Genomic DNA, 71,292 nt, shown 5'->3' with positions numbered 1-71,292 from the left:
TTATACAGATCAGTGGGATTAGAGCTCACTGGGGTCTCCCAGCCAGAGCTCCTGCCACAGGGGCCCAAGTCACCTTCACCTGTAACTAGGGGAGAGCTGGTAACACTGTAATTGTCACACACATGGGGGATGGGCAGGGAGAGTTCAAAAATCAGAAGATAAAGCAGGATGCGTTATATATTATTTTGAGCCCTCATGTTTTGGGGGGTCAAGTTCATGATTTTTGGTTCTGACTCATAATTTTTAAGTTCTGGGATTGGCAACACTGTTGAGAGTCACAGGTTGGGGGAGGGCAGGCTGGGCTGAACCAGAGGGAACAGAGAAAACACAAGGAAAAGATAAAGTAAAACAAAATAAACAGAGTCCTGGAGAAAGGGTGAAAATTAAATATACAAGGAAAACACTCTGAAGAGGAGAACAGCCAGAGGCAACGAGAGGGGAAGGGATAAACTCCGGGGAAAGAATGAAGAACATGAGGGGGAATGATCTGTGACAGGGATCAGAGGAGAGTGGAAGACACAGAGAAATAAACAGGGATGGAAATGAGTGCTAGAAAAATGGTGAGTAAAAATGAACAGTATGACAGAGAAGGGAGAAGAAAAGGGACAGAGATTTATAAAACGTCACTGAAGGTGCGACTGTCACTCATTTATTTCATTTGTTACTTCCTTGACTTTGTTGCCATTTTAGTTTCATTACAAATAACTGTTCCCAAAACCTGTGGGTCTGTTTTCCATTGTTGGGGTATTAAAGCTGCTTCTCAACTCCTTTGCACTCTGATGGTATTTACAGTAAATAAAGCATGAAAGACAATTCTGATTTGTTCCTTTTGAATTTTCCAGCTGCAGTTGTTAAGGGCGGAGTTGTGGGATTTGCTTCCCTAGTTGGTTGTGTCCCCCCAGCACCAACAGGGGCTACACCAGCATGTCCCTCTGATGAGAGCTGGGGTTTTACTGTGACATGTTGCTATCCAACGTGCGCTCTGTCCCTTGTGCTGTCTATAGCCATGTAAATCAGGAATTCCTCAGCTGGGCTCTGTGGAGAGGGGGCTGAACACATGGTGCTGAGTCTCTTCTTTGTTTCCAGAGGTGCTGAATTTGTTCAGAGGTGGCTAAAGAGATATGATCTATGCAGTTCATATTTTTTCTGCCCATCAGCAATTGCTGTGGTGTCCATGGGGGGGGGGGGGGTTCATGGGATGGGACCTGCTCCTAGATACAGTCTCTGGGGGTTTGTCTACACTAGGGTGTAGGTTTCTCTCTCTCATTGTACAATCTGGGTGTAGACAAGGCAAGTGGTGGTTTCACCTCAGTGAATTCTGTGGGGCTGGGGGCTGTTTGGGAGGGTTAATGATCACCTTGAGTAGCTACACGGAGGTGAAAGTATCACTTGCCTCATCTCCACTGGGACTGTATAATGAGATCATTGCCTTGTGTTTGCTACTGCATTGAAAAACCCCACCCCTTCTCTTAGGGCGGCCATGAGCTAAAAAATGGGATCAAAGGAAGAAAAAGGAAACACCCCACCTTCGACCAGGTCTGTATTTTTGCTTTCTGTGAGCTTCTAATGCAGAGGTAGGCAACCTATGGCACGCGTGCCAAAGGCGACATGCGAGCTGATTTTCAGTGGTACTCACAGTGCCTGGGTCCTGGCTACTGGTCTGGGGGGCTTTGCATTTTAATTTAATTTTAAATGAAGCTTCTTAAACATTTTAAAAAACGTATTTACTTTACATACAACAATAGTTTAGTTATATATTATAGACTTATAGAAAGAGACCTTCTAAAAACATTGAAATGTATTACTGGCACGTGAAACCTTACATTAAAGTGAATAAATGAAGACTCGTCACACCATTTCTGAAAGGTTGCCGACTCCTGTTCTAATGTAAATGACTGGGGGTGGGATCCATGAAAGGACTTAGGTGTTACAATGCTGAGCATCAACCGCACCTCATTTTTAGGTGCTTAGAACATCACAAGAAGAACACTGCAACCCACACAGCCTGACTTAGGAGCCTAGTCTCCCGGCACGATGAATGGAGACAGGCAGGTGCCTTACAATGCCATCAACAAGAGCCAGCATGCTAGGTGGGGAGCCACCTAAACAGGCAGATGGGAGATGCTAACAATAGGGGTGTATCCTGAACCATGCTCCTCTCCCAAAGATAAGCGCCTGAGGCTGTGTCCACCCTACAGCTGAAGTCGGCAGAATTTATGTTGCTCAGGGGTGTGAATAGACCAACTGATATAAGTTACACGGACATAAGCGCCATTGTGCACAGCACTATGTCAGCGGGAGAGCTTCTCCCATTAACAGAGCTTCTGCTGCTCACAGAGGTGGTTTTATGATGAAAGAGTTCACTGAACAATGTAATTATTCCTTTTTTATTTAATGTGTCCTCTTTAATGGCTGACTTTAATGATTTAATGTTAGTCAGTGTTATGCTCACTATGAGGAGGTTTTTCCCCCCTCCTCCTTCCTGTTGCTTAGTTCAAGTTACAGTGAAGATGAAGATTCTCTCATTCTGCCACAGCTCCAGAGCCAGCTCCCCTCTCCCTGGTTTTATTGTTTTCTTCCTTACTTTTTATGTTCACAAGATGGAATCAGGTAGGAATCCGCCCTGTGTCTGCTGTTTCTTAGACGATTTATTTAGGTCTCTGAAGCGTCTTAAAAACATGCTTGACATAAAGTCAGTGGAACTACTCCCATTGTGTAAACTTAACCACACAGCAAGATCAGCACCTTCATTATTCAATGTTTTCTCTGAGGGCTGGTCTACACTAACCCCCCCACTTCGGACTAAGGTACGCAAATTCAGCTACGTTAATAACGTAGCTGAATTCGAAGTACCTTAGTCCGATGTTACCGCGGTCCAGACGCGGCAGGAAGGCTCCCCCGTCGATGCTGCGTACTCCGCTCGCCGAGCTGGAGTACCAGCGTCGAAGGCGAGCACTTCCGGGATCGATCCGGGGCACTTCCGGGATCGATTTATCGCGTCTTAACCAGACGCGATAAATCGAACTCAGAAAATCGATTGCTTACATCCGGACCCGGATGTAAGTGAAGACGTACCCTGAGTGTGTTGCTGCTGAGTTATTTTATTTGCTCCTGGGATAGTGCTCAGGTCTGTTTCTTCACACAAGTATTTTTAAAACATTGTCACAGATGCCCAAAGCATTTACTGGACACTTATTGAGGAGTTTACTATATAAAAATAATAATTAATTAATTAATATGTAAATACATTAACTTAGTGGGTTTCAGATGTAAAAAAGATATCAGAGCCCACATGTGCACAAAAATGTAATAAGAACCAGAATATTTTGATGTCATGTGACTTTTTTATTGGACCTGTTAGCTAATACAGTAACTCCTCACTTAACATTGTAGTTATGTTCCTGAAAAATGTGACTTTAAGTGAAACGATGTTAAGCGAATCCAATTTCCCCATAAGAATTAATGTAAATAGGGGGGTTAGGTTCCAGGGAAATTTTTTTCACTGGACAAAAAACTATATATTATATAGATATACACACAGTATATGTTTTGGGAACTTAACTGAACGTATTATGCTTCTCACACAGTTCTGTTCACCAATATCAAATATCCCACCAAAGTTTGCAAAACTGAAGTTAGCGTTCACAATAGGAAATAAGAAGCTCATCAAAGCCAGGATACATGAATGGTGTGTCCTAGCACTGGTTAGGATGTGCCTCTTCACCCACATGGTTTGGAATGTGGTCTCCAAAACAGGGATAAAAAAGATACAGAACAAGAAGTCAAGGAACTGGTGGGTTGGATCTTAGGTGATGTATCAAGAGCTTTTCCACTTGTAAAGAGTCACAGTATAAATATAAGTGGGTTTGGGGTGTATTTTTGAAGCACACCTTCTGTTTAAGGTGAGCAAGCTGCAAGATAAGAATTGCATCCCGGAAGTAGGGTATGGGTGTCTCTTTTCTGTAGTGCACTGTTTTGTCTTTAGGCAATACATTTGGTTAAGTTTGGTTATTTGGTCTCTTGATCATATGAAGTATTGAACCATAATAGTCAAACAATTGGCTCTAGCAGTAGGGCTATGTCTCAGGAGCACCTTGGTGAAAGAACACCAAAAAGGCCCACCAACCCTGCCCTTATTACTGGTGAGGCCCAGCAAATTTCAGGACAATGTCAGTAAGCGTGTCAATTTCAGATCACTTAGGCCTGGTCTAAACTAGTGGGTTATTTCGGAATTAGCCGAGTTAATTCGGAAAAAAAAAAGATTCCGTCCACACGACCAAACCGTTTTTTTTTTATTTAAAGGGCTCTTTACTCCAATTTCTGTACTCCACCTTGGCAAGTGAAGTAGCACTTAAATCGAGATCGCAATCCTGGGTTAAAGGTATTGTGGATGCAATTCGAAGTTATTGGCCTTTGGGAGCTATCCCAGAATGCTCCCTTGTGGCCGCTCTGGACAACACTCTCAACTCCGATGCACTAGCCAGGTGGGCAGGAAAAGCCCCGGGAACTTTTGAATTTCATTTCCTGTTTGATCACCATCAGCACAGATGACCATCTGCACAGTCTACCATCACAGGCGACCATGCAGAGTCCACCATCACAAGAGATCACGCAGTCCCGGATTTGCAGACGAGCTCCACCATGGTCCAAAGGGGAGGTACTGGATCTCATTGCATGTTAGGGAGACAAATCTGTTATGGCAGAACTAAGTTCCAAAAAACAGGAAGGCAAATACATACGCTAAAGTCTCCAGGGCCATGACGGAAAGAGTCTACTCCAGGGACACAGAGCAGTGTCATACAAAAATCAAGGAGCTCAGGCAAGCGTACCAAAAAGCCAGGGAGGCAAACGGGTGCTCTGGGTCACAGCCCCATGCATGCCGCTTCTACTGTGAGCTGCATGCAATTATGGGGGGTGATGCCACCACTACTCCACCACTGTCTGTGGACATCTGCAACGGGGGAGTTCCACGGAGCAAGGAGGATGAGTTATTGGAGGACAAAGAGGAGGAGGAGGAGGAGGAGGAGGACAGTGCACAGGCGGCAAGTGGGGAATCCGTTTCCCCCCCTAGCCAGGAACTATTCTTAATGCTGGAGCCAATAGCCTTCCCCCACTCCCAAGGCGGGCTCCTGGACCATGACCCTGGAGAAGGTACTTCTGGTGAGTGAGAACCTGATCAGAGCCACATGATGGGGGGCAGGGGGGAATCGCAGACACGCTGGGCTGTTCGCGTTTAGTTTAAAGGGCTCATCCCTGCTCAGAGCCTCATCGGAGCCATGCTGTGGGTTCGGGGTGTGTTGTGTGAAGCGATCATCCCAGAGAGCCCGCAGGCCTGCCTTTTATATGGCAAACCTACCAGGCATTGCTTACTATGGGAAAGGGGATCAGGCAGTTTGAAAGCATTGAAATGAAAGCGGAAGAAGCAGAACCCCGTGTGCCCCTAGGGCTTACCATGGCTGCCTGCAAGCTAAATTCTGTTGCCCGGCTGTGTGTGGCAGGCACTTCAGTATAAGAGGCAAAATGCTAACTTCTACAGAAAGAACATGTGCTGTGTCCTGCTTCACTGAGAAAGAGTGTCCCCTTTGTTCTCCAAAATGTATCTTTTAAAATACTACCCTCCCTTTTTCTCCTCCCACAGGTGCAAATGTTTCAACGTGGTCCCTATCTACTCTGTCCCAGAGGCTGGTCCAGATTAGAAGGCAGAAAAAATGAACTTGGGACAACATGTTCGCCGAGCTCATGCAGTCCTCCCGCACTGATAGGGCCCAGCTGAATGCGTGGAGGCAACCAATTGTGGAGTCCCGTAAAGCATTACAGGAACACAAAGAGAGGAGGGACGCGTGCGATGAGAGCAGGCAGGACGCTATGGTCAAGCTCATGGGGGAGCAAACTGACATGCTGCGCTATATGGTGGATCTAATGCGGGAACATAGGCATGCACACACAGGGTTTGCCAGATGTGCCCAGGCACACCCTAATGCAGGGGTGTGGATAAGGGTCAGGGCAGTCAGGGGACAGTTAGGGGGTAGGGTCCTAGGGGGGCAGTCAGGGGACAAGGAGCAGGGAGGTTTAGATAGGGGGCAGGGTCTTGGGGGGCAGTTAGGGGCAGGGGTCCCAGGAGCAGGTAGTCAGGGGACAAGGAGCAGGGGGGGTTGGGCGTTCTGAGGGGGGCAGTCAGGGGGTGGGAAGTAGGAGGGAGTGGATGGGGGCAGGGTGGGGGCAGGGCTCCCTGGGTGCACACCCTAATGAAATGTGCTGCACACGCCTATGTGCGGGAAAGGCAGCAAGACCACAGACTGCTGCTGCAGCCCCTGTACAACTGCCCTCCCTCCTTCCCAAGTTCCATAGCCTCCTCACCCAGATGCCCAAGAACATGAGGGGGGAGGCTATGGGGACCCACACAATCAACCCCAGAGGATCGCCCAAGCAGCAGAAAGCTGGCATATCCGAAATTTTGATTTGGTTTCTGGACTTGTCCTTCCCTCCTCCTCCACCCCCCCTAACACAATACCCCCCCCCCTTCCCCGGTCTACCTTCTGATTTCTCTCAATGTGTTGTGCAACAAATAATAAAGAATGTTTTTTAAACAATTGTGACTTTATTTCCTTTCATATATATGGGGGTGGGTAACTTCAAGAGAAACAAACACAACTGTCACACCGTACCCTGGCCAATCATGAAACTGACTTTCAAAGCTTCTCTGATGCGCAGTACGCCTTGCTGTGCTCTTCTAATCGTCCTGTTGTCTGGCTGTGTGAAATTGGCCACCAGGCGAGTTGCCTCAACCTCCCACCCTGCAATAAACATCTCCCCCTTACTCTCACAGACACAACAAGCAGCAATTACAATTGGAATATAGGTTGTGCTGAGATCTAACCGAGTCAGTAAACTGCACCAGCGCTTTTAAAAGTCCAAATGCACATTCCACCACCATTCGGCACTTGCTCAGCCTGTAGTTGAACAGGTCCTGACTACTGTCCAGGCTGCCTGTGTACGGCTTCATGAGCCATGGCATTAAGGGGTAGGCTGGGTCCCCAGGGATCACGATAGGCATTTCAACATCCCCAATGGTTATTTTCTGGTCTCGGAAGAAAGTCCCTTCCTCCAGCTTTCGAAACAGACCAGAGTGCCTGAAGACGCGAGCGTCATACACCTTTCCCAGCCATCCCACGCTGATGTCGGTGAAATGTCCCTTGTGATCCACCAGTGCTTGCAGCACCATTGAAAAGTACCCCTTGCGGTTTATGTACTCGGTGGCTTGGTGCTCCGGTGCCAAGATAGGGATATGGGTTCCGTCTATCGCCCCACCACAGTTTGGGAATCCCAGCGCATTAAAGCCATCCACAATGGCCTGCACGTTTCCCAGAGTCACTACCCTTGATAGCAGCTGGTCTTTGATTGCCCTGGCAACTTGGATCACTGCAGCCCCCACAATAGATTTGCCCACACCAAATTGATTCCCGACTGACCGGTAGCTGTCTGGCGTTGCAAGCTTCCACAGTACTATAGCCACTCACTTCTCAACTGTGAGGGCTGCTCTCATTTTGGTGTCTTTGCACTTCAGGGCAGGGGAAAGCAAGTCACAAAGTTCCATGAAAGTGCCCTTACGCATGCGAAAGTTTCGCAGCCACTGGGAATCGTCCCAGACCTGCAACACGATGCGGTCCCACCAGTCTGTGCTTGTTTCCCGGGCCCAGAATCGGCATTCCACGGCATGAACCTGCCTCAGTAACACCATGATTTGCACATTGCTGGGGCCCATACCTTGTGTGAGGGCTGTGTCCATGTCAATTTCCTCATCACTCTCGTCGCCACGCTGTAATCGCCTCATCGGCTGGTCCTGGTTTTGCTTTGGCATGTCCTGGCTCTGCATATACTCCAGGACGATGCGCGTGGTGTTCATAGTGCTCATAATTGCCGCGGTGATCTGAGCGGGCTCCATGATCCCAGTGCTATGGCGTCTGGTCTGAAAAAAGGCGCGAAACTAGTATCTGACGGACGGAGGGAGGGATGGGGGGGGTGAGTGACGACATGGCGTACAGGTACAGGGAATTAAAATCAACAAAGGTGGCTGTGCATCAGGGAGAAACACAAACAACTGTCACACAGAATGGCCCCCCCAAAGATTGAACTCAAAACCCTGGGTTTAGCAGGCTGTTGATTTCACAGAGGGAGGGGGAAGCAAATGAATACAGAACAAATCTATTTTTTACATCTTAAGCTGGCAGACGACAGTGCAGCATGACTGATAGCCCTCGGCATCTTCTGGGTGCTTGGCAGAAAATACTGGGCGCTTGGCAGAAAATAGCATACTACAACTGATAGCCATCATCGTCATTGGGAAGGCAGCGACTGGGGGACATACGGAGTTTCAGCCACTGCAGTACAACGACGACGGATACCAGTCGTAATACACCATCTTCTACCAAAAGGCAAGGGGCTGCTGCTGTGTAGCAATGCAGCCCCACGTCTGCCAGCACCCAGATCACCGATGAAGGCTACCAGTCATACTGCACTGTCTACTGCCAAAAGGCAATTAGCTGCTGCTGTGTAGCAATGCAGTACCATGTCTGCCGGCACCCAGATGACATATGGTGACGGTGAGCTGAGCTGAGCTGAGAGGGCTCCATGCTTGCCGTGGTATGTTGTCTGCACAGGTAACCCAGGTAAAAAGGCGCGAATCGATTGTCTGCCATTGCTCTGACGGAGGGGGAGGTGCCTGACGACATGTAGCCAGAACCTCCCGCGACACTGTTTTGCATCATTCAGGCATTGGGATCTCAACCCAGCATTCCAATGGGCGGCGGAGACTGCGGGAACTGTGGGATAGCTACCCATAGTGCAACGCTCTGGAAGTCGACGCTAGCTTCGGTACTGTGGATGCGGTCCGCCGACTTAATGCACTTAGAGCATTTTATGTGGGGACACACACAATTGGCTGTATACAACCGATTTCTATAAAACCGGCTCCTATAAATTCGACCTAATTTCGTAGTGTAGACATACCCTTAGAAAGTTTTTCCTAAGATCTACTCCTGACTGCATACTCACCACTCCATTATCCAAGTTGTTAATATAAATACTGAATAGTACCAGACTGAGGACAGACCCCTACAGGACCCCACTAGCTGTACAAACTTAAGCACGTTAATCTGTCTTTGTAAGATCAGGACCTACGCATTTAGTTTTGCTCCCCCTGAACTAAGTGGGAGATTTGCTATTGACCTCAATGGTTGAATGATCAGGCCTTTTTTACCAGGTATTTCGCAACATAACTGTAGAGTGTCAGTGGTGAAACTGCGATTGTAATGTGTTAATAGTTACATAGGTAATGGGACTTCTTATAATAGAAAAGTATTTTAAACCTGTAGTCACTAGAGGCCCCTCTTCACTGCAGAGTTAGTCCTGATGATCTACACCTTTGTCTGAGCAACTGGGTTAGTGTCACCCAGGTGTGAGTGTCCCCGTGCAAAGCCCCACCCAAGTCATACCCAGATTGCTGTGTCCACAATGGTGCTGTACTCAACCAGGGCTTCGCATGTACTTGCTATCTAAGCTGCCTCCAGAAATCTTTTAACGCTCGTGTCAGTGTGAGGTCATAGAAATGTAGAGCTGGAAGGGATCTGAAGAGGTCATCTAGACCACCCTTCCTCCCCCCCCCCCCGCACTGAGTCAGAATTAAATATACCTAGGTAAAGTCTCCTACTATATCTATAACTATCTATGCTTCTGCTGCCCATTTCCCTATGTTTGCAAGCATTGCTGGTTGTATTGCTTGGATGCATGCAGCAGAGGGTGCCACAATACATCACTGGTTTTGTGCATATTCTCCCTTCTCCTGCCCCCACCCTTGGAATTCTTGTGGTCAGGGAGGAGTGGGCAAGAAAGCCTGCTGCAAACCCAGACCCAGGTCTGAACCACGTCCCCTAACAGCTGTAGGCTTAATTGAAAGCAGCTTAAGAAGTGTTCCTGTCTTCAACACTCAGGTGGCTTAGGTGCCTATGGTTTTTCCCCTCTTGCTGCCCCCGGGCTGGTTCCCCTGTCAGGGATTGTGACAGTGCACCCCACAAGGCACCTTACAATGCGATTCCCAAAAGCCAGCTCAGTAGGCGGGGAGCAGCTAAGCTAGCCAATGAGAGAGGCCATCAAGGGGGGAGGGGTGTCCTAAGCCCTGCCCCTCCCTCACAGACAGGTACCTAAATCTGGGCTGCAGAGGGGCGCCTATCTCTGCTTAGCCACCCAAAAACGGGAACCCACCACCTGACATCAGGTGGCTCAGGCGCCTAAGGGTTTTCTTGCTGGAATGAGGTAGGCACCTGCCTCGCTCCACACAGAATGTGACTATGGGTCGAGGGGAGGGAGAAGGAGGTGGTTTTGATGATGTCACCCAGCTTGTAACTTTTACCCCGTGGTTGGAGCACTCAGCTGGCATGTGGGAGACCCCGGTTCAGTTCTCCCGTCACGCTGTCTAAAGTAGCTCAGGAACGTGAGTACCAACCTCAGGGCAAACAGTTACAAAGCAGGGCACAATCCCTACACTGGTTGCATATTCTATATTTAGATTTCACCTACCAGGTATCAAATGTGAACCCCTCAAACACTATAACAGCCTGAACATGGAGTCACAGACAGTCCCCTTGGGTACTCCCGTCTATCTTGCTGCTTTTCTACCTCTTCCCCTGCTACATCTCCCTGCTACTCCTGCTGGGGCTGCCGCATTCCCAGCAGCAGAGTCGGGGCAGCCATTGGCCACAGGTATCTACGGTTAAAGCCACCAGCTGCTGTATCCTGGCCAAAGAGAACGGTGGAAGACATGGAACAGCAGACAGCCTCTCCCCAGCCCAGGAAGAACCATTAATAGAAACCTTCCCACCCCAAGGCAAAGGGAGCAGGAGGTGGCGGCACTGGAGGGAGAGCCTCTGCCTAATCCAGAAACAGGGAGCAGCATCCAGGAAAGAGCCCCCCTCAGTCCAAGGCAAAGGGATGTGACAGCCCTGAGGGGGAGACCTCTCCATTCATGTCTCTGAATTTAATATTTCAGACATGTAGAAATATTCACCAGAACCCATGTGGTCAGAGTTAAGGGTGTTTGGATGCTGGGCAGTGAGAAGGTTTCTGTTTACTGGTGTGTGTGTGTGTGTATCCCAGAGCTGGTTAGGTTCCACCAGACTGCTGTAAGGGGAATCCAAGCATCTGAGCCCCAGGATCCCCACATAAGTCAAGCCTCTGGGACTGGAACAGAGCCCATCCATTGGTCCAGTCTTGGGGTCCCTGGGCACATTCTTGGAGTGCTCTCTAGCCCCCTATCCTGAAGCCTGGATCCCACTGCCTAACCCCCTGGTGCAGAGCTGACCCTTCAGACTCCCACATGTTTAAACACACCATCTCCCAGAACTCCATGCCAAGGTGAGAGCCTTCTGGTTTTCAGCTGAACTCTCTCCAGAGGCAAGCAGTAGTTGTGAAGCATTTAACACACACACACACACACACACACACACACACACAGAGTCTTTGCACAAGTCCAACACATTATTGCTCTTTCACTTAACCAGAAAAAGCACAAGAGAATTTAGATCACGTAGCACAAAACGACCAACCTAACTGCAGTGCCCCTGACTAGCTGACCCTTCCCTTGGGAGTCCTTGGGGCCATCTGGGCTCAGGAAAAGCAGACAGGGCCACCTCACCTCATGAAGCTGCTGCATGCTGGGAAACTTTCCTCTCTCCTTTTGATTTGGAGACAAAGAGCGCGATCCATGAAGGGACCCAGTACTCCTGGGGGAATTCTACACCAAAAAGCTAAAAATTCTGTGCACAATATTTTAAAATTCTGCATATTTTATTTGTCAAAATAACATGATATAATCATGCCAATTTCAATTATTTTGGTAATTTATTTCAAAATACCTGTAGGCAACTATGTCCATAACAAGACAGACCAAAAAAAAGATTCTTTATTTTCTTTTTTGACAAATAGATTCCTTACTGGGCATATTAATTCAGAACTCTGAGGAATTCATTTAAACTACAATACAGAAACGTATTTCCCACACCCATCATAAGCAGTGCAAAGGCTTGGGGGAGTCAGGGGTAACAGAGGAGCTGAGGGAAAGGGAAAGAGCCTGGAGTGACCCTGGAGAGTTGTTGGTGTGGGTGGGAGAAGTATGGAATAGGGTTTTTTGCGGGGGGGGGAAGGGATGGATTGTTAGGGATTTGGGGAGCCTCCCCCATGAAGACCCTGGCTGACCCCAAGCCTCTCCCATTCAGTCAGGCACATCTGCCCCTGTCCCCACACCCCCCATCCCCAATGTCTCTGCAGCCGCCTCCTCCATCCCCATGTGGCCTTGCACCCCCACTCCCATTCAGCCCCTGCTTCAGTGCTGTCACTCCACTAGTTCCTGAGCCCAGGCCCCAGTCTGTCCCGCTTACTAGCCATTCTGAACCCCAGTCTGTGACCCCCTCAGCAGCCCCGTGTGCCCAACGCTGTCTATCCTAACCTGGCTCCGCGGGCAGGGTGCTGTGATGAACTTCTGCTCTTGGGGGAAATCTGTGCCACTCAGGCAGAATATATTTTTTGGGGGGGGGATTCTGTGACTAGACATGAATTCTGCGTGTGCGCAGTAGTGCCGAATTCCCCCAGGAGTAATATTGCAATGCTGAATATCACTGCATCTAAATTTTAGCTGCCTAGAAAGTCACTGGAACGACTCTGTGACCCACAAAGCCTGAGTTATGGGGAGATGTAAGGGTCTTAGAATGGGTTCCACAAAAGCCAGCATACTAGACCCGAAGCTGCCTAACCTAACCAACAGGAGATGCTGACCAGAGGGGTGTTGTATAAGGAGTCTAGGGCCCTAACTCAGCTTTGTGGATTGCAGGGCTGTTCCTGTGACTGTCTAGTGCCCACTGTCTCTTGATAACTTTTGTTCCTCATGTAAAATCCCCAAAATACAGAAAAAACAAAAGCAACTTTTCTCTTCTCAGGATCAAATTTGGAGCTATTGGAGAGTTGGAAGAAAGAGGGAGATGAGAATCTGGTGTTTAACTAGAGTGGGGAGAAGGAAAATCCAGGAACTGCTGGTAGGTGCCATTGTTACTCACCAATAAATATGCACAGGGATGTTATCAATGCTCGGATCTCTGTGAGTAACAGGAGAGTAACAGTGAGTAACATGCTGCCCACTGTGAGAGACTATTTATTATTTCCTCTGTGCAAAGCAATTTCTGTTCTGGCTTAATGGAAACTAAACAGGAGAAAGGAGAATGGAGGAAATTATATTTACTTACTGAATAATCCATATTGTTTTCTTAAAAACATGAACAATTTGAACAATCTCTATTAAAAATATCTATTCCTCTGTAGCTAAAACTCTCCGTAATTACAGCTACTTGACATTTTTCACACAAAAATGTCTCTCACCTGAATGTGTGGCATCAGCAAAATCAGGGTTTCTTTGGAAATGTTGATTTTTTCGACATTACTCTAGATTCTGATCAGGAGAATCAAAGTGTAATTTCAAACAATTGAATCATTTCAGTTTCAGTCTAAAATATCCACATTTTCTGTTTCCACATTGCTGCAGGAAAACATTTCAGAATATTTAGTTCAGGGGTAGGCAACCTATGGCACGCGTGCCGAAGGCGGCACGCGAGCTGATTTTCAATGACACTCACACTGCCCAAGTCCTGGCCACCAGTCCGGGGGGCTCTGCATTTTAATTTAATTTTAAATGAAGCTTCTTAAACATTTTAAAAACCTTATTTACTTTACATGCAACAATAGTTTAGTTATATATTATACACTTATAGAAAGAGACCTTCTAAAAACATTAAAATGTATTACTGGCACGCAAAATCTTAAATTAGAGTGACTAAATGAAGACTCGGCACATCACTTCTGAAAGGTTGCCGACCCCTGATTTAGTTCCAGGAACATTTTCAGTATCTTGACATTTCAGTCTGATTCAGAAAGGGGAGTAATTTTGAAGGTTCCAAATTTCACACCCTGGGAAAATTCTGTTTTCTGACAAGCTCTGCCATCACGGTGCAGTTATCAATCATGGTGACAACTTCCCCTTGAGTCTCTCCGAGATTGCCCAGCAGGAGAACGTGTGCTGCTCCCTGCCCTCCCACAAGTGACCTACCCCAGTGATAGTTCTAGGCACTGATGGGCTGGTGACCCTGCGCATGGTCTAACTCTGCTGCTTTCACTGGTGTTGGGGGCTGGGAGTGCTCCAGTGCATCTGTAGGGGACTCTCTCTATGGAGCTGTCATAACTATAAAGGGAAGGGTTACAGCTCTCCTGTGTACCGTACTAAAATCCCTCCTGGTCAGAGACTCCAAAATCCTTTTACCTGTAAAGGGTTAAGAAGCTCGGGTAACCTGGCTGACACCTGACCCAAAGGACCAATAAGGGGACAAGATACTTTCAAATCTTGGGGGGGGAAAGGCTTTGGTGTGTGCTCTTTGTTTGAAGGGGTTGTTCGCTCTTGGGACTGAGAGGGACCAGACATCAATCCAGGTTCTCCCCATCTTTCTAAACAAGTCTCTCTTATTTCAAAATTGTAAGTAAAAGCCAGGCAAGGCGTCCTAGATTTACTTTGTTTTCTCAACTTGTAAATGTACCTTTTACTAGAGTGTTTATCTTTGTTTGCTATACTTTGAACCTAAGACAGAGGGGGGTCCTTTGAGCTCTTTAAGTTTGATTACCCTGTAAAGTTATTTTCCATACTGATTTTACAGAGATGATTTTTACCTTTTTCTTTAATTAAAAGCCTTCTTTTTAAGAACCTGATTGATTTCTCCTTGTCTTAAGATCCAAGGGGGTTTGGATCTGTATTCACCAGGGAATTGGTGAGAGGAGTTTCTAAAAGCTTCCCAGGGTAGGGAATGGTGGCAGCGAACCAGAACTAAGCTGGTAGTTAAGCTTAGAAGTCCTCATGCAGGCCCCTACATTTGTACCCTAAAGTTCAAAGTGGGGATACAGCCTTGACAGGAGCCTACATCACATCCCCAGGAAAGGTCCAGTGTTAAGTCACAGGGTTGCAATGAAATGCTCCCTCCTGCAGAAAAGGGATTGTAATTAAATAGCTATTGGAGCAGGGTCCTGCACCTGCATCTTCTACCTCCCAGTGCCCTGATCCCCTGCCAATAGAGTCATTGTCACTTTCTCCCTCTGACCCAGGGGCTATTTAATTATTTAGTCAACATGGAGCAGCTTGATCAGAAGAGATTGCGGGAGCCCCACATCAGACTATCCCAGACCCCCGTGGTTAGGGCAGTCACCTGAGCGGGGGGAGACGTCTGTTCAAACCCTTCCTCCCCATCAGGCACAGCTGGGAGTGGAACCTAAGGCTTTGTCTACACTGGTAATTGAAAGACAAAACGTTTGTCTTTCAGAGACATGGCGACACAGCCATGTCACTAAACGCTGTGTAGTGTAGCCATAGCCTTAGTCTCCCATATGCCAGGCGAGTGACCCAACCACTGGGTTCAAAGTTATAAAGGAGCCTCTGCCGGCACCTCCTCTGGATTTTGTCTGAGCCCTGATCCAAAGGGGTGCTCAGAGCACTCCTACAGGATTGGGCCCCACAGGCAAGACAGGCTTTCCACTGCTGGCCTTCTGGTTTGAGGATCCCTCTGGGGTTTAGGTGTGAGGCAGGTGTCTGGGCACCTACAGTGAGGCAGCAGTGCCCAGGCTCAGAAGTGGAAATTTAAGAAGTTGGGAAATTTTGCCATAGAAATGTTGGCGGTGAGTGAGTTTAGCTGCCTGCACAGTTAGGGGCAGCCAGGCAGAGGTTTTCTGGATTTCAGTGGCACCTAATTCTGGGAGTTCGGTATCTAAACCTGGGCTTTAGTCACCTAAGTCTCGCTGTGGAACTGGGGCATCCTGGCTGCGTGCCTCAGTTTCCCATCTGTAAAATGGGGATAATGTCACTTACCTTCACTGTAAAATGCTTGAGATCTACTGATGAAAAGTGCTATGTAAGCACTAGGGGAGGAGGAGGAGGATGAAATGGCCCATGACTCTCCACATGTTCGTGACCTGCCATTACAGGGAAAGACAGAAGCTTAGAGGCAGGACATTTTTTCTCATTTTGACTCTCTGGGCTGGTGTATCCAGGACCAAGAGTAATTCCTGCTGGCTCAGCTGGGGGAACTGGACAGGGAGATTGTGAAGAAACGGGGTGAAAATGCCACCAACTTTTCCAAGCCAATATCTCATCACAACAAGTTTATCAGAGCGCTGGAGGGGCAGGGCCAGCAGCCAGCGAGTGAATTCCTGCAGGTGAGACTGTTCCAGACACCCAGATCCCTGCACAGAGACAGGACAGCTCCTGAATTATGAGCACTGGAGTCCAGCACTCAGAGATACAGCGTAACTCAGTGTGTGCATGGGAGAGACGGGAATTATTATGGTTCTTTGCAGTTACAGATGTGCAGATGTTAGAGATGAAAAGCCCCATTCGCTCAGAGAACTCATGGCTTTTAGGCCAGACCAGGGCCTCTATTTCCTGTATTTGTAAAATCCCTTCTGATCCCTGTTGAAGCCTGGCGGTTACCGTTTCAGTGGTTTGCTTGTTTTGCCCTAATTTTTTCCCCTGCAGCCTTTACTGTCCCTGAATAGCCTTGTTTCTTTGGCTGCCTCCCCCTTTCCATTCCCAGGACAGGTTGGTTTATCCTCAGACCTCAGGGCAACCCTTAGGGAGCCACTGCCTGATTCTCATTCCTGCACTCAGTGTTGTCAGGGCAGTTACAGGCTGGTGGTGGCCTTGAGCTCGGTGGGCCAGATCCAACCATCCATTTTTATGCAGAACTCCCCAGTGTGGTGAGAGCTGCATGATAGCACATGTATCCATGTGGTCTTCTCTGCTGGGGCCTTTCACTTATTGGATTCTGCAACTGCCAGTGTGTGGTTTGCTGAAATCTCATCCCCTGGTGCTGCTTCAAACTCTGATCTCATCTCTCAGTTCTGAAAAGAGGGTCTAAACGTACCATGCACAGGGCAATCACCCTGGATCCCAGAGTGTGACAGCCCCACCCCCTGCATGGAGGACAGATCCCCCTGTGTGACATATTAGACCGAGCACTCTTTTCTCTCTTTCCCCCCTCTAGGACGTCAGAGGCACTTTGAGCAGACACGCGGCTCCTTCTCACTCCCCCTCATAGTTCTTGAGACTGGGCAGGGGGTTGGACACCAGGTTAAAGCCACGTCTCCCCAGGGCACCAGAGCACAGTGTGCAGGGCAGGGGTCACATTGCAGCTACTTGCACTTTGTTCAAATTCACCTTGAGGTTCTCGCCCCATGAACAAAATGGTGGAATTACCCATCCTGTGGGAAAGGTTATGAACTTGTTGTTACATCTCTGGGGGACTGGCTGGCTCTGGACACTGGGAATATACTTCTAGGTCTCTGCTTACCATAGGTGCTGACTTTTATTTTTCCTGGGGGTGCTCCACCCCAGCTCTGACCCGAGGCCCCGCCCCCCGCTACACCACTACCCTGGGGCCCCGCCCTCACTCAACCTCTTCTCACTGCAGCTCCAACTTCTCCCCCAAAGCCCCCATCCACCTGCAGTTAGCTGCTCTCCACCCTCCCCCAAGTGCCTCTCCCAGCCTCCAAACAGCTGATCGGCAGCCCCATTGAACAGCTGCGGCTGGTGGGTGCTGAGCACCCACTATATTGTTTTTGTGGGTGTTTGAGCTCCGGAGCACCCAAGTCATGGGACTGAGCTGTGACCAAGTACAAACAGCAACTTACAATGAGACTTAGCCCATGTTCTGTTGTTAATGGCCAATCTCTAAGGCCTAAATTCACAACAATGGCCTAATTTTGGCTGTCTCAGTTTATCTCCTGGAAATACAGGACTTCAGGGCACGTGTTCCACCTGCATCCACAGCTGCAGCCGGAGTCAGTGGGCGCTGCAGGTGCCCAGCCCCTTGGAGAACCAGCCCCTAAGTACTCAGGTCAGGACCCAAATTTGGACCCTAAATCAATAGACATTCTTGACATTTGGACCCAGCCCATCATTGTGCTCTGGCTCCCGAGCAGGCTAGTGTGGGCCAAGTGGGTGTAGAAAAGGGGTAAAGCCCTCCCCCACCCTGGGAAATCCCTCCAACAAAGGAGTCGCTTGTGCCTCCTCCCCTACAGCGGCAGGCACAAGGCGTGCTCCTGGGAGGGCCGGGAGGGAGTGGGGTTGGGGCATGGACAGGCTGGAGGAGAAGGGGGTGGAGCAGGGATAGAGGGGTGTGGCCAGGGTGAAGTTGCACCTCACCTCTTATACTCTGCACCCTGGCAAAGCCCCTTAGGACCATTAAACCAGGGATGCAGCTCTGGCTGGAGCTCAGGACTTACTTAGTTGTTGCCAAGGTCTGCAATGTCCTTGCAGCCACTGAATGGGGGCCTATTGAACCAGCCCTCTCCCAGACTCAGTTTCCCCATTGATATAAAATTATTCTTCTTAACTGCCAGTGGGCAAATTTGTCACGTACACATGGAAGATATACAGCACAGCTATGTCTTAACTCAGGAAGTTCCTTCAAGAGGAAATGTAGCCAAACTCCAAACCTGGAGACAATGGACCTTTCTGTGCCTGTGTCCTGCAGATAGCTAACTGCTTAGTTTGCAAAATAAGCAAGGAGGAGGGAGCAAGTAGATGGACAATAAGGGGTCATAAGAGGGGCAGATACATGTAACTTGCTAATTACATATGGTAATGATGGCAAATTTTGGCCAATCATAAAGCAATAGATTATCATAGTCAACTGCATATAATGCTTTGGTGTAACTGTTTTCTTTGTTCTTGCTGACTTATGAGCTCGAACCCAATTGCAATTGAAATAAACAGATCGCCCCTCCCGGGGCTCCTTGCTTGGCTAGCTGTGTCCGTCTCTCCTTATTCCTCAGCTGGAACGGACAGGAATTTCTATGACACCATCTACACAAGGATTGTGTGGCTATTTGCATTACAGTCTATGGAGGATGAGGGCCCCATGGTGCTAAGCTCAGAGTAGACGCTGAGAAAATAGACCCAGAAAGGTTATGATTCAGAGTCTGGATCCTGAAAAGTCTCAGCGTCCCAGTGATGCCAAAGGGACCAGAGTGGGTAAAGTTACAGCCACCATTTACTGAGAAAGGGGCAGAGCACAAACATGCTACCCCAGCTGTCTGAGTGTCCCTAAGTAAACAGCTGGGGAGGAGTTCGGTCTCCGTACACCACAGAGTCCCTGGTCTCTCTCCTGGGAATGACAAAAAGGGAGCAAATGGGTGCAGGCCTTGCTGGGTGTGGTTCTGAGAGATGGGGTCACCTGCCCCACTAGGGCCCAGGCTGAGATCCCAGCACATTCCACGCTGGCCCCTGAGCTGCCATCAGATGGACTTTCAGCTTCTGTCCATGTGGTGGTGGGGGAGGAATTGGGTTATTGCCCTGGGGGAGCTGCTGGGGGGAGATTTAGCTGCTCACAGACAATTTTAACAGCTATAAAGCGTTAACTTTTTGAATCTCAGTGTCCAGTGTCATTAAATAGTTATTGTCTGACCAAAATATTGTCTGATCCCCCCATAATTCCCCACAGCTGTGAAAATTTAAATTGGTAACAATTGGAATGAAAAGCTGAAACCCAGATTTTTGTGCAACTGTGAAAGTTTAAATCAATAAATATAAAAATTGTTTAAAATAAACATCAGTCAAAATTATGTATTATAAAAAAAAAAAAAAGAATTCTGCGAAGTCTGACTATCGCTCCTTAGACACACAGACCCTGCTCCTGCAGGCTCATCCTGACAGGTGGATGCTGATGTCCATGTGAAGCCCCAGTGACCCTCCCCACCAGCACAGGGGCTGATTGCAGGACCAGAGCCCTAGGGGTACATTTTTCACCAAAGCCTCCAGGGCTGTAATGTTACTGGTGGGCTCCTTCCAATTCAACAAACAGCCTGCGTCAGATCCAGGAAGGGAAACACCCCCTTGTTGCTGCAGGCAGGGCATAGTGTGAATTCAGGAAATTGAAATATCTTGTTCCACTGCCCAGAGGGAGCCATGGCTGCAGAGAACCGCGTGGAAAGTCTCCAGGAGGAAGTTACATGTCCCGTCTGTCTGGAGTATTTCACAGAACCTGTCACTCTGAAGTGTGGGCACAATTTCTGCCGAGCCTGCATCGGCCAGTGCTGGGAGGGATCCGACACAGCTGCCTCCTGCCCTCAGTGCAGAGAAACTGTGCAACAGAGAAACCTCAGGCCAAACAGGCAGCTGGCAAATGTCCTAGAAATAGCCAAACGGCTGAGTTTACAGGCAGCAAAAGGAGCAGGAGGGGACTGGGTGTGTGGGGAACACCAGGAGGCTTTGAAACTGTTCTGTGAAGAGGATGAAACCCCCATCTGTGTGATCTGCAGAGAGTCCCGGGTTCATTGCGCTCACACAGTGGTTCCCATACAGGAAGCTGCCCAGGAGTACAAGGTACCGAGGTGCTGTCCAGTCTAATGGGTAATAACTTTGGATTTTAATGACAGGTTAGTGGCATCACAAGTTGCCCGAGACAGGTGTAACTGTGTCATTCACTTATGTGTAGCCTTCATTGCTTGAAAGATGCTCTACAAATTAATGATACTCCAGCCTGGCAAGAATGACAAGAGATGAAGATTTTAAAATTGTCTGATGTGGGAAAGTTTTCTCTGAGCAACTGAATCCTTTTCAAACTCAGCTCCCACCAGTGAAATAAGGGAACTCTCTGCAGACCGGAAGTTATTAAATGACCAGTGAGATTTGATTCACAAGAGCTGCAGGCCAGTCTATGGGAGTGTTGCCTTCAGACCGGAGAAGGGGGAGTTACAAGCTGTGGCTGTTAATACTGATTGGATCATAGTGTTTATTATTGTTATTTGCGTCCCAGCAGCCCCTACAGACCCCAGATGAGATCTGACCTCGATTGTAGGGGGCCCTGCACAAACCCCAGTGAGGGACAATCCCTACCCTGAGCCATTCACAGTCTAACTGGACAAGAGAGTCAAAAGGTGGGAGGGGAAACTGAAGCACAGAGAGGGGAAGTGACTTGTCCAAGGTCACTCAGTAGGTCAGTGGCAGAGGTGGGTATAAACCCCCACTTTTCAAAGGCCAATCCCAGTGCCCTAACCACTAGGCTACGCTGCCCCCCTCAGCAGCATTGAGCAGTGATGAAGTGCGGACAGTAGGAGGAAAAGACTCCTTGATTAAAGCCGCAGTGTCAGCAGGGAGATGAGGTTTCCCACTGGGATTCTGAACTCCTGTGTTGCTCCATGAAGGGTTAAACTCAGATGCTGCCGGCCTGCACTGGAGAAGACCACTGAGCTAAACGCTGTGTGAACCCCAAGCACCTTGAGTCCGCACACAAAAGGGCTTCAGACAGCGCAGGTCCATGCCAAGTACCACTGGGATTACACTGGATTGTAGCAAAACTAACCACAGGCTGGAGCTGACAGGTGCCAGTCTGAACTGTTCTAGTGTGTACGTGGGCAAGGAGCAGCCTAAGTGGTTCCATTAGTCCCACCATGCAGCCTTTTGAAATCTCCCAGAATCCACTGCTTCCAGGATCTTTACTAGGGAATGGGACAGTGGGGACCTACCCAAAGTGCATTGTAACTGAAAGGATTTAGGGCAGCACTGGGGCAAACCCCAACCGTTCTTTATACAAATCTGCCTGTCTAATTAGGGAGGCCACTGAGGCATCCCCAGAACATAGGACATCCCCACGCCTGCCTGCATGGGCCCTCCCATACCTGAATCAGTCAGCCCGTGTGGGCCCACCACCACCTTTGTCAGCACGCCCCCACCTGCATCATTCTGTATGGAAGTGCCACCCCCACCCCTGCCCCCACCCTCACTAGTGTCCTCCTGCGTCCTCAGTCTTCTCCTCGCTCTTTTTCACCGGACAAAGCCACATCCAGTGCTGGGTCCCCAGAGCAATCCCCAGAGCTTCAGGGCTGAAATCCCAGTCCATATTTAAACCCTGGTGGCTTCTAGGACTTGTATCACTTTGTTTGTTAAACCTTCTCAAAAACAGGTTTATTGATTCACCCCCATGTGACTTCAGTGTCCTGTTATGCGCTGTACCACTAATCAACTCACAAATACCAATAAAACTTGGTTATAATTGAGATCTCTCTCTAATTACTGAAAAGACTGAACCTGAATTGGTAGCAAGTCTGAATATGACACACTCTCAGTCTGCATTGATAAGGTTTCATCTCCTTGGTGGCCCTGATGTCACAAAGCGATTAGGACCAACAGTCATCTTGGGTTTGGGAGGAAAAACACCCAACTCCACACGCCTCTCAACCCTCAAAATGAAACCTCCCGAATCCTTTCTGTTTCTTCAGAAAAAAATTCAGGCCCATTTGAAGGCTCTGAGGGAAGAGAGAGAAAAGCTGCTGGGATTTAAAGTGACTGGAGAGGGGAAACGCCAGGAGTATCTGGTAGGTGCCTGTTGTTATTAACCAGCAGGGACTGGCAGTGGGAGATCTGTTTGGAGCCAGACTCCTGTGTGGCCTTGGTGAATTTGGACTTGTGTGTGTTTCTCCATGATCATGGATTGCTGGGTTAGATTCGTGTGTAGACAAGCCCTAAGCTTCCATTTCAGCTGATGAGTTAATGCAGGCCTGCACAACTCGTAAAGCGGCGAGGGCCATATTACTCCAAAGAAAATAGCTGAGGGCCGAAACCCCCCGGCCGTGCTGAAACACGCCCCCCCCAGCGCCACCCAGCCCCGCCAAACCCCGTTCCCCCCCCCAGCGCCGCCCAGCCCCCGTGTAAGCAAGCAGGACTCACCCCGGCGGCGCCTCCTGCTGGTCTTCTCGGGAATTAGCTCATCCAGCCGTTGGAGCGACCTCTGCAGGCCGGTGTCCCACTGCCGCTGGCTCTGTGTCCCTCCTGGACCCTGGTGCCCTTTGATCTGGGGTGCTGCCCCCTGGCAATACCCCCACACTCTGGCTCTTGGTCTCCTCTCTCTGGGGAACCCCCAATCCTCTAATCCCCACCTCACCTCAGTATAAGGCTACTGCCAGTCACCAACTAGCCCCCGTGCCCTGGGGTAGACTGCAGTATATCAGCCACTCATCACAGGCAAGGTTCGGTTTGGACCTGCTGCCTCCCTCTATAGCTGGGCTGCCCCTCTGCAGCCCTGGTACTGGTCTTAGGCCCTTAGCTAGGTCCGCAGCTTGGGGGTTTTCCAGGCTGGAGTTCCCCAGCTCCTCTAGCCTTCCCCAGCCCTGCTCCACTCCCAGTACCCTGCTCAACTCCCTAGCAGCCAGACCCTTCTCTCTCTTCAAGCAGAGAGAGACTTCCTCTGGGCCTCTGGCTCACAGCCTTTTTATACAGGCCAGCTGGGGCCTGATTGTGGCATGGCCCAGCTGCAGCGGCTTCCCCAATCAGCTCAGCTTTTCCCCTGCCACAGCCCTCCCCCAAGGCTGTTTTAAGCCCTTCAGGGCAGGAGCGGGGTAACCTCCCTGCTACACCCCCCGAAACACATCCCCCGCCCCAGCGCCGCCCGCACCATGGAAACAAACCCTCCTTCCCCAGCGCCGCCCCGCCGAAACAGCTGTGGGCCGAAAAGGAAGGGGTTTTTTTGAGGGGGGGGAGAGGGTGTGATACTTTATTAAGAATTTTTCAATTAAAGCAAACAATTTTTTAAATTATTTTATTTTTTTTTATGAATCATGGAAAAATGAAAAACACCTGTTCCGTTGAAAGAAAACATTTGTACTTTTCATAATTATCTTGCAAATTTAATGAGAGATATTACATCTCTTTTTGGCAACAAGCTTGTCGTATTCGGGGGTCATATTTGAAGTGGATATTTTCATAATGTCTTCCAAATGGTCGCCAGTCAGAGAAGAACGTTGCTTGTTTTTATTCATGTTCATGATGGAAAATGTTTGTTCACATATGTAAGTGCTTCCAAAAATGCTGAACGTTTTCAGTGCAACTTCAATAAGATTCTTGTATTTTTCATCGTCCAGACTTTTGTAGAAGTCCCACAGGCTGCTTTCTCTGTGCTTATTTCGGTAAACTGCCGAACATTGAAGTTCAATAACCTCCAACTGCAAATCTTGTGGCACTTCCTCTGGATCCACAGAAAAGGGATCTTCAATCAGCTTCAACTGGATGTCATCATCTTTAGACAAAGTAAGTCTTCTGTCAAATTCTTCAATCAAAAGATTGATGTGCTTTGCGTATTTTTCTCCTAACTCGGCGTGTTTGTGCTGAGGGATACGCTGTGCACAAGTGGGAAAGTGACACATTTCACCTTTTGACAGCTGACTTCTGAAAAGTTTCAATTTCATTTTGAAAGCTTTCACTGCTGCACACATTTGAAATATAAGTTGATTTTTTCCCTGAAGTTGAATGTTGAGATCATTCAGGTGTGCTGTAATATCACAAAAGAAAAAGAGATCTTGATTCCAGGACTCATTTTCAAGCTCCGGGAATTTTATTGGCTCATTTTCTAGGAATTTTGCTTTCTCCTCTTTCAAAGCAACGAAACGCTGGAGCACTCTTCCTCGACTCAACCACCTCACTTCCGTACGGTAGATGCACTCGGCGTCTTCCCCTTCAAGAAAGGCTCGAAATGTCCTATGTTTTAGTCCTCTAGAACGGATAAGGTTTACAATGGAAACTACCACTGACATTACATGCTCAAATTTTAAGACTTTGCTACACAAAACCTGCTGATGTATAATGCAGTGATGTTTGCTTATTTGTCTCCCGATAAATTCTTCAAGAAGAGTAACTGCTCCAACATTTTTTCCACACATAGCTGGAGCACCATCAGTACAAATGGCCACCAAGTTTGTGAAATCTACTCCCAACTTATCATTCATGCACTTTATCACTTCACTGGAGATTTCTTTTCCAGTTGTGCGACCCATCATGGAGCACATGCCAACAAGTTCTTCAGTAATTTCAAAGTTTTTATCAATACCTCTAATAAAAATAAGAAGTTGGGCGGTGTCTTTTAAATCGGTGCTTTCATCCATTGCTAGGGAGTAAAAGCAGAATTCACTGACTCTCTGCTTTAACTGATCACTTAGATTAGTAGAAATGTCAGCTATTCTTCTCTGTACAGTCATGCGTGATAGACTGACATTCTCAAATATTCCCCTCTTTTCTGGACATAACTCAGATACAGCAATCAACATACAATTTTTAAAAACTCGCCTTCTGTGAAGCATTTCCCAGCAGCAGCAATTTCCTTAGAAATTTGAAAGCTTACTTTAGTAACTGTATCGTTCTCAGTGCTCACTTTCTTGAAAATTTGCTGTTCTCCACTAAGGTTTTTCACTAAACTGGCTGCTTTAATTATTTTTTCATTTGGGTTCAATTTGGTGAGATTGGGATGTTTAGTTTCAAAGTGCCGCCGAAGTTTGTATTCTTTCGGAACGGCTAACGTTTCGCGACACACAAGACACAGTATTTTGTCTTTGGAAACAGTACATAAGTATTTATTTGTCCATTCAGTGTTGAAAACTCTGTGCTCTGATTCTCTTTTTCTCTTTTTCTTTTCACTCATGGTAACCATTATGAAGCTCAAGATTTTGTTGAATAAATTCACACACAAGGGAAACACTCAGGGTATGTCTACACTACGAAATTAGGTCGAATTTATAGAAGCCGGTTTTATAAAAATCGGTTGTATACCGCCGATTGTGTGTGTCCCAACATAAAATGCTCTAAGTGCTCTAGTCGGCGGACCGCATCCACAGTACCGAGGCTAGCGTCGACTTCCAGAGCATTGCACTATGGGTAGCTATCCCACAGTTCCCGCAGTCTCCGCCGCCCATTTGAATTCTGGGTTGAGATCCCAATGCCTGAATGATGCAAATCAGTGTCACGGGGGGTCCTGGGTACATGTCGTCAGGCCCCTCCCCCTCCGTCAGAGCAACCGCAGACAATAGATTCGCGCCTTTTTACCTGGGTTACCTGTGCAGACAACATACCACGGCAAGCATGGAGCCCGCTCAGCTCAGCTCACCATCACCATATGTCATATGGGTGCCGGCAGATGTGGTACTGCATTGCTACACAGCAGCAGCAGCTAACTGCCTTTTGGCGGTAGACGGTGCAGCATGACTGGTAGCCTTCATCGGTGATCTGGGTGCTGGCAGCCGTAGGGCTGCATTGCACCAGCCCCTTGCCTTTTGCCTTTTGGCAGTAGATGGTGTATTACGACTGGTAACCGTCGTCGTCGTACAGCAGTGGCTGGAACTATGTATGTCCCCCAGTCCCCCATCCCCCCAGTCATATTCTGCTGCCTTCACAATGACGATGATGGCTATCAGTCGTAGTATGCCATTTTCTGCCAAGCGCCCAGTATTTTCTGCTAAGCACCCAGAAGAGGCCGAGGGCGATCTGGGTTCTGGAAGACGTGGGGCTGCATTGCTACACAGCAGCAGCCCCTTGCCTTTTGGTAGAAGATGGTATATTACGATTGGTATCCATCATCATCATATTGCAGTGGCTGTCAATCATGGGCACCTGGCCAGACATGCTCAGTCATAGCGAACAGTCTTGACGATGATGATGGCTATCAATCGTAGTATGCTATTTTCTGCCAAGCGCCCAGTATTTTCTGCCAAGCACCCAGAAGATGCCGAGGGCTATCAGTCATGCTGCACCGTCGTCTGCCAGCTTAAGATGTAAAAAATAGATTTGTTCTGTATTCATTTGCTTCCCACTCCCTCCGTGAAATCAACGGCCTGCTAAACCCAGGGTTTTGAGTTCAATCTTTGGGGGGCCATTCTGTGTGACAGTTGTTTGTGTTTCTCCCTGATGCACAGCCACATTTGTTGATTTTAATTCCCTGTACCTGTACGCCATGTCGTCACTCGCCCCTCCCTCCCTCCATCCGTCAGATACTAGTTTCGCGCCTTTTTTCAGACCAGACGCCATAGCTAGCACTGGGATCATGGAGCCCGCTCAGATCACCGCGGCAATTATGAGCACTATGAACATCACACGCATTGTCCTGGAGTATATGCAGAGCCAGGACATGCCAAAGCAAAACCAGGACCAGCCGAGGAGGCGATTGCAGCGCAGCGACGAGAGTGATGAGGAAATTGACATGGACATAGACCTCTCACAAGGCACAGGCCCCAGCAATGTGGAAATCATGGTGTTACTGGGGCAGGTTCATGCCATGGAATGCCGATTCTGGGCCCGGGAAACAAGCACAGACTGGTGGGACCGCATCGTGCTGCAGGTGTGGGACGATTCCCAGTGGCTGCGAAACTTTTGCATGCGTAAGGGCACTTCCATGGAACTTTGTGACTTGCTTTCCCCTGCCCTGAAGCGCCAGAATACCAGGATGAGAGCAGCCCTCACAGTTGAGAAGCGAGTGGCGATAGCCCTGTGGAAGCTTGCAACGCCAGACAGCTACCGGTCAGTCGGGAATCAATTTGGAGTGGGCAAATCTACTGTGGGGGCTGCTGTGATCCAAGTTGCCAGGGCAATGAAAGACCTGGTGATATCAAGGGTAGTGACTCTGGGAAACGTGCAGGCCATAGTGGATGGCTTTGCTGCAATGGGATTCCCAAACTGTGGTGGGGCGATAGACGGAACCCATATCCCTATCTTGTCACCGGAGCACCAAGCCACCGAGTACATAAACCGCAAGGGGTACTTTTCAATGCTGCTGCAAGCCCTGGTGGATCACAAGGGACGTTTCACCAACATCAACGTGGGATGGCCGGGAAAGGTACATGATGCTCGCGTTTTCAGGCACTCTGGTCTGTTTCGAAAGCTGGAGGAAGGGACTTTCTTCCCGGACCAGAAAATAACTGTTGGGGATGTTGAAATGCCTATCGTGATCCTTGGGGACCCAGCCTACCCCTTAATGCCATGGCTCATGAAGCCGTACACAGGCAGCCTGGACAGTGGTCAGGACCTGTTCAACTACAGGCTGAGCAAGTGCCGAATGGTGGTGGAATGTGCATTTGGACGTTTAAAAGCGCGCTGGCGCAGCTTACTGACTCGCTCAGACCTCAGCGAAAAGAATATCCCCATTGTTATTGCTGCTTGCTGTGCGCTCCACAATATCTGTGAGAGTAAGGGGGAGACATTTATGGCGGGGTGGGAGGTTGAGGCAAATCGCCTGGCCGCTGATTACGCGCAGCCAGACACCAGGGCGGTTAGAAGAGCACAGCAGGGCACGGTGCGCATCAGAGAAGCTTTGAAAACGAGTTTTGTGACTGGCCAGGCCATGGTGTGAAACTTCTGTTTGTTTCTCCTTGATGAACCCTCCGCCCCCCCCCCCACCCGGTTCACTCTACTTCCCTGTAAACCAACCACCCCACCCTCCCCTCCCCCCTTCGAGCACCGCTTGCAGAGGCAATAAAGTCATTGTTACTTCACATTCATGCATTCTTTATTAATTCATCACACAACTAGGGGGATAATTGCCAAGGTAGCCCGGGATGGGTGGGGGAGGAGGGAAGGAAAAGGACACACTGCAGTTTAAAACTTTAACTCTTATTGAAGGCCAGCCTTCTGATGCTCGGGCAATCATCTGGGGTGGAGTGACTGGATGGCCGGAGGCCCCCCCACCGTGTTCTTGGGCGTCTGGGTGAGGAGGCTATGGAACTTGGGGAGGAGGGCTGTTGGTTACACAGGGGCTGTAGCGGCAGTCTCTGCTCCTGCTGCCTTTCCTGCAGCTCAACCATACGCTGGAGCATATCAGTTTGATGCTCCAGCAGCCGGAGCATCGACTCTTGCCTTCTGTCTGCAAGCTGACGCCACCTATCCTCTTCAGTCCGCCACTTGCTCTCTTCAGCCCGCGATTCAGCCCACCACCTCTCCTCTCGTTCATACTGTGCTTTTCTGTAGTCTGACATTGACTGCCTCCACGCATTCTGCTGTGCTCTGTCAGCGTGGGAGGACATCTGGAGCTCCGTGAACATATCATCCCGCGTCCGCCGTTTTCTCCTTCTAATCTTCACTAGCCTCTGTGAAGGAGAAACATTTGCAGCTGGTGGAGGAGAAGGGAGAGGTGGTTAAAAAAGACACATTTTAGAGAACAATGGGTACACTCTTTCATGTTAAATTTTGCTGTTCACATTACACAGCACATGTGCTTTCGTTACAAGGTCGCATTTTTCCTCTTATATGGAGGGCCTGCTGGTTTGGTGTGAGAGATCACTCACGCAGTGCCAGGCAACAGATTTCGGCTTGCAGGCAGCCATGGTAAGCCACAGTCTTTTGGCTTTTTTAACCTTCTTAACATGTGGGAATGGTTTCAAACAGCAGCGCCCTCATTTCCCATATCAAGCACCCATTGGGTTGGCCATTTAAAATGGGTTTGCAATGTAAAAGGAGGGGCTGCGGTTTCCGGGTTAACATGCAGCACAAACCCAACTAACCCCCCTCACCCCCCACACCCAATTCTCGGGGATGATCACTTCACCCCTCCCCCCCACCACGTGGCTAACAGCAGGGAACATTTCTGTTCAGCAGAGCAGGAAGGGGCACCTCTGAATAAAATGTCCCCTTAATAAAATCGCCCCATTTCAACCAGGTGACCGTGAATGATATCACTCTCCTGAGGATAACAAAGAGCGATAAGGAATGGATGTTGTCTGCATGCCAGCAAACACCGGGACCATACGCTGCCATGCTTTGTTATGCAATGATTCCAGACTACGTGCTACTGGCCTGGCGTGGTAAAGTGTCCTACCATGGCGGACGGGATAAGGCAGCCCTCCCCAGAAACCTTTTGCAAAGGCTTTGGGAGTACATGAAGGAGAGTTTTCTGGAGATGTCCCTGGAGGATTTCCGCTCCATCCCCATACACGTTAACAGACTTTTCCAGTAGCTGTACTGGCCACGATTGCCAGGGCAAATTAATCATTAATCATTAAACATGCTTGCTTTTAAACCATGTGTAATATTTACAAAGGTACACTCACCAGAGGTCCCCTGTGTGCCCTCAGGGTCTGGGAGCACGCCTTGGGTGAGTTCGGGGGTTACTGGTTCCAGGTCCAGGGTGATAAACATATCCTGGCTGTTGGGGAAACCGGTTTCTCCGTTTCCTTGCTGCTGTGAGCTATCTACATTATCTCCATCCTCATCTTCCTCGTAACCCGAACCCGCTTCCCTGTGTGTTTCTCCAGTGACGGAGTCATAGCACACGGTTGGGGTAGTGGTGGCTGCACTCCCTAGAATGGCATGCAGCTCCATGTAGAAGCGGCATGTTTGCGGCTCTGCCCCGGACCTTCCGTTTGCTTCTCTGGCTTTGTGGTAGGCTTGCCTTAGCTCCTTAATTTTCACGCGGCACTGCTGTGCGTCCCTGTTATGGCCTCTGTCCTTCATGGCCTTGGAGACCTTTTCTAATATTTTGCCATTTCGTTTACTGCTACGGAGTTCAGCTAGCACTGATTCATCTCCCCATATGGCGAGCAGATCCCGTACCTCCCGTTCGGTCCATGATGGAGCTCTTTTGCGATCCTGGGACTCCATCACCTTCCAGCCACCGACTCGCCGCTCGCCTCCTCACCTCCCCGCAAGTATAAAGCCTCGCCGCCACTACCTGCCCGCTCGGTTCATCATCCCCCCATGAAATAAGGGGTGGAGAAAAGGGGGACAGTTTGAAGGGATTTTCTGGGGGTATGAACTAAGCCGGGGAGGGGGAAGGGGAGCAGTGTGAAGGGATTAGATGTGACTGTCCCACACACAAACACAGGGGCCGCAGGGAGCCCTGGGGGGGGGGGCAGTGTGATAGGGGCCGGGGAGGGATAAGGTCCCTGGACCAGGGAAGGGGGCAGCAGTCAGGGCAGGGCAGGTGCAAAACACACACACACACACAGGGCCGGCTTTAGGAAGTGCGGGGCCCAATTCGAACATTTTTGGCGGGGCCCCAGCAGGGATAACTAGAAGAAAAAAAAACATGTAAAAAAAAGCCTTTCATTTCTTCCATGTATTATTTACTTTCCATAACTATATAAATAATAAAATTATATATTATGTACATTGTGTTATATATGCTGTTGATCGGTTATTAATGAGCTCCATTTCACATGTGTGGGTCCCCGCCACTCCCTGGGGGTGTTGTGCACATGTGTGGGTCCCAGCTGCTCCCTGCCCCCCTCATTGAAGCAGGTGTGCAGGGTTACTGCCCTGGGAACTGCAGGGCACCACTGGACATGGGGCTGGCTGGAGGCAGAGCAGGGGCTGACTGGAGGTAGGGTCTGGCTGCAGGCAGGGCAAGGAGTGCGGGGCTGGCTGGAGGCAGGGGTGTGTGGAGCGGGCTGGCTTCAGGCAGGGCCGCAGGGGGGTGCGGCAGGGGTTGGCAGGGCTGGAGACAGAGGAGTGCGGGACTGGCTGGCTTCAGGCAGGGGGGTGCGGCAGGGGTTTGCTGGAGACAGGGCAGGGGGCGTGGGGCTGGGGCGGGCAGGGGTGTGTGTGGGGCTGGCTGGCTTCGGGCAGGGCCGCAGGGGGGTGCGGCAGGGGTTGGCTGGAGACAGGGCAGGGGGTGCGGCAGGGGCTGGCTGTGGGAAGGGGGTGCAGAGCTGGCTGCAGGCAGGGCAGGGGGTGCAGGGCTGGAGGCAGGGCAGGGGGTGGAGCAGGGGCTGGCTGCAGGCAGGGGGTGTGGGGCTGGCTGGAGACGGGGCTGGCTGCGGGCAGGGCAGGGGATGCGGGGCTGGGGCATGTGTGGGGCTGGCTGGCTGCGGGCAGGGCAGGGGGTGTGGGGTGGTGTGGGCAGGGGGTGCAGTAGAGGCAGCTGGAGCCCCGGCCCTTTAAATAGCCCCTGAGCCCCCCGCTATCCCAGGGCTCTGGGGGCTATTTAAAGGGCCTGGGGCTCCAAAGCCCCAGGCCCTTTAAATTGCCCCCTGGGGAAGCCGGGCCACCCCGGTACGCTGTACCGGGGCTTGGGCGTGGGGCCCGATTCAGGGGACTCAGTTGAATCGGCCTAAAGCCAACCTTGCGCACGCGCGCACACACACACACACTCTGTCTCCCTCCTCCCCCCGGGTTTTCCCGGCGCCCACAGACAGTTCAACCCCCCCCCCATCACTACGGAGGCTGCCCTGGGAGCAACCAGCACAGTAGCCCCCCCACCCCCAACCGAAGAGGGGGTTTGGGGGGTCTCGGCCCAGTCCCCCCCAGCTGCGGCTCGAGCCCAGGCCGGGCGCCCCTCCCCTCGCTCGCACTTACCGGCTCTGCCTCGTGCCCAGCGCTTCCCGCCTCAGCAGGCCCTGGAAGTGACGCACCCGCTGTACGCCAGGTGGGGGGAGCGGGAGACGGAGACACGTGCACGCGTGTGCGCGCTTCTGGCTGTTTGGGCGGTCGGAGCGCGGCACGCGCATGCGGGGCTGTGAGGTTGGCCCTCCCTGCGCTTCTGACCGGCCGGCCGGAGCGTGGCATGCACGCGCGGGGCTGTGAGGTCGGCCTCCCTCTCCCCCTCCCCCCGGCAGGGGGCGAACCCGGCAGCCGCGCTTCTCGCCGGCTGGCCGGTCGGAGCACGGTGCGCACGCGCGGGGCTGTGAGGTCGGCCCCCTCCCCTCCCCCCGGCAGGGGGCAAACCTGGCAGCCGCCCTTCTCACCGGCCGAAGCGCGGTACACGCGGGCGGGGCTGTGAGGTCGGCTCTGCCCCCGGGCAGGGGGTGAAGCCGGCAGCTCCCCCCGCCACTTGCCCGCGGGCCGCACAGTGAGCCCCCGCGGGCCGCATGTTGTGCAGGCCTGAGTTAATGTCTAGCTCTTGTGGCTTTCCCAGAAATCCTCCCCAAGTGAACTGAATGTCACCCGTGAAGTGCTGTCCACTGTGTCTGGTCATTTCGTGCATTAACATGTTTGTTTCTTTTTTCTCCTCCGGTGTCTCTGTCAGTGTAGTGCTGAGTCCTGCCCAGGGCCGGTGCAAGGATATTTTGCACCCTAGGCGAAACTTCCACCTTGCGCCCCCACCCCCCGTAACATCAGTTCATTGAGGGGCAAATCCCAATGAGCCTTTATAGACCCCAGGGGCCAGCTGTGCCCAGGGGCTGCTCCCCAGACCAGGTTCCCCCCTCCCCGCCCCCTGAACTCCCCTGGAGGGTGCACAGCCCCCCCCCGTGAACCCTCCCCACCCCACCCCGGCGGCCCCCGCCCCGAGTGCACTCACTGGCTTTGCTGGGCTTGGGCCGCTGCAGCAGCTCAGCAGGGAGGAGCTGCCTTCTGGGGGTTTCTGGGGGCTCCTGCAGCAGATGCATGTGGGCAGAGACCCCCGTGCGGCCCCCCGGCTCCTCCCTCACCGCGCTCGGGTTGTGCGGCTCCTGGAAGTGTGAGCTGCCACCACCGCTGCCCCTCCTGGAGCAGGCTCAGGGCCCCGCACCCTGGCAGCGGCTTGCATGCCCGGGAGCCGCAGAGCCCATGCGTGGCAAGGGGGGAGCTGGGGGGCTCACGGGGGCCTCTGCCCGCATGCATCTGGCTGGGGCTGAGGATGAGGGGTTCATGGTGCAGGAGGGGGCTTAGGGCTGGAGCAGAGGATTAGGGTGCAGGGGAATGAGGGCTCTGGCTGGGGATGAGGGGTTGGGGCGTTGGAGAGGCTCAGGGATAGGGCGGAAGGGCAGGGTAAGGGCAGCCTGCCTTGCCATTAGTGCATGGGGGGCACTAGGACCCTGGGGCAGCAGACAGCAGTTGCTGCCGGGAGCAGGGCTCCACGTAGGAATGTGCTACTCCAGCAGCACAAGCAGGCACGGGAGAGGCGCGCGCTGCTTTCTTTCGGGCAGGGACGTGGGGGAGATCGCGGGGGTCGCGTGGGGGGGCGGCAGGTGCAGGCTGGGACCCGCTCCAGGCAGGGACGCGGCGCGGCGGGGCGGGAGACCCGCGGGGGCTGGAGTTCCGCTCCAGGCAGGGCCGGGGAAGAGACCCAGCTCCAAATATTGCTGGAGCTGGGCCCCCGGCCCTGAATATTGCTGGAGCTTGGACACCACAAAAGAATATAACCCGCCGCCTATGTCCAGGTGTCTTAATTATCCTGCCTGTCTTAATTGGTTCTAGCAGGTTCCTGATTACTCTAGTGCAGCCCCTGCTCTGGTCACTCAGGGAACAGAAAACTACTCATCCAGCGACCAGTATATTTGCCCTCTACCAGATTCCTGTACCCCACTGGTCTGGGTCTGTCACAGTATTTTGTTTAACTTTTAGACAAATGAGATATAGAAATTGGTAAGTGTCATTATCCTTCTTCTGACAAGAATTTTTTTGTACCAAATTGGATCCTCATGTGGGAACTTGTTTAATTGTTTAGAGTTATTTGCTTTTAAATTTAACTTTTAGAATTCTGTTGCAATATTTAACCTGTTTTTGTTTGTTTGTGTGCTTTTTAATATTATTATTTTTTTAGTTGGGGGTTTAGTGTATCTTCATAAAATGAGGGGAAACACTAAATTGGACAGATTTCACACTAAAATTTAATTTGAAAAACAGATAAGCAATAGAATTACAGACTAAAAACCCAAAGGGACCCCTGGATCCTCTTGTCTGACGTCCTAAGAGAAGGTTGATTTCTCTCAGCTTTCGCTGTCGTATGCATGAAAAACTAGAAATAAAGTGTAAGAAAATGGAAACCGCTAACAAAAATATATCTTTATTTCTCTTTAATTTTTAGGAAAACAAGATAAAGAAATAAGTAAGTGTCATTATTCTTCATCTGACAAGAAACATTTAGTAGCAATTTGGGTCCTAATGTGGGAGTTTGTTTAACTGTGGCACAGTTGTTTTCTTTGTAATTTAACTTTTAAAATTGTTGCAATAGGAAATCTTTTTTCATTTGTTTGCTAGCATGCTTTTCTCTTATTTTTATTATCAACTTTTCGGAGAGTGTATAGGGGTTTGTTTTGTAATGTAACTTTATAAAATGTGGGGAAAGACTAAACTGGATGAATTTCCCACCAAAAGCTAATTTGAAAAACTGATAAGTAATAGAGTCCTAGAGTAACAGAGTTTAAGATCAGAGGGGACCACAGGATCCTCTAATCCAGTGGTTTTCAAATTGCGGGCCGTTGGAAGTCCAGTTGGCGGTGCCGCCCGGTTAAGGCAGGCTACTTCTTACCTGTTCCAACACCGCGCTGCACCCTGGAAGCAGCCAGTATCGGGTCCGGCTCCTGGGCAGGGGGGCCACGGGGCTCCGCGCGCTGCCTCCACCCCAAGCACCCGCTCCATACGGGGGGGAGCCATATGGGGGAGGAGCGTTGCCTTTGGGCGAGAGCTGCGTGGAGCCGCTTGCACACCTCAGCCTAGGAGCCAGACTTGCTGCTGGCTGCATCTAGCAGGCAGCATGATCCGCCATGCCAGGACAGGCAGGAAGCCTGCTTTAGCACCCTCGCTGCGCCACTGACCAGGAGCCGCCAAAGGTCAGCCCACGCCCCAATCCCCTACCCCAGCCCTGAGCCCCCCCAAACCCAGAGCCCCTTCCTGCACCCCAAACCTCTCATCCCCAGCCCCACCCCAGAGCCTGCACCCCCAGTCCAGAACCCTGACCCCCTGTCACACCCCAACCCCCTGCCCCAGTCCAGAGACTGCTCTCACAGCCCAACCCATCATCCCAAGCTCCGTTGGGTCGTGGGCATCAACAATTTTCTTCAACTGGGTCACCAGAAAGAAAGTTTGAAAACCACTGCTCTAGTCCAGTGGTCCCCAAACAGTGGGGCGGGCCCCCTAGCGGTATGTGGAGGAATGTTCGGTTGGGTGCACAGCATGGCCCTGGCCAGCCCCTACGGGGGGAAGGGACGGAGTGTCACCCAGCCCCGCTCTGCTCCTATCCAAGCTCCGGCCCCAGCAGCAGCTCCACTCCATCCTCTGCTCTGCCCCAAGCCCAGCTCTGCCCTCATTTCCTCTCTGCCCCCAGGCCAGCTCCACCTCTATTCCAAGCTCTTCCCTTATCCCCAGTTCTTTTCCCAGCTCCGCTTGCAGCCCAAGCTCCTCTGCTGAGCCAACTGTGCAGTAATGGGGGGGGGGGGGTGTCACACACGGATTCCATTACTGGTAATGGGGGGGAGGGAGCAACAGGAAAAGTTTTGGCAGCACTGGTCTAGTCTGACCTTATTAGGCGATTGAATAAAAATAAGCTCTCCGTCTTAACTGTTGTAGTGATAATAAAGAGAAATAAAACATAAGAAAAGGGAAACTCAGAACAAACAATATGTGTATTTCTGTTTAATTTTTAGGCAAACTACATACAGAAATTGGTAAGTGTCATTATCCTTCTTCTGACAGGAAATATTTTGTACCTAATGGGATCCTCATGTGGGAGCTGGTTTAATTGTTGTGGAGTTGTTCGCTTTTAAATTTAACTTTTACAATTTTGTTGCAATATGAAACCTCTTTTTGTTTGTTTTCTTGCTTTTTATTATTATTCTTTTTTGGAAGGGTTAGTGTAATTCTGTAAAATGTGGGGAAGTGCTAAACTGGAGAGATTTCACACCAAAAGCTAATTTGAAAAACTGATAAGCAATAGAGTCATGAAGTCACACAGTTTAAGATCAAAAGTACCACTTGGTCCTCTCATCTGACGTCCTGCAGAGGAGGTTTATTTCTCTCAGCCTTCACTGTCATATAGGTGATAAAGACAAATAAAACATAAGAAAAGGGAAACACCTAACAAACTATATATTTATTTCTCTTTTATTTTTAGACAAATGAGATAAAGAAATAAGTAAGTGTCATTATTCTTCCTCTGACAACAAACATTTAGTAGCAATTTGGGTCCTAATGTGGGAGTTTGTTTAATTGTGGCAGAGTGGTTTTCTTTGTAATTTAACTTTTAAAATTGTTGCAATAGGAAATCTTTATTCATTTGTTTGCTAGCATGCCCAAGATTTGGTGGTGATGGGGGACTTCAACTATCCGGATATATGTTGGGAAAATAACACAGCAGGGCACAGACTATCCAACAAATTCTTGGACTGCATTGCAGACAACTTTTTATTTCAGAAGGTTGAAAAAGCTACTGGGGGGGAAGCTGTTCTAGACTTGATTTTAACAAATAGGGAGGAACTCGTTGAGAATTTGAAAGTAGAAGGCAGCTTGGGTGAAAGTGATCATGAAATCATAGAGTCTGCAATTCTAAGGAAGGGTAGAAGGGAGAACAGCAAAATAGAGACAATGGATTTCAGGAAGGCGGATTTTGGTAAGCTCAGAGAGCTGATAGGTAAGGTCCCATGGGAATCAAGACTGAGGGGAAAAACAACTGAGGAGAGTTGGCAGTTTTTCAAAGGGACACTATTAAGGGCCCAAAAGCAAGCTATTCCGCTGGTTAGGAAAGATAGAAAATGTGGCCATTGACCACCTTGGCTTAACCACGAGATCTTGCATGATCTAAAAAATAAAAAGGAGTCATATAAAAAATGGAAACTAGGACAGATTACAAAGGATGAATATAGGCAAACAACACAGGAATGCAGGGGCAAGATTAGAAAGGCAAAGGCACAAAATGAGCTCAAACTAGCTACGGGAATAAAGGGAAACAAGAAGACTTTTTATCAATACATTAGAAGCAAGAGGAAGACCAAAGACAGGGTAGGCCCACTGCTTAGTGAAGAGGGAGAAACAGTAACAGGAAACTTGGAAATGGCAGAGATGCTTAATGACTTCTTTGTTTCAGTCTTCACCGAGAAGTCTGAAGGAATGCCTAACATAGTGAATGCTAATGGGAAGGGGGTAGGTTTAGCAGATAAAATAAAAAAAGAACAAGTTAAAAATCACTTAGAAAAGTTAGATGCCTGCAAGTCACCAGGGCCTGATGAAATGCATCCTAGAATACTCAAGGAGCTAATAGAGGAGGTATCTGAGCCTCTAGCTATTATCTTTGGAAAATCATGGGAGACGGGAGAGATTCCAGAAGACTGGAAAAGGGCAAATATAGTGCCCATCTATAAAAAGGGAAATAAAAACAACCCAGGAAACTACAGACCAGTTAGTTTAACTTCTGTGCCAGGGAAGATAATGGAGCAAGTAATTAAGGAAATCATCTGCAAACACTTGGAAGGTGGTAAGGTGATAGGGAACAGCCAGCATGGATTTGTAAAGACCAAATCATGTCAAACCAATCTGATAGCTTTCTTCGATAGGATAACGAGTCTTGTGGATAAGGGAGAAGCTGTGGATGTGGTATACCTAGACTTTAGTAAGGCATTTGATACGGTCTCGCATGATATTCTTATCGACAAACTAGGCAAATACAATTTAGATGGGGCTACTATAAGGTGGGTGCATAACTGGCTGGATAACCGTACTCAGAGAGTTGTTATTAATGGTTCCCAATCCTGCTGGAAAGGCAACTGCTTTGGAGGACAGGGTCATAATTCAAAATGATCTGGACAAATTGGAGAAATGGTCTGAGTTAAACAGGATGAAGTTTAACAAAGACAAATGCAAAGTGCTCCACTTAGGAAGAAAAAAATCAGTTTCACACATACAGAATGGGAAGAGACTGTCTAGGAAGGAGTACGGCAGAAAGGGATCTAGGGGTTATAGTGGACCACAAGCTAAATATGAGTCAACAGTGTGATGCTGTTGCAAAAAAAGCAAACATGATTCTGGGATGTATTAACAGGTGTGTTGTGAGCAAGCCACGAGAAGTCATTCTTCCGCTCTACTCTGCTCTGGTTAGGCCTCAGCTGGAGTATTGTGTCCAGTTCTGGGCACCGCATTTCAAGAAAGATGTGGAGAAATTGGAAAGGGTCCAGAGAAGAGCAACAAGAATGATTAAAGGTCTTGAGAACATGACCTATGAAGGAAGGCTGAAAGAATTGGGTTTGTTTAGTTTGGAAAAGAGAAGACTGAGAGGGGACATGATAGCAGTTTTCAGGTATCTAAAAGGGTGTCATAAGGAGGAGGGAGAAAACTTGTTCACCTTAGCCTCTGAGGATAGAACAAGAAGCAATGGGCTTAAACTGCAGCAAGGGAGGTCTAGGTTGGACATTAGGAAAAAGTTCCTAACTGTCAGGGTGGTTAAACACTGGAATAAATTGCCTAGGGAGGTTGTGGAATCTCCATCTCTGGAGATATTTAAGAGTAGGTTAGATAAATGTCTATCAGGGATGGTCTAGACAGTATTTGGTCCTGCCATGCGGGCAGGGGACTGGACTCTATGACCTCTCGAGGTCCCTTCCAGTCCTAGAATCTATGAATCTATGCCTTTTTCTTATTTTTATTATCATCTTTTGGGAGAGTTTGTAGGGATTTGTTTTGTAATGTAACTTTATAAAATGTAGGGAAAGACTAAACTGGATGAATTTCCCTTCATTTCTCTTTAATTTTTAGGCAAACAAGATAACAAAATAAGTAAGTGTCATTATCTTTCCTCTGAAAAGAAAATTTTTGTACCAATTTGGAGTATCATGTGGCCATTTGTTTAATTGTGGTGGAGTTTGCTTTTAAATTTAATTTTTAAAATTGTTGCACTAGGAAACCTTTTTTTGTTTGTTTGCTTTTTATTATTATTGTCATTCTTTTTTTTGGGGGGGGGGTTGTTTTTTAATGTAACTTTATAAAATGTGGGGAAAGGCTAAGCGGGATGAATTTCCCACCAAAAGCTAATTTGAAAAATTGATAAGCAATACAGTAGTAAAGTAGGTAGTGGCCAAGAAAATATGGCCCAGGAGAAATTGTGGGAAGGCACAGGAGGACTATCAGCTCCTGAGATGGTTAATCTCCATACACATTGCAAAGTGGGCAGGTAACCAACCTGAATTAAAGTGGTACCTGGACTATACCCTATACCCAAAGTCTTGACAGCTAGCCTGGGCATAAAGCACCAACAAACTTGAGTCAGAGTTTTTGTACTTGCGCAATAAACATATTGGGGCAACAGCCAGGTAAGATCCTGGGCAAATTCCGCAGTGAAGATCCACCTTGGGAGAGAGACACACATGCAACCCAGTGGAGGTTCTGATGAACTTATAGCTTTCTTTTCCCCTCGGTGTATTAGTTTGTACAATATTGAACCATGCAATACTTGTTCAGAGCAGCTCTCATCTCTAATTATGGGGTTGTTTAGCATGGAGACCCCCATGTGGCCTCTTTTTCCTTGAATGTGGGAGTGGTTGTGATAGTTCAGGGCAGACCTCCCCAACACCCTGCATTTCACGGCGCATCACAAGGTGAGGCGGGGTTTGTGCCTATGTCCTATCTAACCATAATGAATCTACATCCTATTGCATCTACTCTTCCTGCCCCTCCACCGCCCGCATGTGCACTGCACCCTGCAGAGATCTGTGACAGCGGTTCCCACTCATTGTACAGATCCAGTGGGACATGCACCTCCAGAGCCACTACTCCAGGGGGAGTTTGTTTTATCTCCCTGCACTGATGGCCGATCTCCAATTTCTCTCTGTTTCTTCCTTCATCTTTTCCCTTCTGAAGAAAGCCAGGAGCTCTGCAATGACCCCACGCTGATGGGGTGAGCAGGGACTGTGTCTGTGTGTGACTCTTGCTCCAGTCTCCAGCAGAGGAACAGAGCCTTGATCACAGACAGGGGCTCTTCTGGCTCCATTATACACATCTGGGGAGCTCCGGTGATCAGAGCTGTGAGCTTGTCTATTTTCTCCTGTCTCCGTCCACCATGATCCCAGCATTCTCCTGTCTCTGGTAAACAGAACGTCACTTTAGCCTCCCCATCACTAGCATGACCCACTCCTTCTTTCCACCAGCCACCTATTCTACACCTCCCCCTCCCCCCCAGTGGCGGATTTGCCACTGGGCGAACGGGGCCTGTGCCCAGGGGCCCTGGCTAATTGGGGGCCCATGAAAAATGGGTGCGTCCATGCCCCGACTCTCTCTGCCTGCCCGGCGCTCCTGCCAGAGAGTGGGGTCAGGGCTCAGGAGCTTGCCCCACTCCACCCGCCTGGCACTCCAGCCAGGGAATGGGATTGTGGTGTAAGGGCTTGCCCCACTCTCTGGCTGGAGCGCCAGGTGGGTGGTGCGCGGCTAGCCCACATGCCCTTTCCCCAGCAGAAGCGCAAGTGGGTGAGGGAACTGCAGGCACAAGGGGTGGGGAGGGAGTCCCCATTTGCTCTGGCCCAGGGCCCCACAAAACCCTAATCCACCCCTGCTCCCCCCACACTTATAGCTTCTGCCTCATTCCACCATGAACCCCCTTCCCTTGTGTTAACCCCTCCCTCCCTTCCCCATGCTAATGTACTTGTAGCGCCCCTCTCCACCTGGTTACCTCCTTTAATGCCAATCCACTTACAGGTTTTGATGGACAGGTCTGGGTTCTTTTGGATCCCGCCACCCACTCAGCAGGGTGTATCTTCTTTCTTTTTTTTTCTATGAAATTATTTGGCGGTGCCTCCACCCCTCTTGCTACTCTCTACAAGGAGGGATAACGTAGCTTCCCCTTTTGCTTGTAACCCTTCTGCCCATCTGAGTTTGCAGCAACAAGGGCCGGGTTCAGTATCTAGGGGTTCCGTTTCAATAACACAATGCAAAACTGACTCGCGCCCCCACCCAGTGACCTGGAACAATTACATACCACCCCCCGGGCGCCTCTAAGAAGCAATACTTCCCCTCTCGCAAGCACAGAGTCTGAGTGTAGCAAAATCCTTTTAATAAAGGAGGGAAACAATGCGGCATTATGTTGGGGAAACACCACAAACAGGATTCATAACAAACCATGAGCAAAATACCCACCCCCAAGTAAGTTTGGCAGTGTCCTTTCCCCTCAGGGTCTTAAGTCCAGCAACCCAAAAAAATCATCCAAAGTCCCAAAAGTCCAACACCCCAAAAGTCTCTTGAGTCCAGCAACCCAAAAATCGCCCAGAAGTCCAACAACCCGAATGTCTCTGTTCCTGGTCAGTGCAGCCCCAGAGTTCAAAAGTTTATCTGCAGAGTTTTACCTCCCAACCGGGGGGGGGGGAGGGGGAACCTTATGTGGTCCAAGGCCGACTGTCCCACCTCTCCATGGGGTTCTGCTGCAGCCTTCACTGTGAGCCACTCCACCAGTCACTCCACTCCGCCAGCCGTCCCGCAAGCTGCTTCAGTCATCCTGTAAACTGCTCTGCTCTGCCAGCTGCTCAGCAACATATCTTCAGGCCCCCCCACAGCACTCAGTGATTTCAGCTCTCAGCAATTTTAGCACTATAGTGAGTTCAGCTTGTAGTGGGGAAGCCTCAGTGCTGGTGCACCATTGGCCCAAAGTGAATTCAGCTCAGCAGTCTGTTACTAGACTCCTAATAGAATTAAAATCAGCTCTGATATTCTACAGTGGAGAAAGAAGGCAATGCAATAGGTATTTCAAGTCCAGCAAGAGAGCATACTATCAGGTACAACTACATGTCTCTGGTCTCTCTCAATTCACTGGGTTTTGGAACCCATGTCCCTTGTCTAGCGAGTACTACTTAGTTGATGGCAAGTCCCTCTGTCATAAAACAGTTTCATTGGCCTTAATTCACATAATCAGGGTAACAACACTTTATTCCTCCTGCCCCAATAACAGAGAAACTGGGGATCCTACAGCAGCCAAAGTGACCATTTTGGGCTGCTGTGGGCTCATGCTAGGCGAGGTGGGTGTGCCTATGCAAACAAGATCAGCCCCTGAAGTTCTTTTCCACAACTCGCCACAATTCACCACCAGATGTCAGGGTAGAGCTCATCCTGACTCTGCTTATACGTGCATCTGACTCTGAACCACACAATTTTTCAAACTTCCCATTCACTGGGTATATACTTTTGCGCTGTGACTGCTGCTGAGCAGTGAAATTCTGGGACAGTTCAATCCTGGTACCATGTGGCCTGTTCATGTCTGAGCTGTGACATTTCAGAGCAAGCAGGGTGCAGTGGGGAGGCCGCATAGCAAAGTCTTGCACAGGGGAAGACAGGACACAGTGAGATTTAAGGTGGGAGGGGGAGGGGAGCTCTGTCAATGTTCACTGAGTTGTACCATCTGCTGGGGCTCCCAGAGACTCTTATCCCCTTCCTGGGGAGAGGTGGAGGCAGAAGGGGAAAGATTCAGAGACACAGGCCTGGCCCAGCCAATACTTTCACCCTGTCACTGACCCGTCTCTGCCAGGGGAGTGACTCTCCCCAGCACTGTGCTGAGATCTCTGATCTGATAGGTACATCCTTGAGGAAGGAGATTCCCTGAGTCACTCTCCAGCTGGGGCAGATTCTGTCACTGACACCATCAAACCCTCCAGCAGGGCCGAGTTCTGCCCCTAACGCTCGGATTCTATCTCCCCCCAGTGAATGTGACTCTGGATCCTGACACGGCTCATCCCCGACTTGCCATGTCTGAGGATCGGAAAAGTGTGAGATGGGGAGACACATGGCAGGATCTGCCCGACAACCCTGAGAGATTTGACTTGGATACCTGTGTGCTGGGCTGTGAGGGATTCACCTCGGGGAAACATTGCTGGGAGGTGGTGGTGGGGGTTGGGCGATTCTGGGCTGTGGGGGTGGCCAGAGAGTCTGTGAGGAGGAAGGGAGGGATCAGCCTCAGCCCTGATGAGGGGATCTGGGCTGTGGAGCGGTGGAGGGATCAGTTCCAGGCTCTCACCTCCCCTGAGATCCCCCTGCCCCTGAGCCAGATCCCCAGCAGGATCCGGGTTTGTCTGGACTGTGACCGGGGGCAGGTGACATTTATCGATGCTGGTGATGAGGCCCCGATCTTCACTTTCCCGCCAGGCTCCATCCCTAGGGAGAGAATCCGACCCTGGCTCTGGGTGGGGTGGGGATCCCGGATCAGACTGTGTCCCTGAGACTGGGGACCCTGAAATTAGCATCTCTAGCCTCACATTCCCCAGTCTCTATGACTCTGTAGGACTCCCATCTACCCAGCCTCTGGCTCCTCATCTCTATGACCCCTGGAAGCTCCTCCCCCTCTCTGCAGCCCCAGGGATGAGGGGGCAGGGGCGGGGGGGGTGAAGAACCCTGGGGCTGCAGGAGGGGCAGAGAGGCCCTGAGGAAAGACGTAGGGGCTGGGCAGAGGGCAGAACTAACAGCCGGGCTGGGGACAGGCAGATGTGGGGGTGGCAGGAACACAGAATGAATCAATCAGTGTTTGGGGGGTTGGGGAGAAGCTGTAATCTCTGCAGCAGCAGGGAGCGTTTTGTACAGATTGGTGGGATTAGATCTCATTGGGGCTCCCAGCTAGAGCTCCTGCCACAGGGGCCCAATCACCTTCCTCTGTAACTACGGGAGAGCCGGTAACACTGTAATTGTCACACACATGCGGGATGGGCAGCGAGAGTTCAAAAATCAGAAGATAAAGCAGGATACCTTATATATTGTTTTGAGCCCTCATGTTTTGGGGGGTCAAGTTCATGATTTTTGGTTCTGACTCATGATTTCTAAGTTCAAGTCATGGGTTGGGAGGGGTGGGGTGGGGTGGGGGCGGGCAGGGTTGAACCAGAAGGAACAGAGAAAAAACAAGGAAAAATTAAAGTAAAAGAAAACAAACAGAGTCCTGGAGAAAGGGTGAAAATTAAATATAAACACAATGAAAGGTAAACACTCTGAAGAGGGGAAAGAGCCAGAGGCAGTGAGAGGGGAAAGGATAAACTCCGGAGAAAGAATGGAGAACATAAGGGGAATGATCTGTGACAGGGATCAGAGGAGAGTGAAAGACACAGAGAAATAAACAGGGATGGGAAATGAGTGCTAGAAAAATGGTGAGTACAAATGACCAGTGTGACAGAGAAGGGGGGAAAAAAGGGACAGAGAATTATAAAACATCACTGAAGGTGCGACTGTCACTCATTAATTTCATATGTTACTTCCTTGACTTTGTTGCCATTTTAGTTTCATTAAAAATAACTGTTCCCAAAACCTGTGGGTCTGTTTTCCATTGTTGGGGTATTAAAGCTGCTTCTCAGCTCCTTTGCACTCTGACGGGTCTTTACAGTAAATAAAGCATGATTTGTTCCTTTTGAATTTTCCAGCTGCAGTTGTTAGGGGCGGAGTCATAGGATTTGCTTCCCTACTTGGTTGTGTCCCCCCAGCACCAACAGGGAATACACCGGCATGTCCCTCTGATGAGAGCTGGGGTTTTACTGTGACATGTTGCTATCCAGCCTGTGCTCTGTCCCTTGTGCTGTCTATAGCCATGTCAATCAGGAAATTCCTCAGCTGGGCTCTGTGGAGAGGGGGCTGAACACACGGTGCTGACTCTCTTCTTTGTTTCCAGAGGCAGGGCCATCCTTACCCATACGCAAAGTACACAGCTGCGTAGGGCACCAGGAAATTTGGGGCACCAAATTTCCTGGTGCCCTGCGCAGCTGCGTGCTGCTCCAGCCCCTGCCCCGCCTCTTCCCCATGGCCCCCGCTCCTGCTCCATCCCAGCCCCGCTCCCACTCCCCTGAGGACTGCAGCAGGGCCGGGCCTGCACTTACCGGCAGCAGGAAGTGCAGCGACCTGGCCCCAGCCACGCCACTGGTAAGTGGTTCCTCCCTACCCCCCAAACCAGCCCCACCCCTCCCCTGTGGAGGCCTGGGCCCCACACACACCCCCTGCAGGGGGGCTGCATAGGGCCTCAGAATAGCTAGGGACAGCCCTGTCCAGAGGTGTTGAATTTATTCAAAGGTGGCTAAAGAGATATGAACTACGCTGTTCACATTTCTTCTGCCCGTCAGCAATTGCTGTGGTGTCCACAGGGGGTTTCATGGGAAGCGACCTGCTCCGAGAGACGGTCTCTGCGGATTTGTCTACACTAGGGTGCAGGTTTCTCTCTCTCATTGTACAATCTGTGTGTAGACAAGGCAAGTGGTGGTTTCACCTCAGTGTAACTGGTCAAGAAGAATTCTGTGGGTTGGAGGCTGTTTGGGAAGGTTAACGATCACCTTGAGTAGCTACACTGAGGTGAAAGCATCACTTGCCTCATCTCCACTGGGACTGTATAATGAGATCACTGCCTTGTGTTTGCTATTGCATTGAAAAAAAAAAACCACCCCTTCAACTGGGGTGGCCATGAGCTAAAAGATGGGATCTAAAGGGAGAAAAAGGAGACACCCCACCTTCGGCCAGGTCTGTGTCTTTGCTTTCTGTGAGCTTCTAATGGAAATGACTGGGGGTGGGATCCATGAAGGGACTTAGGTGTTACAATGCTGAGCATCACCCGCACCTCATTCTTAGGTGCCTAGAACATCACAAGAAGAACACTGCAACCCACACGGCCTGACTTAGGCGCCTAGTCTCCCGGCACGATGAATGGAGACAGGCAGGTGCCTTACAATGCCATCCACAAGAGCCAGCACGCTAGGTGGGGAGCCATTTAAACTACCCAATGGGAAATGCTCACAACAGAGGTGTGTCCTAAACCGTGCTCCTCTGCCAAAGAGAAGCGCCTGAGGCTGTGTCCACATGACAGCTGAAGTCGGCAGAATTCATGTTGCTCAGGGGAGTGAATAGACCAACCCCCTGACTGACATAAGTTACATGGACATAAGCGCCGTTGTGCACAGCACTATGTCAGCGGGAGAGCGTCTCCCATTAACAGAACTTCTGCTGCTCACGGAGGTGGTTTTATGATGCCGACGGGAGAGCTCTCCGCTCCGTAATATGAAAGAGTTCACTTAACTATGTATTTATTCCTTTTTTATTTAATGTGTCCTCTTTAATATCTGACTTTAATGATTTAATGTTAATCAGTGTTATAGTCACTATGAGGAAGTTTTTTTCCCCTCCTCCTTCCTGTTATCTAGATCAAGTTACAATGAAGATGAAGATTCTCTCATTCTGCCACAGCTCCAGAGTCTGCTCCCCTCTCCCTGGTTTTATTGTTTTCTTCTTTACTTTTTATGTTCACAAGATGGAATCAGGTAGGAATCTGCCCTGTGTCTGCTGTTTCTTAGGCCTGGTCTACACTATGACTTTAATTCGGATTTAGCAGCGTTAAATCGAATTAACCCTGCACCCGTCCACACAACGGAGCCATTTATTTCGAAATAAAGGGCTCTTAAAATCGATTTCTGTATTCCACCCCGACGAGCGGAGTAGCGCCAAAATCGATTTTGTCATTTCGAATTAGGGTTAGTGTGGCCGCAATTCGATGGTATTGGCCTCCGGGAGCTGTCCCAGAGTGCACCATTGTGACTGCTCTGGACAGCAATCTGAACTCGCATGCACTGGCCAGGTAGACAGGAAAAGCCCCAGGAAAATTTGAATTTCATTTCCTGTTTGCCCAGCGTGGAGAGCACAGGTGACCACAGATAGCTCAGCTCATCAGCACAGGTAACCATGCAGGCTGATAATCGAAAAAGAGCACCAGCATGGACCGTACGGGAGGTACTGGATCTGATCGCTATATGGGGAGAGGATTCAGTGCTAGCAGAACTTCGTTCGAAAAGACAAAATGCCAAAACTTTTGAAAAAATCTCCAAGGGCATGATGGAGAGAGGCCACAATAGGGACTCAGATCAGTGCCGCGTGAAAGTCAAGGAGCTCAGACAAGCCTATCAAAAAACAAAGGAGGCAAACGGTCGCTCCGGGTCAGAGCCGCGGACATGCTGCTTCTACGCCGAGCTGCATGCAATTCTAGGGGGGGCCGCCACTACTACCCCACCTGTGACCGTGGATTCCGGGTCGGGGATAGTCTCATCAGCTACACCTGAGGATTCTGCGGATGGGGAAGAGGAGGAGGAGGAGGACGAGCTTGCAGAGAGCACCCAGCACTCCGTTCTCCCCAACAGCCAGGATCTTTTTCTCAGCCTGACTGAAGTACCCTCCCAAGCCTCCCAAGCCAGTAGCCAAGACCCTGACCCCATGGAAGGGACCTCAGGTGAGTTTACCTTTTAAAATATAAAACATGGTTTAAAAGCAAGTGTTTTTTAATGAGGATTTATTTAGGCCCCTGAAGTGTCTTAACAACATGCTTGACATAAAGTCAATGTAACTACTCCCAGTGTGTAAACTTAACCACACAGCAAGATCAGCATCTTCATTATTCAATTTTGGCTCTGATTGTGTTGCTGCTGCATTATTTTATTTGCTCTTGAGACAGTGCCTAGGTCTGTTTCTTCACATATGTATTTTTAAAAGGTTGTCAAGGATGCCCAAAGCATTGACTGGACACTTATTGAAGAGTTTAGTTAATAATAATAATAATAATAATAATTAATATGTAAATAAATTAGTGGGTTTCAGATGTAAAAAAGATCAGAGCCCACATGTGCACAAAAATAATAACAACCAGACTATTTTGATGTCATGTGAGATATATTTATGTAAAGTGTTGGGAAGTTAAATGAATGTATTATGCTCTTCCCTCATTCACCTGCACGTCTACTAATGTTATATATATGCCATCATGTGCCAGCAATGCCCCTCTGCCATGTACATTGGCCAAACCGGACAGTCCCTACGTAAAAGAATAAATGGACACAAATCGGACATCAGGAATGGTAACATAGAAAAGCCAGTAGGTGAACACTTCAACCTCCCTGGACATTCTATATCAGATTTAAAAGTAACTATTCTTGAACAAAACTATTCTTGAACTTCAGAAACAGACTTCAAAGAGAAACAGCAGAACTAAAATTCATTTGCAAATTTAACACCATTAATTTGGGCTTGAATAGGGCCTGGGAGTGGCTGGCTCATTACAAAAGCAGCTTTGCCTCTCCTGGAATTGACACCTCCTCATCTATTATTGGGAAACCTGTTTTTGTTTGCTTGCTTGCTTTTTTTGAGTGTGTGTATGTTTGTTTTTTAATGTAACTTTATAGAATGTGGGGAAAGACTAAATTGGATACATTTCACACCAAAAGCTAACTTGAAAAATTGATAAGAAATAGAGTCATAGACTAGAGTTTAAGACCAGAAGACACCACCAGATCCTCTAGTCTGAAATATTCCTTCAGCCTTAACTATCATATTGATGATAAAGGGAATAAAACAAGATGAGGGTAACACATAACAAAAACTGATATTTATTTCTTTTTCTTTTATGGGAAATGTGATGCAGAAATTGGTAAGTCTCATTCATCTCCCTCTGAGGAGAAAACTTTTGTGCAACTTTGGATCTTTTGTGGGGGCTTCTCTTTAATTTTTGTGTAGTTGGTTCATTTTTAATTTAACTTTTTAAAAGAAATGGGGGCAGGACTGATCCTGAGGAGTTTCAAACCAAAATGTAATCTGAAGTGTTTTACTCAACAAAAACAATTTTTCTTTTTGTGATGATCTCTCCAGATTCTCCCAGTTGAATAGAAATAATCTCTGAGCCTTTACATCAATAATTTCAATCTAAAACCAAAGACAGGGAACTTGTAAAAGAAGCAGCAAGATACACCTAAGGCCTGGTCTACATTACGAGTTTGGGTCGAATTTAGCAGCATTAAATCGAATTAACCCTGCACCCATCCACACAATGAAGCCATTTACTTCGACATAAAGGGCTCTTAAAATCGATTTCTGTACTCCTCCCCGAGGAGAGGAGTAGCACCAAAATCGACATTGCCGGTTCGAATTAGGGTGAGTGTGGACGCAATTCGACAGTATTGGCTTCCGGGAGCTATCCCACAGTGCACCATTGTGATCGCTCTGAACAGCAATCTGAACTCAGATGCACTGACCAGGTAGACAGGAAAAGCCCCGCAAACTTTTGAATTTCATTTCTTGTTTGTCCAGCGTGGAAAGCACAGGTGACCACGCAGAGCTCATCAGCACAGGTAACCAGGCAGTCCGAGAATCGAAAAAGAGCACCAGCATGGACCATACGGGAGGTACTGGATCTGATTGCTGTATGGGGAGACGATTCCATGCTAGCAGAACTACATTCCAAAAGACGAAATGCCAAAACATTTGAAAAAATCTCCAAGGGCATGATGGAGAGAGGCCACAATAGGGACTCATATCAGTGTCGCGTGAAAGTTAAGGAGCTCAGACAAGCGTACAGAAAACCAAATAAGCAAATGGAAGGTCTGGGGCAGAGCCGCAGACATGCTACTTCTACGCTGAGCTGCATGCAATTCTAGGGGGGGCCGCCACCACTATCCCACCCCTGACCGTGGATTCCGAGGGGGATGTACTCTCAGCCATGCCTGAAGATTTTGCGGACAGGGAAGAGGAGGAAGAGGAGGAGGAGGAGGAGCTTGCGGAAAGCACAGAGCACTCCGTTCTCCCCAACAGCCAGGATCTTTTTCTCAGCCTGATTGAAGTACCCTCCCAAGGCGGTATCCCAGACCATGAAGCCATGGAAGGGACTTCTGGTGAGTGTACCTTTGTAAATATAAAACATGGTTTAAAAGCAAGCATTTTTTAATGATTAATTTGCCCTGAGGACTTGGGATGCATTCACGGCCAGTACAGCTACTGGAAAAGTCTGTTAACGTGTCTGGGGATGGAGCGGAAATCCTCCAGGGACATCTCCATGAAGCTCTCCTGGAGGTACTCCAAAAGCCTTTGCAGAAAGTTTCTGGGCAGGGCAGCCTTATTCCATCCTCCATGGTAGGACACTTTACCACGCCATGCTAGTAGCAAGTAATCTGGTATCATTGCATGACAAAGCCTGGCATCGTGTTGTGGAAGCAGAGAAAGAACTGACAGGAAGGGGATTGCAATGCATGACAGTTTGTTAGCAAGAGTCAGGCTAACTGTAACCCTAATAACGCGAGATTTGTAGAAGCGAGGAATGTGTGAGGCGAGTGGGAAAGAACTGTGTGAGAAGTTGTGACCTTGTGTAGATAATATGGACTGTAGACTAAGAGTCTACATTAGTGAGCAAAACAAGATATCAGAATGACCTATGTATAAACAAAATGCAGCTGTTGCTCATTATCGTCTGTAACAAAAGGTATAAATGCTTGCTGTAATTGTTTACCTGTTGAGAGACCTGTTTAGCTCTCTCCCTCTATGCAATTGATAGAGAGAAAATAAAGCATCTGACTTGCTGTACCCAAACAAAAAGTGAGAACTGTGTTTTTCTCTGACAGTATGGTCCTGGTGTTTGCTGGCATTCAAGCAACATCCGTTCTTTATCTCGCTGTGTTATCCTCAGGAGAGTGATATCGTTCATGGTAACCTGGTTGAAATACAGGAATTTAATTAAGGGGACAGAGGTGGCCGTTCCTACTGGGCTGTTTGCCTGTGGCTGAAAAGAAATCCTTCCCTGTAGTTAGCCAAGCGGTGGGGCGGGGGGGGGGGGGGGCATTGGCACTGAGCTTTTCGCGTTTGGCTAGCAGGGATCTTCCCTGATACCAGGCACGCGGTGGGGGGAGGGATAAAGCGATCATCCCAGAGAATTGGATGGGGGGGGTTAGTTTGGTTTCTGCTGCTGCATGTTAACACGAAAACCGCAGCACTCAATGGGCTTTTCTTGGTATGGGAAAGGAGGGTGCTGCTTTTATGAAGGTTGCAGAAGCCGAAAGACAATGGCTTTCCATGGCCGCATGCAAGCCAAATTCTGTTGCCGGCCCTGCGTCTGTGATCTCTAACACCAAAGCCTCAGGCACTCAATATTAAGTTGCAAAATGCGACCCTGTACCGAAATCACATGTGCTATGTAATGTGAATAGTGTTGTTCACTGTGAAAGAGTATAAGCATTGTTCTGTAAAATGTATCTTTTTAAATACTTCTCTCCCTTTTTTCCCTCCCTCCCCGCAGCTGCAAATTTTTCAAGCCTCCCTCCTCCGTCCCGAAGGCTATCTCAGATGAGGCGGCAAAAAAAACGCACGCAAGACGAAATGTTCTCTGAGATCATGCAATCAACCCGCAATGAAAGAGCTCATCTGAATGAGTGGAAGGACATGGTATCAAAGTACAGGAAAGCTGCCAATGAATGTGAGGACAGGAGGAACCAACGTGAGGACAGGAGGGTCGAACGTGAGGAGAGGAGGGACGCTCGATATGAGAGGTAGCGGCAGGAAGATCAGAGGAGGCAGGATGCAATGCTGGGGCTGCTGCGTGATCAAATGGACATGCTCCGGCGTCTGGTGGAGCTTCAGGAACGGCAGCAGGATCACAGAGTGCCGCTGCAGCCCCTGTATAACCACCCTCCCCCCTCCCCAAGTTCCATAGCCCCCTCACCCAGACGTGTAAGAACACGGCGGGGAGAGGCTCCGTGCACCCTGCCACTCCACCCCAGTGGACAGCCCAAGTAAAAGGCTGTCATTATTTTGAACTTTTGAAGTGGCCTTTTCCTTCCCTCCTCCTCTCCTCCCAAACCTCACCCGGGCTACCTTGTCAGTTCTCTCCCTATATTTATAATCAATTAATAAAGAATACATGATTTTTAAATGATAGTGACTTTATTTCCTTTGAAAGCAAGCTGTGATCGAAGGGGGGCAGGTAGGTTGCTTACAGGGAATGAGTCAATCAAGGGGGCGGGTTTTCATCAAGGAGAAACAAACAGAACTCTCACACCGCAGCCTGGCCAGTCATGAAACTGGTTTTCAAAGCTTCTCTGATGCGCAGCGCTTCCTGGTGTGCTCTTCTAATCGCCCTGGTGTCTGGCTGTGTGTAATCAGCGGCCAGGCGATTTGCCTCAGCCTCCCACCCCGCCATAAACGTCTCACCCTTACTCTTACAGAGATTGTGGAGCACACAGCAAGCAGCAATAACAATGGGAATATTGGTTTGGCTGAGGTCTAAGCGAGTCAGTAACGTGTGCCAGCGACCCTTTAAACGTCCAAATGCACATTCTACCACCATTCTGCACTTGCTCAGTCTATAGTTGAACAGCTCCTGACTACTGTCCAGGCTGCCTGTGTATGGCTTCATGAGCCATGGCATTAAGGGGTAGGCTGGGTCCCCAAGGATAACTATAGGCATTTCAACATCCCCAACAGTTATTTTCTGGTCTGGGAAGTAAATCCTTTGCTGCAGCCGTTTAAACAGATTAGTGTTCCTGAAGACGCGAGCGTCATGAACCCTTCCCGGCCAGCCCACGTTGATGTTGGTGAAAGGTCCCTTGTGATCCACCAGTGCTTGCAGCACCATTGAAAAGTACCCCTTGCAGTTTATGTACTGCTGCCCTGGTGCTCTGGTGCCAAGATAGGGATATGGGTTCCATCTATCGCCCCACCACAGTTAGGGAATCCCATTGCAGCAAAGCCATCCACTATGACCTGCACATTTCCCAGAGTCACTACCTTTCGTAGCAGCACCTCAGTGATTGCTTTGGCTACTTGCATCACAGCAGCCCCCACAGTAGATTTGCCCACTCCAAATTGATGCCCGACTGACTGGTAGCTGTCTGGCGTTGCAAGCTTCCACAGGGTTATCACCACTCGCTTCTCAACTGTGAGGGCTGCTCTCATCTTGGTATTCTGGTGCTTCAGGGCAGGGGAAAGCAAGTCACAAAGTTCCATGAAAGTGCCCTTACGCATGCGAAAGTTTCGCAGCCACTGGGAATCATCCCAGACCTGCAACACTATGCGGTCCCACCAGTCTGTGCTTGTTTCCCGGGCCCAGAATCTGCATTCCACGGCTAGAACCTGAGCCGTTAACACCATGATCTCCAAAGCGCTGGGGCCTGCGGTTTGAGAGAATTCTGTGTCCACATCCTCATCACTCTCGTCACCGCGCTGCCGTCGCCGCCTCCTCCTCGCCTGGTTTTTCAGGTTCTGGTTCAGCATAAACTGCACAATAATCCACGAGGTGTTTACAATGTTCATGACTGCTGTCTTGAGCTGAGCGGGCTCCATGCTTGCCGTGGTATGGCGTCTGCACAGTTCACCGAAGAAAAAAGACGCAAAACCATTGTCTGCCGTTGCTTTCCCGGAGGGAGGGGGAGGATGTACCCAGAACCACCCGTGACAATGTTTTTTGCCCCATCAGACATTGGGATCTCAACCCAGAATTCCAATGGGTGGGGGAGACTGCGGGAACTATGGGATAGCTATGGGATAGCTACCCACAGTGCACGACTCCAGAAATCGACGCTAACCTCGGTACTATGGACGCACACTGCCGAATTAATGTGCTTAGTGTGGCCGCATGCACTCGACTTTATACAATCTGTTGCCAAAAATCGAATTCTGTAAAATCGGAGAAATCCCATAGTGTAGACATACCCTAAGGTACAGTGCACTCTGACACTGTGGGCATGTCTACAAACAAAAATAAAATCAAATAACTGCAGCAGCCTGTCTCAGAGCCCAGATCAACTGACTTGGGTTCACACGGGGCCGTGCTGCAGAGCTAAAAGGAGAAGTGTAGACCTTTGGGTTCCCGCTTGGGCTGGCCAGGTCTATACTGCTATTTTTAGCCCTGCAGTGTGACCCCACTGACACTCCTCCATGGGGTATTTATGCTGGGCAGATGTACCCCAAGGGTATGTCTACACTGCAACAAAAGGCCTGTGGCACAGCTGTGGCTGGCCTGAGCCAGCTGACTCGGGCTCACAGGGCTATAAAATCTCAGTGAAGACATTAGGGCTCAGGCTGGAGCCCAGGTTCTGGGAACCTCCCACCTTGTGTGGTCTCAGAGCTTGGCTCCAGCCTGAGCCCAAAGGTGTCTGCACTGCGATTTTATAGCCAGCCAGCGCAAGCCCACGAGCGTGAGTCTGCTGATCCAGGCCAACCTCTGGCCTTTTATTGCAGTGTAGACATACCCTCGGGGGCTAAGCCCGATAGAAGTGCCTCTGTGGAAGCTCAGTAAATAAATGCTCATAATCTGCAGAGAGGAAACAAATTTACAGCAATTTTAAAGCTTCAAAATGAAGTTCTTTTTGAGTCACCAGTGTCAAAACTCATTGATTGTAAAATCTCTCTGCCCAGCATTCACATAACTCAGACACAGCCCTACACATGCCTGGTGAATTTCATACATATCGGATTCAGTCCTTTAACTGTGTACCAATGCAGAGAGAAGTTCTGAATAATCATTAATATTTATTTCTGTACTTTTTAAAGGGAAACTTACTGCAGTACTTGGTAAGTGTCATTTCTCCTCTTTCCACAGCTACAACTTTTTACCCAACTATAGCTTGATTAGGGTGGGAATTTTGGATTGTTTGTGTGCATACTTGTGTGTTTCTTTAGTTTTATTTATTTTTATTAATGTGGGGAAGTCTAAGACTGATGATTTTCACACCAAAAGAGAATCTGCAAAAAGCAACACACAATTAAAAGAAAGATATTTACATAGAAATGAGCTCTCAGTCTTAAATTTAATACTGACAATACTGAGAAATGACACAAGATAAATGTCATATAAAAAAACAATTTGAAAGGAAATAATCACTCAGACTTTATGTTAATGTTGACAACCTAATGTAATAAAGATATGTAATATATAAAAGAAGGGGGAAATGAAACCTTTTCACCTTTGTGGTAAGACTTCAGTATCTCTAAATAAATTTGTTTCTAACCACCAAAAAAATAGCAGATACACATGTCATTTTATCTAAGTATATGTATTTGTAACTTAATTTTTCTCCATAATTGTAAATCTTAACAAATAATTATTATGGTTGTGACCCTGCAAAGTTTCATGCACTTAACCTGGAAATCTAGCTTTGCAAAATATTTTTAAAATGTCACAAAACTTTTAATTTCAAATGCTTGAAAAGGACCTATTCATTTGTTTGGAGATTTTTTGATTTTTTTAAAAAAAATTCTGATCAACACTTTTTGTTTACTAAAATTAAAAACTTGATAAATGAAAAAAGATCTTTTTAATAATGTATTTGATTTGAAAAAAATCAAATATTTTACAAAAGACAGAAAATGATCACAGTACTGACAATTTTTTGGAAGAAAAAACCCTGTAAAACAAAAAAGAAACACAAAATATTTCTCTGAGAAAGGAAATTTTAAAAGAAAACTTATTATAATTTATTATTTTTCTAGCCTCATGTTTTATTTGCTGTGTCTGAGTAGAACCCATTGAACTCAGTGGAACTACCCATACACATAGAAACATAGAAATGTAGGGCTGCAGGGGACCTTGAAGTCATCAAGTCCAGCCCCCTGCATAGGACCAAGTAAACCCCTAGACCATCTCTGACAGGTGTTTGTCCAACCTATTCTGAAAAACCTCCAGTGATGGGATTCCACAACCGCACTTGGAAGCCTATTCCGGATCTTATCTACTCTTAGAAAGATTTCCCTAAGATCTACTCCCGACTGCATACTCACCACTCCATTATCCAAGTCATTAATGAAAATACTGAATAGTACCAGACTGAGGACAGACCCCTGCAGGACCCCACTAGCTACACACACTTAAGTACGTTAATCTGTCTTTGTAAGATCGGGACCTATGCATTTAGTTTTGCTCCCCCTGAACTAAGTGGGAGATTTGATATTGACCTCAATGGTTGAATGATCAGGCCTTTTTTATCAGGTATTTTGCAACATAACTGCAGTGTGTCAGTGGGGAAACTGCTATGGTAATGTGTTAATAGTTACATAGGTAACGGGACTTCTTATAATAGAAAAGTATTTTAAACGTGTAGTCACTAGAGGCACATTTTCACTGCAGAGTTAGTCCTGATGATCTACACCTGTGTCTGAGCAACTGGGTTAGTGTCGCCCAGGTGTGAGTGTCCCCACTTCAGAACCCTACCCAAGTCATACCCAGATTGCTGTGTCCACAATGGTGCTGTACTCACCCAGGGCTTTGCATGGGACTTGCTATCTAAGCTGCCTCCAGAAATCTTTTAATGCTAGTGTCAATGTGCAATCATAGAAATGTAGAGCTGGAAGGGATCTGAAGAGGTCATCTAGACCACCCCTCCCCCCCCGCACTGAGTCAGGATTAAATATACCTAGGTAAAGTCCCCTACTATATCTATATCTATGCTTCTGCTGCTCATTTCCCTATATTTGCAAGCGTTGCTGGTTGTATTGCTTGGATGCATGCAGCAGAGGGTGCCACAATACATCACTGGTTTCGTGTATATTCCCCCTTCTCCTGCCCCCCCCCCCAACTTGGAATACAAGTGGCCAGGGAGGAGAGGGCAAGAAAGCAGGAGCAGGGGAAATGGAGGGTTCTTCTGCCCTCAGTTGAAGCTTTGTTATCAAAGCTGACCCCCCAGCACATAGCATCCCTAGGACAGCAATGAGATTGGTCCTAAACTGTTGTAATATTCCCCCTAACCATAATAAATATGGCAGCTTGTATCTTCCCCAGCTGCTAAAATGCTGCTCTCTCTTCTTCATCCTCCCTGGTCCATTCTCCCATCTCTTTCCTGAAGAGGTCCTGGGATTCAGGATTTAGGTCATTCTGGCTAGGCCACAAAGCATGTAATGTTTACTCTAGCTCCTGTGGTCCCACTTTGCCTAGTCGAGCACCAGCAACATCCACAGTCAAAAGCCCATCCAGAGGAAAGGGGGCTCTGCTTGGGGCAGTGCCAAGTGCCTGGTCCAGCTCCTGATAGGAAGGACTCATTCCCAGTGAGTTGACAGGCTGCGGATGTGATCCTTGGTTTTATGTGGTTTTGAGGGATTTGATTTTGGCAGCACCCCAGTGGAAAGGGGCACCGGGGTCCAGGAGGGACATGGGGGCCCAGTGATAGCGAGACACCGGCCTGCACAGGGAGCTCCGATGGCTGGAGAGCTAATTCCCAGAAGGTACCAGCAGGAGGCGCTGCAGGGGTGAGTCCCACACGGTTACACTCCTCAAACAGCAGGTTTTGACTCCATCCCTCCCCAAATTGTGGGTGTTACTGAGCTTGCACCAGAGGTCCACCAGGATCCTCATTTCAGTACCTGACCAGCTGGCAACATGCTGGAAGGATGATCTCTCAGATGACATCTCTCTATAAGTACTCTGGAAGTGCCGTAGAATTGTAGCAGACCACATGCAATGTTTAAACCATGAACTGGTGTCTATAAATGGGAATGTGGCTTCCAGTGCAGAAAAAGGGTGTAGGTAGTGGCCAAGAACATACGGCCCAGGAGGAATTGTGGGAAGGCACTGGAGGACTATCACCCCATGAAGTGATCAGCCTCCATCCACACTGCAAAGTGGGCAGGTAACCAACCTGAGTTAAAGCAGAACCTGGGCTATTGCCTATACTCCAAGCCTTTCCACTGACCCTGGGTTTAAGGCACCATCAAATCTGAGTCAGAATTTTTGTGCATGGGCAGTAAACAGGTTGGGGCAACAGCCAGGTAAGATCCTGGGCTAACTCTGCAGTGAAGCTACACCCTTGGAGAGAAACACTCATGCAACCCAGTGGAGGTTCTGATGCTTTATATTCCAGTATACTTCTGGAAGAACTTACAATGTTCTTTTTTTCTCGGTGTATTAGTTTGTACAATGTTGAATCATGCAATATTTGTTCAGATCCGCTCTCATCGCTAATTATATGGTTGGTTTTACGGTGGAGAAGATCTGTAGAAGAAGGTAATTAAACATCACATTTTATCAATGTTCAAATATCAGTTCACATGAGACAATGTTCCTCTTTTTCCTTGAATGTGGGAGTGGATGTGATAGTTCAGGGCAGACCTCCCCAGCACCCTGCACCTCACGGCGCATCATGAGGAGAGGCAGGGCTTGTGCCTATGTTCTACCACACTACAATGAATCTACGTCATATCGCATCTACTCTTCCTGCCCCTCCACCGCCCGCATGTGCACTGCACCCTGCAGAGATCTGAGATAGCGGCTCCCACTCATTGTACAGCTCCAGTGGGACATGCACCTCCACAGCCACTTCTCCAGGGGGAGTTTGTTCTATCTCCCTCTGCTGCTGGCCTGTCTCCAGTGTCTCTGTTTCTTCCTTCATCTTCTCCCCTATAAAGAAAGCCACTAAGCCAGTAGCTCTGCAGTGACCCCACACAGAGTGGGTGAGCAGGGACTGTGTCTGTGTGCAATCCTTGCTCCAGTCTCAAACAGAGGAACAGAGATTGATCCCAGACAGGGGCTCTCCTGGTTCCATATGTCTGGGATCTCCTGTGATTGGAGCTCAGAGCTTGACTATTTTCTCCTGTCTCCATCCACCATGATCCCAGCATTCTGCTGTCTCTGGTAAACAGGACGTCACTTTAGCTTCCCCATCACTAGCATGACCCACTCCCTCTTTCCACCAGCCACCTATTCTACACCTCCCCCCACACTTGTAGCTTCTGCCTCATTCCACCATGAACCCCCTTCCCTTGTGCTAACCGCTCCCTCCCTCCCCCATGCTAATGTACTTTTGTGCTGTGATTGCTGCTGAGCAGTGAAATTCTGGGCATGTTCAATCCTGGTACCGTGTGGCCTGTTCCTGTCTGAGCTGTGACATTTCAGAGCAGGCAGGGTGAGGTGGGGAGGCCCCATAGCGAAGTCCAGCACAGGGGCAGCTGGGACACAGTGAGATTTAAGGTGGGAGGGGGAGGGGAGCTCTGTCAATATTCACTGAGTTGTACTATCTGCTGGGGCTCCCAGAGTCTCTAGTCTCCTCCTTGGGGAGAGGAGGGAGCAGGAGGGGAAAGATTCTGAGTCTCAGGCTTGGCCCAGCCAATAGTTTCACCCTGTCACTGACCCGTCACTGCCAGGGGAGTGACTCTCCCCTGCACTGTGCTGAGATCTCTGATCTGATGGGTACATCCTGGAGGAAGGAGATTTCCTGATTCACTCTCCAGCTGGGGCAGATTCTGTCACTGACACCATCAAATTTTACCCCAGGGCCGAGCTCTGCCCCTCACACTCTGATTCTCTCTCCCCAGTGAATGTGACTCTGGATCCAGACACGGCTCATCCCCAACTCGTCCTGTCTGAGGATTGGAAAAGTATGAGATTGGGAGACACATGGCAGGATCTGCCTGATACCCCTGAGAGATTTGACTCTGATCTCTGTGTGATGGGCTGTGAGGGATTCACCTCGGGGAGACATTGCTGGGAGGTGGAGGTGGGGAAAGCTGGGCTGTGAAGGTGGCCAGAGAATCTGTGGGGAGGAAGGGACAGATCAGCTGTAGCCCTGAGGGGGGGATCTGGGCTGTGCAGTGCTGGTGGGAGGGTCAGTTCTTGGCTCTCACCTCCCTGGTGACCCCCCTGCCCCTGAGCCGGGCCCCCAGCAGGATCCAGATTTGTCTGGACTGTGACCGGGGGCAGGTGACATTTATCGATGCTGGTGACAAGGCCTCGATCTTAACTTTCCCGCTGGGCTCTGCCCCTGGGGAAAGAATCCGACCCTGGCTCTGGGTGGGGTGTGGATCCCGGCTCAGACCGTGTCCCTGAGGTGGGGGCAGGAATATTCCACCGGGGCCCTGAAATCAGCCTCTCTGCCTCACAGAGACCAGCCTCTATGATCTTGGAGGATGCCTGTCTACCCAATCCTCTGGCTCCTCATCTGTATGAGCCCTGGAAGCCCCTCCCCCTCCCTCCCTGCAGCACCAGGGATGGATGGGGGTGGAGAGGAAAAAAACTCCAGAGCTGCAGGAGAAGCAGAGGGGCCCTGAGGGGCAGCTGTGGGTAGGGTGACCAGATGTCCTGGTTTTATAGGGACAGTCCCGATATTTGGGGCTTTGTCTTATATAGGCGCCTATTACCCCCCACCCCCTGTCCCGATTTTTCACACTTGCTGTCTGGTCACCCTAGCTGTGGGGGTGGAAGGGACACAGAATAAATTAATTAGGGTTTGTGGGGTTCAGTAGAAGCTGGAAGCTCCACAGCAACAGGGAGTGTTTTGTACAGATCTGTGTTATTAGATCACACTGGGGTCTCCCAGCCAGAGCTCCTGCCGCAGGGGCCCAAGTCACCATCCCGGAGAGCTGGCAAATTTGTAACTGGGCATGGGCAGGAGTGCAGATAGATTTTAGAATGTTTTTTGATCTTTTTAAAAGTCATTTTGCATCAGTCTGAGGATTTTTTTAAACTCCTGAAGTTGGCAGCACTGGGAGAGGCAGGGGCAGGGACAGGAACAGGGTGGGTTTAACCAGAGGGAATAGAACAGGGGTTCTCAAACTGGGGTTTGGGACCCCTCAGGGGGTCAGGAGGTTATTACATAGCAGGGGGGTCATGAGCTGTCAGCCTCCACCCCAAACCCTACTTTGCCTCCAGCATTTATAATGGTCTTAAATATATTTAAAAAGTGTTTTTAATTTATAAGGGGGAGTCGCACTCAGAGGCTTGCTATGTGAAAGGGGTCACCAGTACAAAAGTTTGAGAACCACTGGAATGGAAGAAGAAAAATGTGAATTAAAATAAAACAAGAATAAAGGGAGGGTCCTGCAGAAATGGTGAAAAACAGAAATGAAAAAAGTGACAGGAAAATATCCCTGACAGGGGAACCAGCCCGGGGGCAGCAAGAGGGGAAGGGATGAAATCAGGGAGGGAAATGGAGATGCCAAAGGTGATGAGCTGTGGAAGGGAGGAGAGGAGAGTGGGAGAGACACAGGAAAATAAACAGGGGTGGGAAGTGAGGGCTAGAAAAATGATGAGTAGAAGAGGACAGTATGAAAGAAAAGGGAGAAAGAAAGAAAGAAAGAGAATGTGAGCGGGACGGAGAGATTCATTACATGTTACTGAAAGTGAGACACTAACTCATTAATTCTCTATATTAATTCCTGGACATTGGTGCTATTTTTGTGCCATTACAAAAACTGTTCTCAGTAACTGGGGATCTCCTTCCCATATGCTGTGGTTATTAAAGCTCCTTCTCTGCTCCTTTTACTTTCCAGTTACTTACTGGAAATAAAAGATGAAAAACAGTTCTTGTTTGTTCCACTTTAACGTTCCAGCTGCAGTTGTTGGGGGCAGAGTCCTGGGATTTGCTTCCTGACTTGGTCCTGTCCCCCTAGCCCCCACAGGGAATATTGAGCCTCTAGGAGGAGAGTTTGGGGTTTACTGTGATGTGACACTATCCAGCCTGTGCTCTGTCTCTTGTCCTGTACACACCCGTGTCAATCAGGAATTGCTCAGCTGTGCTCTGGAGAGATGAGACTGGTTGCAGAGGGTGCAATCCATAAAGGGACTCAGGTGTTGCAATGCTGAGCGTCAGAGGGCCTAATTTTTAGGCAGCTAGAAAATCACAGGAACAGCAGCACTGTGATCCACAAAGCTGAGTCAGGTGCCTGAACTCCCTGTACAATGCATGGGCGACACAGGCACCCTACAATGCGATTCCCAAAAGCCAGCTCAGTAGGCGGGGATCATCTAAGCTAGCCAATGGGAGAGGCCAGCAAGGGGGGAGGGGTGTCCTAAGCCCTGCCCCCTCTCACAGACAGGTGCCTAAATCTGGGCTGCAGAGGGGCGTCCACCCACAAACAGGAACCAACCACCTGACATCAGGTGGCTCAGGCGCCTAAGGTTTTTCTTGCTGGAATGAGGTAGGCACCTGCCTCGCTCCACACAAAATGTGAGCGGGGGGTGGCGGAGAAGGTGGTTTTGGTGATGTCACCCAGCCTGTAACTTTTACCCCGTGGTTGGAGCACTCAGCTGGCATGTGGGAGACCCAGGTTCAGTTCTCCCGTCACGCTGTCTAAAGTAGCTCAGGAACGTGAGTACCAACCTCAGGGCAAACAGTTACAAAACAGGTCACAATCCCTACACTGGTTTGTGTTCTATATTTAGATTTCACCTACCAGGTATCAAATGTGAACCCCTCAAGCACTATAACAGCCTGAACATGGAGTCACAGACAGTCCCCTTGGGTACTCCCGTCTATCATACTGCTTTTCTACCTCCTCCCCTGCTACATCTCCCTGCTCCTCCTGCTGGGGCTGTCACAGTCCCAGCAGCAGAGTCAGGGCAGCCATTGGCCACAGGTATCTACGGTTAAAGCCACCAGCTGCTCTATTCTGGCAAAAAAGAACGGTGGAAGACATGGAACAGCAGACAGCCTCTACCCAGCTCAGGAAGAACCATTAATAGAAACCTTCCCACCCCAAGGCAAAGGGAGCAGGAGGTGGCAGCACTGGAGGGAGAGCCTCTCCCTAATCCAGAAACAGGGAGCAGCATCCAGGAAAGAGCCCCCTCAGCCCAAGGCAAAGAGATGTGACAGCTCTGAGGGGGAGACCTCTCCATTCATGTCTCTGAATTTAATATTTCAGACATGTAGAAATATTCACCAGAACCCACCTGGTCAGAGTTAAGAGTGTTTGGATGCTGGCAGTGAGAAGGTTTCTGTTTTGTGTGTGTGTGTGTGTGTGTGTGTGTGTGTGTGTAAGGGGAATCCAAGCATCTGAGCCCCAGGATCCCCAGATAATTGAAGCCTCTGGGACTGGAACAAGCCCATCCATTGGCCCAATCTTGGGGTCCCTGGGCACATTCTTGGAGTAATCTCTAGCCTCCTATGCTGAGGCCTGGAACCCGCTGCCTAACCCCCGGTGCAGAGCTGACCCTTCAGACTCCCACATGCTTAAACACACCATCTCCCAGAACTCCACGCCAAGGTGAGAGCTTTCTGGTTTTCAGCTGAACTCTCTCCAGAGGCACGCGGTAGTTGTGAAGCATTTAACATACAAACAGAGTCTTTGCACAAGTCCAACACATTATTGCTCTTTCACTTAACCAGATAAAGCACAAGAGAATTTTGATCACGTAGCAAAAAACCACCAACCTAACTGCAGTGCCCCTGACTAGCTGACCCTTCCCTTGGGAGTCCTTGGGGCCATCTGGGCTCAGGAAAAGCAGACAGGGCCCCCTTGCCTCATGAAGCTGCTGCATGCTGGAAAACTTTGCTCTCTCCTTTTGATTTGGAGACAAAGAGCACGATCCATGAAGGGACTTAGTACTCCTGGGGGAATTCTGCACAAAAAAACTAAAAATCCTGTGCACAATATTTTAAAATTCTGCATATTTTATTTGTCAAAATAACATGATATAATCATGCCAATTTCAATTATTTTGGTAATTTATTTCAAAATACCTGTAGGCAACTATGTCCGTAACAAGACAGACCAAAAAAAGATTCTGTATTTTCTTTTTTGACAAATAGATTCCTTACTGGGCATATTAATTCAGAACTCTCAGTAATTATTTTAAACTACAATATAGAAACATATTTCCCACACCCATCAGAAGCAGTGCAAAGGCTTGGGGAAGTCAGGGGTAACAGAGGAGCTGAGGGAAAGGGAAAGAACCTGGAGTGACCCTGGAGAATTGTTGGGTGTGGGTGGGAGAAGTATGGAATAGGTTTGGGGGGGGAAAGGGAAGGGATTGTTAGGGAGTTGGGGAGCCTCCCCCATGAAGACCCTGGCTGACCCCAAGCCTCTCCCATTCAGTCAGGCACATCTGCTCCTGTCCCCACACACCCCATCCCCAATGTCTCTGCAGCCTCCTCCTCCATCCCCATGTGGCCTTGCACCCCCACTCCCATTCAGCCCCTGGCTCAATGCTGTCAGTCCACTAGTTCCTGAGCCCAGGCCCCAGTCTGTCCCCCTCACTAGCCATTCTGAACCCCAGTCTGTGACCCCCTCAGCAGCCCCGTGTGCGCAACTCTGTCCTAACCTGGCTCCGCGGGCAGGGTGCTGTGATGACCTTCTACTCCTGGGGGAATTCTGTGCCACTCAGGCAGAATATATTTGGGCGGGGAATTCTGTGGCTAGACATGAATTCTGCGTGTGTGCAGTAGTGCAGAATTCCACTAGGAGTGGTATTACAATGCTGAATGTCACTGCATCTAAATTTTAGCTGCCTAGAAAAATCACTGGAATGACTCTGCAAGCCACAAAGCCTGAGTTATGGGGAGATGTAAGGGTCTTAGAACAGGTTCCACAAAAGCCAGCATACTAGACAGGAAGCTGTCTAACCTAAACAACAGGAGATGCTGACCAGAGGGGTGTTGTATAGGGAGTCTAGGGACCTAACTCAGCTTTGTGGATTGCAGGGCTGTTCCTGTGACTGTGTAGTGCCCATTGTCTCTTGATAACTTTTGTTCCTTATGTAAAATCCACAAAATACAGAAAAAACAAAAGCAACTTTTCTCTTCTCAGGATCAAATTTGGAGCTATTGGAGAGTTTGAAGAAAGAGGGAGATGAGAATCTGGTGTTTAACTAGAGTGGGGAGAAGGAAAATCTAGGAACTGCTGGTAGGTGCCATTGCTACTCACCAATAAATATACACAGGGATGTTAGCAATGCTCTCATCTCCAGGAGCGTAACAGTGAGTAACATGCTTCCCGCTGTGAGAGGCTATTTATGGTTTCCTCTGTGCAAAGTAATTTCTCCTCTGGCTTAATGGAAACTGAACAGGAGAAAGGAGAATGGAGTAAATTATATTTACTTACTGAATAATCCAAATCGTTTTCTTAAAAACATGAACAATTTGAACAATCGCTATTAGAAATCTCTATTCCTCTGTAGCTAAAACTCTCCATGATTAGGGCTACTTGACATTTTTCACACTAAAATGTCTCTCACCTGAATGTGTGGCACCAGCAAAATCAGGGGTTCTCTGGAAATGTTGATTTTTATGACATTCCTCTAGATTCTGATCAGGAGAATCAAAGTGTAATTGCAAACAATTGAATCATTTCCATTTCAGTCTAAAATACCCACATTTTCTGTTTCCACATTTCTGCAGGAAAACATTTCAGAATATTTAGTTCCGGGGACATTTTCAGCATCTTGACATTTCAGTCTGATTCAGAAAGGGGAGTAATTGCGAAAGTTCCAAATTTCACACCCCAGGAAAATTCTGTTTACTGACAAGCTCTGCCATCACAGTGCAGTTATCAGTCATGGTGACAACTTCCCCTTGAGTCTCTCCGAGATCGTCCCAGCAGGAAAGCGTCCCTGCCCTCCCACAAGTGAGCTACCCCAGTGATAGTTCTAGGCACTGACAGCTGGTGACCCTGAGAGGGCTGGGAATGGGGTGGGGGGGGTGAGGGCGGGTGGAAGAGGGAGGGGGTGGACGAGGCACAGAGGGACGTGGGCAGTGTAAAGCTGGGCCTCTGACACTCTGCACGCTGGGCAAGACACACGGGGGCCCAGCCTGTGCCAAAGTCTGCACCAGCCCCTGCAGCCACAGAACAGCAGAGTCACAAACGGCCCCTCCCCTCTCTCCTTTAGCTGGCACAGGGGTGAATCTGGCCCATGAAGCCAACCTTCCCCCTTCCTCAATTTCCACATGGATAAAATGATTTTATTATTATTCCTATTTCTGCCTATGGAGGACGAGGCCGCATCGTGCTGCTCTCTGTAGAGACGCTGAGTAAACAGACCTAACAGCTTACAAACAGAGCCAGGATTTTGCAAACTCTCAACATCCCGTTAGTGTCAAAGGGACCCAAGTGGGTAAAGTAACTTTTATGCCAAAGTCTTTGCATGATCTGCGTCTAGATTACGACAAAAGGCAGTAAGTGAATGAGAAAAACCAACTGGGGTCTGAAGGGTGGGAGGGGATGATGAGGGAAAAAGTAAATCTCACTTACAGACTCTATGTCCTGGGTTGGTTGTGAGGCTGCAGGGATGTTGGTTCCATTGCTGGGAGGTGCCTGAATGAGAGAGGAAAGAGAAGGTTTCAGACCTTTTTACATTAAATACCTGAGTGTGTCTCTCTCTGTTTCTGTGTCATATGAAAACACAGTTCTAGGAGTTCAGAGTGGTGATGCTGTTATAAATATAAAAGCCTGAAATCTCATCTCTCTTATCCTTTCCCCCTCCAGCCACTCTGCCATCTGCACTGGAGAGAAAAAGAGGGCAACCACTAGGAGCACACAGACAGGGTGAGATTGCAGCCTCTTCCCGGTGCGGTCCCGTCTCAGTGGCCCCAACGCTGCTCCTCTTCCCCCGAAGCCCTGTGCCCTGGCCAGGCCAGAAGCCAGAGCTGGGCTCCCACCCAGGGAGCCAGGGCGGCACTGGGGAGCCGTGCACCCTCCACATGCCCTGAGTGGCACGCTCCAGGGAGTGGGGACATAGGCCGTGGTCAGGGCAGTCCCTAGACATTTTGTTACCCTACGCAGAAGAGGAGGAGCAGGGGCTGGAGCAGCACGCAGCTGCGCAGGGCACCAGGAAATGTGGTGCCCCAAATTTCCTGGTGCCCTACGCAGCTGCGTACTTTGCATATGGGTAGGGCTGGCCCTGGCCAGGGTCTGCTCTCAGGCCCCCAGCTACTCACCCAGGACAGGTGGTGGGTCAGGGGCTCTCCCCAGCAGCCAAGGCTCCCAGCCTGGCCAGGGGTCACGGGCTCGGCGGGAAGAGGAGGAGGGAGCAGGGCCCCACCCCCAACTTCTACCAAGGTGCCGGAACTCCTGGGGAGATCCCAAGCTGACATCACACAAATAATCCTGACACCAACCTTAGTGCTGAGTTCATGCCCACGCTGATGAACAGAAACACTCACTGAGCAGCACCAGAACAGAGCTCTCTGCCTTGAGGGCTGACACATCCTTCTGCTTTACCCTGGTGCAGGGGGTCTCCCCATCGCTCTTCTCCAACATCCTGCCTTTCCTCTGGGCAGGGCTGGGCTCTCCCATTAAAGCTGCTCACTGCTTCATGGACTCGGGAGACGCTCTCCCTCTGACGCTGCCAGCTCCTCTTTCTCTCTAGGCTGGGCATGGGGCTACCTCACCTAATGCCACCTCCTACTCTCTGGTTTTAAGCAGTTCTTCCGCAATGCTGCAGCTTCCTCTCTGTTCCCCAGTGTGGGACTGGAGGCTGCCTTTAGGGGACAGAGCTTCCCTCTGGGGTATAAAGCTGGTAAGTGCCTGCTCTGTTCCCTCAATAAAAGTTTCTGACACCTTCCTGGCTCTGTCTCTGCCCCTGAGAATGGAGCAGCCCCAGCAGAGGAAGCAGGGAGCTGAAGCTTCTGGAAGCAAATAAGAAACACTGTGAGGAACTACAGTGACATCTCTGCTCAGTCTCAGGTGCCCAATACAGAGGCAGCTCACTGGGATCCAGGCCTGTCCCAGCCAGGACGGGGCTGCTGGGGAGTGTGAGAAATGGTCCCAGTCTCCCCCAGGCCGAGCTCTGCCCCTAATGCTCTGATTCTCTCTCCCCAGCGAATGTGACTCTGGATCCAGACACGGCTCATCCCAAACTTCTCCTGTCTGAGGATCGGAAAAGTGTGAGACAGGGAGACACACGGCAGGATCTGCCCAACAACCCTGAGAGATTTGACACTGAGCCCTGTGTGCTGGGCTGTGAGGGATTCACCTCGGGGAGACATTGCTGGGAGGTGGAGGTGGGGGATGAGGGATTCTGGGCGGTGGGGGTGGCCAGAGAGTCTGTGAGGAGGAAGGGAGGGATCAGCTGTAGCCCTGAGGGGGGGATCTGGGCTGTGGAGTTGGTGGGTCAGTTCCAGGCTCTCACCTCCCCTGTGACCCCCCCGCCCCTGATCCGGGTCCCCAGCAGGATCCGGGTTTGTCTGGACTGTGACCAGGGGCAGGTGACATTTATCAAGGGTTACCATACGTCCTCTTTTTCCCTGACATGTCCGGCTTTTCGGCACTCAAACCCCCGTCCGGGGGGAATTGCCAAAAAGCCGAACATGTCCGGGAAAATGGCGGCTCTGCTCCTCCCCTGACTCTTCGGCTCTGTTTAAGAGCCGAGCTGCCCGAGCGCTATGGGCTTCAGGCAGCCCCCTTGCCTCCGGACCCCGGCCACCGGCCGGGCACTTCCCCTCCCGGGCTCTGGCGGCGCAGGGTCCGGAGGCACGGGGGCTGCCCGAAGCCGGTAGCGCTGGGGCAGCTTGGCTCTTAAACAGAGCCGAAGAGTCAGGGGAGGAGCAGAGCCTCCAGCCGCGGCGGCTCTGCTCCTCCTCTGACTCTTCGGCTCTGTTTAAGAGCCGGGCATGGGGGCTGCCCGAAGCCGGTAGCGCTGGGGCAGCCCGGCTCTGTTTAAGAGCCGGGCATGGGGGCTGCCCGAAGCCGGTAGCGCTCGGGCAGCCCGGCTCTTAAACAGAGCCGGGCTGCCCGAGCGCTACCGGCTTCGGGCAGCCCCCATGCCTCCGGACCCTGCGCCGCCGGAGCCCGGGAGGGGAAGTGCCCGGCTGGGGGCGCAGGGTCTGGAGGCAAGGGGGCTGCCCGAAGCCCAAGCGCTACCGGCTTCACGGTTTGCCGGGCAGCCTCCAGACCCTGCGCCCCCGGCTGGGCGCTTCCCCTCCCGGGCTCCAGCTGCGCTGGGCAAGCGCCGGCCGGGGGCGCAGGGTCTGGCGGCTGCCCGGCAAACCGTGAAGCCGGTAGCGCTCGGGCAGCCCTTTCCCCGTGGCTGGGAGTGGGAGGGAGGAGGGGGCGGAGTTAGGGCAGGGAAGGGGCGGAGTTGGGGCGGGGTGGGGGTGGGGAAATGGGCGGGGCCATGGCCTGTGGAGGGTCCTCTTTTTTTATTTAATAGATATGGTAACCCTAATTTATCGATGCTGGTGACGAGGCCCCGATCTTCACTTTCCCACCAGGCTCCGTCCCTGGGGAGAGAATCCGACCCTGGCTGGCAGTGTGGTGGGAATCCTGGCACCGCCTGTGTCCCTGAGACACACAGGGGAGGGGCGGGGGAATAGCTCACTGGGAGCCCTGAGATCAGCCTCTCTAGCCTCACACACCCTTGTCGCTATGACCTCTTCCTGTGGACTTTCTATCATCCTGTCTCTCTGACCCTGGAGGTTGCTTCTGGTCTCAACTCTGCACCGTCTGGACTGTCAAACCATAGAGAGCATTGAGTGAGTGAGGTAGAGAAGCCAATCTCATCACTGCCCAGGGACTGTGCAGCCTGTTTGTCACTGTCCTCTATGAGCCAGGATGACTCTGGGGATCCTGGGTCAGACAGTGCCACTGACACATGGTGTGGGGTGGCAGGGATACAGTATTAATTAATTGGGATTTGGTGTTTTGTGAAGAAGCTGGAAGCTCCGCACCAGGCGGGAGCTTGGGAGAAGGAGACCCGGGGACTGGGGAGTGTGCATTCATCCCAACATCCAGTAGAAATGAGTGACTAGCGTAGACACTTCCTACATCGATAGAAGGGTTTTTTCATCAATGCAGTAAATCCACCTCTAGGAGAGGCATTAGCTAGGGCAACAAAGAATTCTTCCCTTGACCTATCTGCGTCTACATCAGGTTAGATCGTTACATCATTAGATCGACCTAACTACATCACACAGGATGTGAAAGTTTTCACAGCTCAGAGCAATGTAGGTAGGTTGACCTAAGTTTTATGTGTAGACCAGGTCTCAGGAAGAAAAATTATATATCTACACTACAGTCGCTACTACAGCAGAGCTACAGCGCTACAGATGTGTCACTGACGTGCCATAGTGTAGATGCATCCTGCATTGACAGAAGTGGTTTTTCCATTGCTCTGGTTGATCCCCCTGTCTGAGAGGCCGTAGCCAGGTCACCGGCAGAATTGCATTATCTGCACCAGCGGTTAGGTCGATCTAGCTGTGGCAGTCAGAGCACACAAAGTTTCACAGCCCTGAATAACATCACCAGGTTGATCTAAGTGTTAAGTGCACCAGCAGGGTCCAAATAACTGTGTTTACCATGCAACCCTTCTGCCAGATGTTGTTGGCAGCAAAAAGGCACTCAAACATCTAGGGGTTCCTCTTAATGTTTAACAAACACACCCTCTTCAGCCCCCACATAGGAACTGAGAAAAATCCAAAGTACCACTCCTGAGTGCCATTAATTGACAATATTTTCCATCACACAAGCACTGAGTCTGTGTCTAAGATAAGGATTGGGAGTGTGTGTCTCAGTATCTTCGGAGTATCCTTTACCTCAGTTCCCCCGTGCCCATGTGAATGTCTGCCAAACAAATGTGTCTTTAACATGTCCCTGCCACCCTCTTCCTCTCCGGTGTACCCCACTCGTGGGTTGTTGTCAGTGTTTAATAAAATCCAGGCGTGCGGGTGGGCAGGTCTGTCCCCAGCTCTTAGGGGGAAGTGCTACCTGGCTTCCATGACCTTGAAGCTGCTTCCGTGCCATCTCTCACTGCACCATCTTTCACTTCATTGCCACCACCCTCAGGTACCACCACCTAACCCAGCTACAGTGACTTCTGCCCAGATCTCCCTGTTTAAGTTGTTCTGAGTTCATTGAATAATTGACTATTAAGTAGGCCAGAGACCACCTGAAAGTCATTCTATACCTCAGAGGTTAGAGGCACCCACATGAGATCCCTGTTTGAATCATTTTTTATCGCCCTCAGGCAGAGGGGTGGGTGCCCTAACCATTGGACTAAAGGTTATAACGGAGGCTATCACCTCTTCTCCCATCCCCACTGTGACGTTATTGATATAATCTGGGACCATATAGATCATTGTTGCAACCAAGGTCCTGTAGTGGCACGCAAATCTTGTATAAAGGGGGTCAAATGAGGTGTCTAAGACAAGGTTATGGTTTACTGGTTATGATTAGGCTGTCTATATGTGTGTATCAATTTTGTAGTTGAAGTTATGAATATTGGCTCTATACTGTCTGTATTTCAAACTTATGCTATGCTGCTGGGTGACATCCCAGGCAGACTGGTGTTAGCTCTGCCTAGCCTGCTTGATGGCCCATTAAGGACCATCAGCTATACAATGGACCCATTAAGAGAAGGCAAATAT

The 71,292-nt window shown here is 49.5% G+C and overlaps 1 protein-coding gene across 1 annotated transcript; it reads left to right on the top strand.

The window, feature by feature from the left end:
• The first annotated feature begins 20,038 nt into the window (after positions 1-20,038).
• On the top strand, positions 20,039-52,520 carry LOC135887407 (E3 ubiquitin-protein ligase TRIM39-like). The gene is made up of 6 exons (XM_065415175.1): positions 20,039-20,455; positions 22,351-22,450; positions 43,181-43,664; positions 49,559-49,599; positions 49,906-50,103; positions 52,459-52,520. The coding sequence occupies exons 1-6, from the start codon at positions 20,039-20,041 to the stop codon at positions 52,518-52,520; spliced, it is 1,302 nt and encodes a 433-aa protein (XP_065271247.1).
• The last annotated feature ends 18,772 nt before the right edge of the window (positions 52,521-71,292 follow it).

The sequence above is a fragment of the Emys orbicularis genome, chromosome 13 (assembly GCF_028017835.1).
Source record: "Emys orbicularis isolate rEmyOrb1 chromosome 13, rEmyOrb1.hap1, whole genome shotgun sequence".
Lineage (NCBI taxonomy): Eukaryota > Metazoa > Chordata > Testudines > Emydidae > Emys > Emys orbicularis.
Note: the sequence above shows the minus strand (reverse complement) of the source record. Positions and strands in the feature narration are given on the sequence as shown.

Coding starts and splice junctions, on each gene's coding strand:
- LOC135887407 (XM_065415175.1), top strand. CDS start 20,039: ATGGCTGCAGAGAACCGCGTGGAAAGTCTCCAGGAGGAAGTTACATGT. Junction 20,456..22,350: donor AAGCTGCCCAGGAGTACAAG/GTACCGAGGTGC, acceptor CTGTTTCTTCAG/AAAAAAATTCAGGCCCATTT. Junction 43,665..49,558: donor CGACCCTGGCTCTGGGTGGG/GTGGGGATCCCG, acceptor TTGTTTGTCCAG/CGTGGAAAGCACAGGTGACC.